Genomic DNA, 71,183 nt, shown 5'->3' on the forward strand with positions numbered 1-71,183 from the left:
AACCCTGCGTTCTCAGAGCGCAGTGTTCTGGTGGGATAATATGGCACTATGAGCTCTCTAAGATATGACGGAGCTTGACCATTTAGAGCTTTATAAGTTAACAGTGGGATTTTAAATTCAATTCTGGACAACCACTGACTTTCACCCCTGAGGCCAATGTTCACTTCCCATAAGTGGTACCTTTCACGGCAAGATGGCGCCAGTGTGTGAGGCGTTCCGTCAGCCGCTCCGAATGCTGTGTGTGTTTATATTGTTTGTAACACTTGTTGCACATAATGTCAACTGTCTGCTGGTGTATGATCGCCAAACGTTGCTAGATCTGAGAATCTCTGCTAAAGATCTGGTCAACTTAGATCATTATGGACAGCAAATGCTGCCTCCTTTTTTGTCGGACATCCCGGCATATCTCTGCGGCACGCCAGCGCCACTCCCTCGGCGAAAACGTCACCACCGCCATGATAAGCGTGGCGGCTGTCTGGTGAGGCTGAGGGCCGGGTTGGTGCGTCCTGACTGTGGCGGATGTGGAGCGGTGCCTCGCCTTTGTGTCTCTCGATGTTGGCTGGACCCTGTCGCTGTCTGCTTGGTACCGGTGGCCGGCTCAGATGATCTGTTCCTGCCCCGCGGTCCCTGCCCTCCTTGTCCCCGCTGGTGCGGAGTGGATCCGGGGAACCTGCGGCCTCTTTGCCGGGACCCACTGTCAGCTGCTCGCCCAGAACCCGCCAGCTCCTGCCAGGTTTGGCCTGGTTAACGCAAGATCGCTTGCGAATAAAACATTCATCCTGAAGGATTTCTTCACATCTCGTGAACTGGGTTTCCTCTTTGTCACTGAGACTTGGCTAAGTGTTGGTGAGTCCAGTGCCCTCACAGAACTTTTACCTGCCGAGTGTTGCTATTTTAATTCTCCACAGACATCTGGTCGAGGAGGAGGAATTGCGACTATTTTTAAAAGCGATTTTAAATGTAAACAGATATCGCTGTCATCGGCTCTTGCCAGCTTTGAATTAAGTTTGTTTGAGCTGGGAAGTTCTCACACAGTGCTGTGTGCTGTGGTTTATCAGCCTCCCAAATACAACAGAGACTTTTTAACTGACTTTTCTGTGTTCTTGGCTGATATCATGCCGAAATATGACCGGGTCCTGATTGTCGGTGATTGTAATATTCATGTGTGTTGTCCAGAAAACCCCCTGGAGAGGGATTTTTCAAATATAAGCTCTTTTAATCTTGTACAGTCTGTACTGGGCCCGATACATGTACAGGGACACACAATTGATCTTGTTTAATCATATGGTTTGCCTGTTTTTAACTTGGAGGTCTGTGAAACGTTTTTCTCTGATCATATGCCTGTACTTTTTGAAGCTGCGGTGTGCTGTAACTCAGTTAAACCTCGCGCTGCTGCTCGCAGATGCCGGGTTATTAACCCTTTCACTGCTGCTCGCTTCTCAGCCGCCTTCAGTCAGAACTGCGTCACTCCCGTTCCTGTGTGCAATGATACAGAGGCTCTTAGCTCTCAGTTTCTTGACACTTGTCAAACTGCCATTGACTCTGCTGCCCCATTAAAAAGCAGGCAGCATAAAGTTAAATCAGAGCCTTGGTTAAATGAAACAACCCGCACTGCCAGACAGGAGTGTCGTAGAGCTGAGCGCAAATGGAAAAAGGATAAACTGGAAGTGTCTTTTCAAATGTTGAGGGATTGTTGGCGTCGTTACCAGTCCTCTGTGAAAGAGGCTAAAAGAAAACATTTCTCTGATATTATTGTCTTAAACTGCCGCAAACCACGTGTGTTGTTTAAAGTGATCAACTCTGCTCTGAATGCACCACAGACTGTGGGAATTGAGCCCTCCCCTTCTGTGTGTGAAAACTTTCTGCAATTCTTCACTGCTAAAGTCATTTCTACCAGAGCACTTATTTCACTTCCTGCTTATGACCCCTCAGTGTTTGTCCCCTGTTCTACTGTTTTTGAATCATTTGAGCCTGTGACCCTGCCTTTTGTGCAGGAGACTGTGGGGCATTTAAAGCCATCAGGCTCGCCCAATGACCCTGCTCCTCCTCAACTTTTTAAGGAGGTTTTCCCCACTGTTGGGCCATATTTACACAGCATCATTAACAGCAGTCTGTCCTCAGGAGTGGTTCCTGTAAATTTTAAACATGCAGTTGTGCAGCCACTGATTAAAAAACCTGGACTGGATCCTGCTGTTATGGCTAATTTTAGGCCCATTTCTAAATTGTCCTTCCTTTCTAAAATCTTAGAGAAGATTGTATACTCTCAGCTCATGGACTTTGTTCAATGTTCTTGAAATTTTCCAATCTGGTTTTAAAACATTGCACAGCACAGAATCAGCGCTTTTCAGAGTTTTTAATGACATCTTTTTAGCTACTGACTCTGGTCACTGTGTAATCCTTGTGCTCCTAGACTTAACTGCTGCATTTGACACAGTGGACCACGACATCCCGATTGCTCGTTTGGAGCAGTGGGTGGGCATCAGGAGCTCGGCGCTGGAATGGTTCAGGTCCTACCTGCCTCATCGGACAATCTGTGTCAGCCTCGGTGACTCTGTGTCCTCCACTGCTCCTCTCTCATGTGGGGTCCCACAGATTTCAGTGCTGGGCCCTCTTTTATTTTCTTTGTATCTTCTCCCACTTGGTTCTATTCTCAGGAAGCACGGCATTCTATTCCACTGTTATGCTGATGACAGCCAGATCTATGTCCCCCTTAAAAAGGCTGATTCGTTCTCCCTTAAGCCACTGTTAAATTGTTTAGATGAGGTCAAGGCCTGGATGGCTCTAAACTTTTTAAATTTTGATGAAAAGAAGACTGAAGTGATGGTCTTTGGTGGCACCTCTGTGACCCCCCCAGTCAATCTGGGTTCCTTGGCACAGTACGCCAAACCTATTGTTAATGATCTGGGGGTAAAAGTGGACGCGGATCTCAAGTTTGACAGCCAAAGTAAAGCTGTGGTGAAAACAAGCTTCTTCCAGTTAAGGCAACTGGCAAAAGTAAAACCTTTTCTCCAGAGACAGCACTTTGAAACAGTAATTCATGCCTTTGTGACCACTCGGCTAGATTACTGCAATGCACTTTATATGAGGGTCAGTGGGTCCTCCATTGCACGTCTTCAACTGGTACAGAATGCAGCTGCACGTCTTTTAACTGGCACAAGAAAGTTTGAGCATATTTCACTGATTTTAGCTTCACTCCACTGGCTACCCGTCCATTTTAGAATTTATTTAATTATTATTATTATTATTATTATTATTATTTATTTAAAATTCTTTTATTTGCTTTTAAATCTCTAAATGGTCTTGCCCCAGCGTACCTCTCTGAGCTTCTGCACCCCTACACACCCAGCCGATCTCTCAGGTCAGTTGACCAGCTGCTCCTGAGGGTTCCCAAAACTAGGCTGAAGCTCAGAGGGGACCAAGCATTTTCGGTTGCAGCTCCAAAATTGTGGAATGAACTGCCGCTGCACATTAGACAGGCCTCCTCACTGCCTAATTTTAAAACTCTTCTTAAAACGCACCTCTTTTTTTTGGCTTTCAACACCACGTAGGTTGTTGATTTTATGTAGTATTTTGTCTTTTTATTATGTTTTATTGTGTTTATTTTACTGTGCAGCACTTTGGAAACCTTTGTGTTTATTTAAATTGTGCTTTATAAATAAAATGGAATGGATTGGATAAGATTGTAAAGCCAAACCCTGTTCTTTTTCCCCAAACCCAACCACGTCCATGTGTTGGCAAAACTTAATCAAGTGTGTGCGTTGTTTATGAAAAATAGTTGTACCGACATAGTGCTTTTATTTTGAAAGAGACTGTATGCAAACTGTACATTTCCTGTGAAAACAGAAGTGTATTTTGAAAACGTACAGAGGATGTAACAGGCTGAAGTTGACACGGCGTCCCAGAATGCCAACAACCAACACACCCAGGGTACCTTGGACGTCATATGTGGACGTGGAAAGTCCATGACCAAACGTGGACATGTGACGAGGTCGCAGTGAGGATGTGTTGTTACATCCAGCTACACATGCAGAGAGGGAACTTACATCCTCCACTCTCAAATGCTATTTGGCTTTTACCAACCACATATGGTGAGGCATATTTTCCCCTGCTTTGACTTATAATAATAATAAAAAAAAATAATAATACATTTTATTTGAAAAGCTCCTTTCAAAACACTCAAGGTCACTGTGCAGTAGTAAACAAAGTAATAAATAACAACAAGGAGAGACAACAACACAGAAGAAACAATACAGAAAAAGAAAAAGAAACAAAACAAACAAAAACAAGCCATCGTGTTTATAGTTGCCCCTGGTCAGCCATTTTGTGCTGGAGGCACACTGACACCACTATTCTAATGACCTCTGTGTCATCTCCCATCAGCAGCTTCTCTTTGTGGTCGGAACAACGTAACTTCTTTATTTCATCTTCAGTGGAAACTTTGCAGCGTTCAGCTCTCTATCAAGTAATCTGTCTGTGTGTGACTAAAAGCCTCGCAGTATGTGTCTAACCTTTTGACCTGAACATGTTCAAAGTGTTATGTTGAGTTTCCTGCACAGGGAGAGTTTTATTTTATTTTACTGAAGTCATAAAGATCAAACTGTCATTAATAACGGCAGCCTGTCAAAAGTCAAAGCCTCTTGAGGGAACGAGGTGGAGGCTAAAACAGAAATGTCAAAAGTTAAAAAGTCAGCAGCACACATCCACACATTTCTGAAACACACACTACTTACATACAATCACAACAAGCATCACATGTGACAACAAGCATTACAGAAATAACCTGCAGTCTAGCACACAAGCATCAGGCACAACAACACAGAGCAAGAGTAGCATCCAAAGGTAGTAAGACAAAGACAAACAGCAGCAGCAGGACAACAAGAAAATGCATGGGACAACAGCACGTGGCAGACAAAGGTTAGAGTACAGTGACGTGCTGTGTTTCCAATTCAGGCAGTAGGTAGAGTCATCACTCATTGCCCTTTTTGAAGCCTATATGCAATCACCAGAAGAAAAAAAGCTAACATTAGCCTGTAAATAAACTATGCCACAGTCACATGACTTAACATCACCACCTTAACAAGACTGCGGCGTGATAGCTGAACATGCCTGTACAGTCTCGGGGTGTTTGAGCCTCACATAAAAAGTGAAATGGAGAGCATATGTGGATGAACAACAGTGAGCAATTTATTGCTTGTAGAATGGATCTGAAGGTTGCTTACAGAAAAATAGTTTTCTGCTAAATCCAGGTGATACGAAGAAACTCAAACACAATATGAAGCAATGACCTCAGGGTGAACCACGGCCAAAATAACAAACAAAACCCACCTATCTTTCCTCAGAGTGCTGTTTTCAACAAAAATGGCACTTCATCTTTACGGTTTTGTTTGAAGTCATATGTAAAGTGCAATTATATATATATATATATATATATATATATATATATATATATATATATATATATATATATATATATATATATATATATACACATATATACAAGTGGGGTTAGTGCAAAGCTAGGCTAGCAAGAAAAACACAGCGTTATGATGATCAGAAGACAGAGGAGGACCCTCAGCTTCATCATAGCAGACCCGGACGTTATGTAGCCCAAGCCCCCAGATCAGCCAATCTGCAGCAGCAAAGTCACAGGAGGTTCACACAATCAGCACTGGGCACTTGTACCTGGAGGTAAACAAAGATCCTCACAGATGCTGCTGCCACACACAATGCGTTTTCTTTCTCACCCTGCCATTCACTCACTGCATGCAAGCTCACTCACTATCTCACTCGCTAGGTAAATAATAATAATAACTTTATTTGTATAGCACTTTTCAAAAACAAAGTTACAAAGTGCTCAACAATAAAAACAGATTAACATATAAAATACATGAGTAATAATACAAACAGTGGTAAAAGTTAAAAATGCCAACAGTTAAGAGAAAGCCAAACGATAAAAGTGAGTCTTCAGAAGAGATTTAAAAGAGGATACTGAGTTAGCCTGCCTGAGATCTCCAGGCAGGGAGTTCCATAGCTGAGGGGCCCGAGCAGGAGTCATCAGCTGAGTCACAATCAACCAAAAGCACAGTGACACACCTCCTCGGCCAGCCTGTCATTTTAGTTCTTTCTTGCTGCCGTCGTGCACACCCTCCACCTCCCCATCACCTCGGCTTTACAGATTCATCAGCCTCATCTGCCTCAGAGTCATCAGCCACCATCACCACCAGCAGTGTCTGGACTCCATGGGGAGGAATTATCTTGCTGGTCTGTCTCTCGATAACAAAATATGTCCCTCTGGTGTCCAAAGAGGGCTAAAGACTTCTGTTAAATCTTAAGTAGCACAAATCATCCGTTAATCTGTACACTCATATTCTGTATCAAACTCTGAAATGAACGTCTGGCGTGATGACGTTCTGTAGTCTCATTTCGCCAGCTGATAGCAGCCATCTTTTTTAAGACACAAAGAAGCTTCAGAATTCACAGTGGGGTATTTACTGATGTATTTTATGTCACAGAAAAAAAAACGTGAAAGTCTCTTAAGCTTGTGTTAACCACAGACCCAGAGGCGGCCTTTGGCATCAGGGGGCCCGTTTCAATACTTAATATGAGGCCCTACCACGTAAAACATAAACATAATTATGTTTGCCAGCTACGCGTCCTGTGTCCGTGACGCATTATAAGCTGAAAGAACGCAGTAAAGTCATCCATGCGTCCCAAGGACGCACATATTTTCCCATGTAAAACGATACATTGTGACCAAGTGTTAAAATCATAACCAGGGCAAGAAACCGGGACTCAGCAGAAAAGGCGAGGATTCAGGTTGGTTTGCAACAAATAAGGATATAGATACTTTATTGTCCCTTACAATCCCCTCAAAATAAATTAAAAACAAAAATAATGAGTGCTCCGCGTTATTTTTGTCAAGTTGTGGTCAGAGCACTCTCTCGGTCAGAGAAACGGAAATAAAAGAGAAACAACTTTCTACAGATATGTTTTCAAAATTCAGCCAAAAAATAAAAAATTCAAAATTCTCAACTTAAATTAACAACAAAAATAATGAGTGCTCCGCGTCATCTCAGCACCGTGGACAGCTCACTACCTAGACAGAGACAGACGGAGGAAAAAAAGAAAGGTTTCGTTCTGCAAGGTGACAGACTATTGCAATTATCCTTTTCATGACGTCGTTCCAGTGATTTTTCTCCAGCATTTGTATTTCTTGGTATGTTTTGTCAATGGCACTGTGCGCTCTTACACGCGTCTCCAGCTCGCGCCAGCTGTCCATGTTGGAACGGTGTGCATTTGATTTCTCTCATTTCTCCCTGGAGTGTGAGAGTGAGTCGTTCCCACATTCTGAAACCCTCGTCAGTGAGACTGTGATTTCGCTTGCCAAATAGGGTACAGCAGAAACAGAAAACTGAATCTGATGATTTTGAATACACTAACCATGACCTGCGTATTTTTTCTCCATTTTTCATCCTTATGAAATATCTGTCATTAGTAAAACGGCGGCGTGTTTGGCTCTGTGGGAAGTTAAAGTCCTCTATCTGAACAGGACCTCTCCGAACAATATCCATCCGTTGGTCACTGGTAATATGCTCTGGCCAACATGCCGGGTCTGTCTCTGTGAACGGCAGTGGGACTTTCTCCCTGGCTGCAGTGCTGGTGGTGGCATCTCCCTCACCTGTCTCAGTTGTGGGACTATCATCATGTGGTGCTTCAAACGATAATGTTTGGTCATCATTATCACCAGCTGTTTCAGTAGAAAGGTCTTTATTTTCACCTTCTCCCGTATTTGTTGTTTGGCTGGCGTTATGTGAGTGGGCTGCAGCCGCTGCTGTAGTCGGTGCAGCTGTTATAGATGCAGGACCAAAGAAAGAGGTCACTTTTGGAAGACTACTCACAGCTTTCCTGTTGATGTCTGCTAGTTTTCGCTTTTCAGCACCACTCTGGTATGTGCGTTTCATTTTGTAACGTTAGGGATGTTAGCTAGCTAGTTAGGTGATGGCGGGCAGTGATTTATTATTGTGTCTTCCTTGCGGCATTTATTTTTTTGTCAGTCAGTTGGGGGCCCCCTGGTGGGGGGACATGCTAACTTATTTCAGGGGTTTAGGACTCATTCCTGTGGCGCTCTATTCAGTTTTCAAACAGTGTGAAAGAACCCTGAGAGTCATTGTTAGAGCTCTCCTCCAGAGTTTGTTTCACGATTGTCTCACCTTCTTCTTCTCCTCCCCCATCTCCTCCTCCTCTTCCTCTCTGTATCACCTTCCAGCAGACTGACCCTTGGGCACAGTGTTTCTACCATCATGCACTGGGGCTCAACAAAGACCGCACACAGTGTGACACGCCTCTAGACCTGGTGTATGTTGATAACAGTACTGCAGCAACGGGCTTTGTTTCTTTCTTGGTTTATCAGCCACTGTCCTGTGATTGGTGCAGAGCAGCTGATGGCAGTTTGACCTCTGACCTCTGAACTGCTGCTGACGTCATCCTGCTCTGTGTGTGTGTGTGTGTGTGTGTGTTAGATCCTGTATACTGCAGCTGATCGTCGTCTTTTGTTTTCAATGAATCGTCTCTTTAAGGTGAAACACGCCATCAGCAGCCATTCAGACACACACACATGCACAGTCAAAAGGCAGTGTGTGTGTGCATTCCAGCAAAGCTTTCAGCTGTAATTAAAGCTCATTAAAGTTTATTGAAGCCGTTTAAAAGTGCTGGCGTCTGATTGGTTGACGGATTAATTGGCGGCTTGGGCTCCCGCAGCTGCTGCTTCCTGTTTATTAAAGAAAACGCTCGCTTTCTTGACGAGGCGGAGAGGTGTGTGACATCATCGCAGCTTCCTGTCAGAGATTCAAGACACCTGCAGGCTCACCTTCATAACACACAATTATATACACTGAAACTGCCGAGGCTGGCTGTCAAAGCTCGAGAATACCAACATGAGTCATCACTCAGTGAAACATGAGCATGTTGATATCGTTCAGTGTGACTTCTCATCGTCTCTGATGTCCATCCAGAGTAAACGTCCATAGATCCACTTGGAAGTCAGAGGAAAAGAGGCTGCCGATCCTCCCTAAGTATCTTCATGTTTTTAAGTTTTCTTCAGTACCACAGTGATCCAGTGATAGCTGTCTGTACATCTACTGCAAATAGGAGCTGCTGACACGTCCTTCAACACCTCTTCATTTGGTTAAACCAATCTATGATGAACAATGTTCGTCCACAACCTCTCTTTCCACGACGAAGCCGAGACATTGACAAACTAAAAATAAGTCTTGATGAAATCTATGTTTCACTTTTGTCGACAAGATGAGGCAGGATGAAAATGTTCGTGGTGGGCTTTCAAAATGAGACGAGAGCAGAACAGAATGATTTATTTGATTTACTCATCATTTTATGAAATGTATTTAAAAAATGTTTTAAACTAGGGGCTGATAATATCCGTGCTTGGATTTTTTTTCTGAGGCTGTATGAGCAGTATGAGATCAGAGCGCCGACAGGCTGTAAACACCAGTAAATAGAATCAAGTGATCTTTAAGTCCAGTTCAGACCAAAGATTGACGATGAGATGAAACCGCTTCAGAACGTTGCAGAGAAAAGTGTCAGCGGTGTGAACTGGTTGGTCTGAGCTCGACTCAAGCCTCACGGTGTGCCGGTGTTGGATGGTGGGACGCTGCTGCTGCTGCTGTACTGAAGCTACAATTTATATTCAGCCACAAAATAAGTCTGAAAAGCTGCAAATCAGAACGGAAGCGCAGAGAGTCGTCATCGTGGTCAGAGAGTTGTTGACTAGAGACGATACGCCGTCTCATGGTGGTCACTTCCTGTCAACGTTACAGATCAGAAGCACAGAGAGTTGTTGACTAGAGACGATACGCCGTCTCATGGTGGTCACTTCCTGTCAACGTTACAGATCAGAAGCACAGAGAGTCGTTGACTAGAGACGATACGCCGTCTCATGGTGGTCACTTCCTGTCAACGTTACAGATCAGAAGCACAGAGAGTCGTTGACTAGAGACGATACGCCGTCTCATGGTGGTCACTTCCTGTCAACGTTACAGATCAGAAGCACAGAGAGTCGTTGACTAGAGACGATACGCCGTCTCATGGTGGTCACTTCCTGTCAACGTTACAGATCTTTTCTTATCTTCAGATATTTTTCTCCTTCATTTAAAATAAAATTCCATCCACACAATGTGGTTTTACAAAATATCTCTGTCTACACCAGAACACTAAAACGACTTCTAGCATTCATGTGTGCTCACACAGACCGTGTTGTTGCTGTGGTGCTGCTGCAGAGCTGCCTGCTGCTCTAACTACTGTATTTCCAAACCGGTACTCCACATATTTAAGGAGCTTTGTAAACCACTGCATTATCAACAGCATTGTACTGCAAATATGTCACCATAAAAAGCCTTGTGGTAACAAATGAAGGGATTCTGTCCACAGAAACGTTCTCGGAGGGGTTTTATTTTGAAACAGAAACATGCAATAGTTTTCCTTCCACTTCTCATATACAACATTCCCACTCTGGAAAGTGTCTGATGTCTCCATTTGTCCGTGATGTGGAGAGTTTAAGTGTACAGTTGTCAAGATAGGTTATATTTTCAACATTAGCTCAATGTACAAAGCATCAACAGGTATGCCCGATTAGATTTTTTTAGTGAACTAAAAATCCATTTGTGTGTTGACGAGAGGCCCAAATGTGAAGAAAATAGCTGTTTACAAATATATCTTGATACGTATAGACAGGGCCTCAAACTGGCCTAAAATGATGAAGGATAAAATGATGTAAATAAAACAAATGATCATATTCATCCGAGGACAAAGACTGCATCTAAATGAACACTGATCAATAAACTTTGACTTCATGGAAATAAATACATCCTACAAAAAAGGGGGGTCTCACAACTGACGCTGATTAGTCTCGAGTTTGTCTGACAAAACCCTTTAAATCCAGAGATGAAACATTATGTGACAATAACTGCATTCCAAACTCAGTGGCTCAGTGTTTCTATTGGCTGATTGATCAGATCTGCAGGTTAAAGGTGAACAAAGATAAACTCTGATTTGTGAATCTGTCAGCTGAGCATGTAACCAGAACAGGAAACAATTTAATGAATTTGTTTATGAATGAGCACTTAGCACGTAACTGACAGCCAGAGCCCGTCATGTGACCTCAGATGTTGTCATGTGACCTGAGAGACCTATTAGTTATTAGCTATGGACGTCCTCTTGTGTGTGTTTGTCTCAGCTGTCAATCATCAGCTCTCATTAAGATTTAATTCCTGAAAGCTTTTCTTAACAAAGAGTAATGAATGAGAGGAGCTGCTAATCTGACTGCAGCAGCTGTTACACACACACACACACACACACACACACACACCATGTGCATTTGAGGACCAGTTGAACATCAGGACCAGTTCAATGCTCTGAAACTCGTTGATTTTAGGTACATTCTGAGGTTGAATCAAGAGAAATAAAGTAAGTAAAATTTATTTATGTGGCGCTTTTTGCAGACAAAGGTCACAAAGTGTTTCACATGGTCATTATACAACAAGACAGAAAACATAAAAGACAACGTGACCATGTCACCTTAAAGTTAGAAGTGCACAACTAGCATATGGGGTGCCATTTGTAAAGTTGCTCACACTGAAATAACATCAACATTTTGCCACATTTAACTTCAAACAGTGTTTAAAAAAATGGTGTGAATTTTTTAACGTCACCTTTTATCACATTTACAGCAATATTTGTAAATAGTTAAAGGGAAATTTCGGTTTATTTCAACGTGTCTTCTATTGTCCTAAATTTGTTTCAAGTGACTAGTGATGAAAAATAATAGTTAGCATGTTAGCCGTTAGCCTAGATACAGCCGGGGCACATAGTAGCGTCAGACCTGTTAAAACGTAAGTGAACGGGCAACCTTCAAGTGCAAAGTTAGTCCACTAAACAAGCTTTTCTTCCACAAAGACCGCCTCATATCGTTAGGATAAATGTCAGAGAACATATAGAAAACAACATGTAAACGTGTTGTCTTACCTTACCGCTGTGCTGCCATGTTTGTTTACCATTTAGCTCTGCTTTCCAAAGCGCGGCCGAAATATATCTCGCGAGCTCGAGATAAAGCCCAGCTGGATACTACTCCAGGTGGAGGTGTCTTGTCCTCGGTCACATCCAGACCTTGAAAATAAGGCTGCAACCGGTCCCATTCCTTGCAACAGAGGCATTCCTCTTCTGTGGGCACTGGGGCACAGCATTCACAGGTACACCACCAATCTCCAGAGCTACGCAGCCTTGCAGCAGCCATTCCTCCTCTCTCGTCCTCTACCTGTTGCGCCTCTCTCTCTCTCCTCCTCCGTTCTTCAATTTCACGAAGCTCTTCGTCAGTGTATCCTTCCAGCTGTTGCTGCTTGTTCAGGCACAGTATGAGATCGCTGCTTGTTCTCGCGATATTTCGGCCGCGCTTTGGAAAGCAGAGCTAAATGGTAAACAAACATGGCAGCACACCGGTAAGTTAAGACAACACGTTTACATGTCGTTTTCTATATGTTCTCTGACATTTATCCTAACGATATGAGGCGGTCTTTGTGGAGAAAAAGCTTGTTTAGTGAACTAACTTTGCACTCGAAGGTTGCCCGTTCACTTACGTTTTAACAGGTCTGATGCTACTATGTGCCCCGGCTGTATCTAGGCTAACGGCTAACATGCTAACTATTATTTTTATGTCACTAGTCACTTGAAACAAATTTAGGACGATAGGAGACAAGTTGAAATAAACCGAAATTTCCCTTTAAATCTAAATATTAAATATTACACCTAAATGTTAAATCTAAATGCTAAATCTAAATATTAAATATTACACCTAAATGTTAAATCTAAATGTTAAATCTAAATGCTAAATCTAAATATTAAATATTACACCTAAATGTTAAACCTAAATATTAAATCTAAATGTTAAATCTAAATGCTTAAACTAAATGTTAAATCTAAATATTAAATCTAAATGTTAAATCTAAATGCTAAAACTAAATGTTTAATCTAAATATTAAATCTAAATAATAAATCTGAATGAAATCTAAATAATAAATCTAAATGTTACATCTAAATAATAAATCTAAATGTTAAATCTAAATGCTAAATCTAAATATTAAATCTAAATGTCAACTCTAAATCTAAATATTACATCTAAATATTAAATCTAAATAATAAATCTAAATGTTAAATTTCCCCCAATAAGTTGGTTTGAATTCGTTTTTTTTATATACTTTAAACACAGTCTGACCATCTCAAGCTTTTATTTTGGTACTTCCAGTGACCGGCAATGTGGATTTTCATATTAGCTAAATATTTAGTTTCACCCCGAACATTTAGATTTAACATTTAACATTTAGGTATAACATTTAATATTTAGATTTAACTATTTAATATATTTCTAAGTTCACAAATATTGCTGTAAATGTGGTAAAAAAAATTTAAACACTGTTTGAAGCTAAATGTGGCAAAATGTTGATGTTATTTTCAGTGTGAGCAACTTTACAAACGGCACCCCATACTACCAAATCTATTTACACACACACAAAAACAAAAAAAATCACAATACACAACAACACACAAATTATAAATAAAATACAGATCTGGTGCAGACAAGTTACCCAAACGCCGTCTAAACAGGTGTGTCTTCAGCTGGCTCTTTCAAGAGGCAACAGACAGCATCTTTTCCTAAATATATCATGATGAAAATAATGTGGGTTGCACAGGGTAGTGGCCACAGTACAATCAGACAATCAGCGTTTACATAGGTTACTTAGTGGCTTTGCAATCTTTGCAATACGCTTCTGCCACCGGGGGCGAAATTTCACGGAAAAAATCTGCTTTACGGCAGGAAACGCGTCATGTATTGTGAAACTGGTCGGTTAGCCAATCAGGGACTGGAGCTGGTCCTTATGAGGAGTTGGGCATGAGATAGTTGAGTCACGAGCACAATGGCAGACGGACAAAGTTTGGAGACAAGTGAAAAACGGCCTAGCAAAAGAAAAGGAGCTCCTCTGTGTGAGGAGGCAAAGAAGAGCAAAAAGGAGAGTGATAAAAGAAGAGGAAAAACAAGAGTAAACCTCAGTCAGGCGTTCAAGAGATGGAGGGAGCTCCGTGACCAAAGAGGCTTCAAAACCCATGTCCAGCTAGCTTTCTTTCTAATGGATCAGTAAGTAACACGGCTAAATGTTAGCTAGACCAGAGAGGACTGTACTGTACTGGCTGCTAGTTCATTCCTAGCTGGCCAGCATCACAAATCGCCGCAACCAGGGAGCGGGTAGCGAGTGTTGGTCGGCTGACATCCTGGTTGCCATTCTACGGCAGCCCTCGGACAGTGATAGCAAACCCTCTTTAAAGAGGCAACAGAGTCAGCTATAAATAAGGGGGCAGGCAGAGAATTCTTGAATTTAGATGCTATGGTCACAAAAGCTCGATCACCACGTGTCGGAAGGCTAGAGCAAGAGCAAGTGTGTTTTCCACTCTACCTGCCAGCCCCTCCCACCTGATCACCCCACTCCTCTCACCTGCCTCCACAGCTGCAGCTCATCTCCAATCAGCCAGGTATGTAATCCTCTCCAGCACACACACTCTTTGCCAGATTGTACTTCACCCACATGCAAGACTTTCCAGCACTCCTTACCTGCCTGATCTAAGGTTGCCAACCCTGCCTGCCTCTGACCTGCCTGCATTGTTTGTTTCCCGGTAAACTTACCAGCCTTCTGTCTCTGACCACGAGTTCTGCCTCAGCACCTCTGGTTTCCGTCTGCCTGTGGCTGACGACGTTTCAGCATGAGTGTTTCCACCTGCTCGCCAGAGACTGTCTGTGAGATGCAACATGCTGCCTTGTATGTGTGGTCTCCTTTCACTGGCCTGTCAGCTCCTCAATCCTTCGCCTGGCTTCTGCTTACTTCCTGCTCCTCCCTCGTCGGCTCGTCTGCCTGTCCTGTCAGCTCACCTGGTCTCAACTTCTCCACCTGGTCCCGACTTCCCTGCTGCTCGTCCCTCGTCAGCTCTGCTGCTTTGCTGGACTGCTTTTCTAGTTCCAGACCCTTGCCTTCTCGACCACGGCATCAGTAAGCCCCTGTCTGTCACCTTTGCCTGCTAGCAGACTGAGCTGTTTGGGTCTGAGGACTCACCACCTCATTCTCAGTCCTGCCTCCGGGGTTCGGCCCAGTCCGTTCCCTGGCCCCTGAACCCAGAGACTGTGTGTGGGCTCTGAGCCCAAAGAACGAACTGTTCTCTGAATATCTTCATCAGCTCAAGTTCTTGTTAACTTTGTGTATAAATAAAGGTCATTACCAAACGTTGCTCTGTGTGCTGCATCAGGGTCCAACACATACCCGTTACAGGAAGTAAGAATGAGAATTTTGAACATTATCCTGTAAACAACAGGGAGCTAGTGAAGGGATTTTAGTAGAGGTAATGTGAGAGCGTCTATCTGATCTGCTTAGTAGTCTTGCAGCAGCATTCTGGATTGCTTGCAGTCGAGCAAGAGCAGACATACTCAGTGAGGAGAAAAGTACATTACAGTAGACAATGTGAGATGAGATACGGACATGTGAAATCATCTCCAGTTCAGCGGTCGAAACAACAGACCTCAGTTTACTGATATTTCTCAAATGGAAAAACAAGATTTGCTCAGCTGCTTCATGTGGGCATCAAATGACACTGATAAAATATTACCCTAAATTACGCAGGTTTGAGTGAGCAGCAGAGCAAAGAGGCCCAATACTTTGCATAATAACGGGGACAACCATTTCTGGAGCAACAACCAGAACCTTCATCTGATCAGCATTAAGCCGTTAAAAAGATTTCAGCAGTCTGGACCCTGTTCTCATGAAGGCAGTCAAGGAGCCAAGATAACCTGAAAGGTTCTCTAGGTTTGACTGAGAAGTGGAGCTGGATATCATCTGCATATAAATGATGTGCAATTTTATATCTGGTTATTATTTGTCTCAGTGGCAGCAAACATAGAGAGACTAACAGAGGCCCAAGAACGGTGCCTTGCGGGACACCACAGGACAGTGGAGAGGAATCAGATACAAAGTCACCAACAGAAACGGAGAAACTCCTGCCGGAGAGATATCAAGCAAACCAGTCTAATGCTTTGTGCCAACGCAATTGCCCCAGCTGTTAATGTGTCAAACATACAAAACAGTCACCTCCATCAGAGGACATTAAAATATCATTTGAAACTCTCAGAAGTACAGTCTCAGTAGAGTGCTGTTTCCTAAATCCTGACTGAAAATTGTTGTAAATATCGTGTCTCTCCAACACAGCTGTGAGCTCAATGGCAGCCACCTTCTCTCAGTGGTAGTTTAAATTTGGGTCTATGGTTCTTGGGCAGAGCAGGATCTCAGTTAGTTTTCTTCAGTATTGGCTAAATAGTAACATGCTTAAAATAGGAAGGGACACATCCTGTAGACAAGGAGGAGTTAACAATAGTTAGCACAGTGGGGCTAAGTATTGACAAACAATTGTCAGAGTGAGACCAGGTTGCTTTGTGATGTTTGCTCTATAACTGAACTTAATTAGCTACTTACTTTTGCCGCACTGCAAAATTCATGTTGAAGCTCAATAAGCTGTTCCTGTGCTCCTACAGATTAAATGTACTCTGCAGAGTTTGTTCTCGGGCATTTTTATTGCTAACTGTTTCACACTGACTGTGTTTATCTGCACAGAATATTCAGGTTTTTGCTCTTATTACAAAAAAGACAATGTTCCTACTAAGCTGTTTATATGGCTAATAAAAATTTCTATTCTACTAATATTCCTCTTAACATTCAGCCATGCAAGCATTGATTAACATGTCCTAATATGTCATTTATCATGTCAACTGGTCACTCTCACATACAGAGTTAGTAATCTTTCGCTAACTCGACTTTGCTGCTCTTCGTTGGTGGTTTGGTTACAGAGGTAGGTTGGGGTGGCGGCTGAGTCACAGAACACTTCAGCAACATTGGTATGTGTGAAACAAAAAACATTAATATACAGATATGTCTTTCTTTCCTCACAGATCCTTTCAGTAAAGTTTCTCTGATCTCAGCCCATCACATCCTGTGTCTGCACACATTTCAAATCAAAATACTTTTCTACTTGCTGTTTAATTTTATAAGCGTATGTCTCTCAGGTCTTATTCATGAAGACGAACATGTCACTTGTATCGTTCACTCTTCGTCTGTGTGCTGTTTTCTGGCTCTTTCTCGTCACTGAGCTGCAGCAGCTGCATAAAAAGTAAATGTCTTTAATCTTAGTTTATTCAAATGTTGTTCGTCTGAAACAGGTTTGTTTGTTTCTCCTCAGCAGTTATAATGTGAATTTACCCTCAGGTCTGATTTTATTATCTGATCTGTGATCAGTGTGACATTCAGGAGGAAAACAACTAATTAAAAACTAAATGATTTCTCTTGTGGTTGCCATGGCGTCTCCTGTGTCTTTATTAACCTTCATTAACAGTTATTTTACTGGTGAATCTCCCCCTCAGCTGTTAAATGAGCAGCTCCAATAAAAACCTGCAGCTCTTCGTCCTGATGAAGATTTTTATTTCCTCTCCTCCTCCTCCGTCAGCAGACACCAGCGAGCGTTTGTCTCAAACTGATTTTATTCAAACCCACAATTAAAAATAGTTTCATCAAGTTTACATTCAGAAAGAATCAGCTCAGAAAAATCTAAACAATTCATCCAAACTAATCATCGATAGTCGGATCCATACAGTGTCTGTACAGCGTCTGCAGGAAGTGTGGTGATGAAGATGGAGGGGAGGATGAGGATGATGGGGCTCTCAGCAGGAAGTGAAGGTCTTCCAGAAGAAGTTCTTGCAGCCAGCTTTCCTCTCTCGGGGGGCGAGCAGTGGCCCGCTGCCGGCGGCGGCGGCTCGTTCCAGATCTACATGGACGTCTTCAGGTTCTCCTTCAGCCAGAGGGAAGTTCTCCTCCTCAAGGGCCTCGTTCTCCACCTGCAGGAGGTCAGAGAGGAGCAGCTCCGCCAGCGAGGCCCGAGACATGTCCTGAAATGTGAATACGACAAAATTATTTATAACTATAAAGTCAGAGAAGCTCAAGACATGTCCTTGAATACCAAAATACAAATATTATTAACAACCATAAAGCAGGAGAAGCCAGTGATCTGTGCTAAAATACATAATCACAAAATTATTAATAACTGTAAAACCAAGAAGGACTGAGACATGTCCTAAAATACAAAAACAGAAATATTAAAGACAAAAATGGGCAAGGACGGAAACAAAGACGTCCTGCAGGAAAACATAAAATATTCATATCAACTGTTAATATTTTAAAATTTTATATAAAACCCAGGGAGATAGAAACATGTCCTAAAATATGACAAGGACAAATATGACTATTAAAACAAATCCATTAAAGATTCCAAATAAATAAATAAAAATAAAAATGGGGAGGAGACACCCTGCAAGAAAACATAAAATATTAATAATGATAAAAACCACAGAGACTGAAAAATGTCCTAAAAGAAACAACAAAAATATGACAAACAATAAACACCAAGGAGAAACTTGATTCACTCTCAGAAAACAACAACTGGTACAACAGGAGTGAAAAGTGTCCTGATAGGCGTAAATAATAATGATGTTGATAAACAGCAGTGAGGTTACATGTTTTCCTTTGTTTTAATTCCATATATAAATTCCGAGTTTTCACTCTGTGCTGCTGGTTTATGGTTTTATTGGAGACTGCAGACCAAAAAACCGACCGCACAGGTTGTTGGTGAAAGCAGCGTATTACAACCCATAATTATGTCTATTGTTAGGTGGCGACCTCTAGTGGCCGTGGTACTGACAGGAGCAAAGGAGGGAGTCAGGTGATAAAGTATAAACAGCAATTTGGGGACCGATGGGTCAAACAAATACAGGACTTTGACCCAGGAGATGGCTGTTTGTGTCCACTGTGAAACCAAAAGTCAATGCTGAGTTATTTCGACTTGAGTACGAGTAAAGCTGGGTGATTTATGAACTTATAAAAGCTTATTTGATCTAAAACAGTGGTTCTTTTACAAAACATGACCAGGTAGTTCTGCTGCTTGAACTCAACCTAACCTGTCGGGGTGCTGATTTAGGAAACGTTCCTGTGGGTAATAATTGCAGGTTGGAACAAATGATTTATGAGGACTTGTTGGTTTATTGTCTGTTTCGAGGTTTTCATGATGAACTAGTCATGCACAGCCAGACGCATCACCACAGCGCTGTGTCAGCACCACAGAAATGTCTGGAATCACCAAATATCTGTCGGCTGTAGGGGAAAACAAACCCTCTAGTGGTTGGGTTTAGGACAAAAGAACAGGGTTTGGCTTTACAGTCTTACAGGAAGTGAACACCAGCCCATTAACCACCCCTCCCACCAGCCCTACTCAGACTTCAGCCACCTCAACTTTCCTTGTTGTCCCGTTGAGTTTCCTTGAAGCCATCAGGCAGTTCTTAAAACCCAACGCTTGGTCGGTGACTTCCTCAGACACCAACAAAAAAAGCCGTCCTTTCACGTCGGCATGATACGCAGCCGGTCGCTGTTATATTGGAACTTCACACTGGAACACCTGGCAGCATCAGAGGGAAACATGGTAGGACAACAAAAAAAGTTAAGGAGGCAGAAGTCCGAGTAGGGCTGTAGGGAGGGGTGGTGCAGGGGTCCAACAACCACTGACTTTCACCCAGGAGGCTGGTGTTCACTTCCTGTAAGACTGTAAAGCCAAACCCTGTTCTTTTGTCCTAAACCCAACTGTGTGTGTTGAAGGAAAAGAAAACGTCATGTCGTGGTGTTGTGCTGACGTAGTGCTTTTATTTTGAAAGAAACTGTATGCAAACTGTACATTTCCAGTGTGATTTGAAACAGACAATGCATATAACAGAACATCAACAACCAGCACACCCAGGGTACCTCACACATCGTATCTCGACATGGAAAGCCCACGACCAAATGTTGATATGTGACGAGGTCGCAGTGAGGACGTGTCGGTAAAGAAGGGCTGTATTTGGCAGTTTACATTCACTGAAGAAGCTCAAGGAAAAGTCAGTAAGTGAACCTTTAGTTTTGGATGTTTGATCACAGATGTGTGAGAATGAACGACTTAAATATTGTGTTCATCTTTTAAAAATCATTCTCACCTGAAAACCATCAGACTGATTTCAGAGTGAGCGTCTCAGAGACAACAGGCTGCTGACGAGGAGCGCTTTCATCTAACAGAAGCTGGTGAGTGCAACTTGAGTAATTCTATTTTGATTAACTGTTTGATTGAAAAGATGGAAGTTGTTTAAGACGGACTGTGACATGAAGTCTGTGGTGTGACTCTGAGACTCGGCCATAAAAGACGAGTCAGCGTGGCGTCTGTGGATCTGAGGATCCTGCAGAGATAAAGATTTAACCGTCAGACTTCTGTCAGTCGTCCATCAGCGGGGGACATCACACGCTTCGTCTCCAAAGACATGAAGGCTGTGTGACATTTATCAGAACTGCACACTGTAAAAAATCTACATGTCATCAGGTCATTTCTGTCCAATTAAAACAGGTTTTTTATGCACTGGTCAGTTTGGAGTTGTTTTGCTTCTGTAACACGTCGTCTTTCAGACTAATGAGAAAACATCAAAGATATTAATTCAGGTTTATTAAGATTTCTGCTCTGGTAATGTATGCAACAAGCACATATTTAATTAGATAAAGCCTCATTTGTGTATTTCAACATAATCGCCGACACAAAGAGTAATGATCTTGCTGTAATCAACTGAGAGAGTTTCATGGTGATGTCTGTTCCTGTCTCATTTTTACAGTTTTAAAACATTTAGGTGTTTTTGAGGCCGTTTTCTCAAGTTTTCATTCAAACTCTGAGACAAAGATTTCCACTTCAGATATAATAAATGGATAATGCCGCATTGCAAAGAATAATTATCTCACTGCAGGCAACCAGCCGGGGAAGTTTAACCCTCTTCACCAGGAGCATCTCCACTTTAATCAGATTTTTTTTTATTAAAGACACGAACGAAGATATTCAGAGTGAAGCGACGGATTTGAAGACGTCATCTTGAACTGAATGTCTTTAATGTTTTCTAGACCAAACAATTAATTCATTGATGACATTTTTTGATAGAAGTTTAAATTAACTATTATTTTTAATGGATCAAGTGGCACAAAGGTGAACAAATAAAAAAGATAATAAAAAAGAAAGAAAGAAATATTTGCAACTTTTTGAGATAATTTTCACATTATCATCAAGACAATAACAATACTTAATTTTATTTACAAAATTTCAAATGAACATCAGTCTAATTAAAAACTGTATATATATATATATATATATATATATATATATATATATATATATTTACTTTTTTCAGTGACTGACTGCATGCTTTACAGTAAACACATATTGTGTTTCTGTGACTTTATGAACACAATATTTAATCACATGCTGCCCAGACTAAGTCGTCTTCAGTCTGCTCACTTCCTTTTTTTTAGATCAGGAGGACGCTGAGATTTTAATTTCCTTTATTTAACCTTTGTAATTTGTTTTTATTTGATGATTTAAATCTAAATATATGAAGTGTTTTTTTTTCTCTAAATGATTTATTCTGTTGAAGCACATGATCAATTTATCTACTGATTATTCTAAAATGTATTCATTAACTTTTTAGTGTCCCTGATCTCCAAAATAAAGATTTATCCTCCTATCTCCTCATGAGAGCATATGAATCTTGTTGGATATAAATATTTTGATTTTATTTCACTTCACACTGACTGATTTAATTCTGTAATTCTGTTCTGTGATACACATTTCTGTCTAAAAAATTATTATGAAATTATATTTAATTCGTTTTTATTAGTTATTAATTTTTGTATTTGCAGTTTAAATTCAAAACTTTATTTTCAACCATTTAATAATATGGACTGAAGTTTGAGTTCAATTAACTGATTTAAATTCCTGATATTTCTGTTTAATTTTGAATATTTTTGACTTGATTGTGACTTTTTTTTATGGTTCAACAAATATTTAATAAATTAATAAATTCAGATCAGCAGACTGAGCGGAGACAGGTCCAGATATAAAACAAATCTTTCTGAAAATGTTTTAACGATTAATTTATAAAAGTTTCGTTAAAGGAATGTCCTTCTGTGTGTGTGTGTGTGTGTGTGTGTGCGCGTGTGTGCGCGCGCGTGTGTGCGTGCGTGTCGTTCGGACCTGTTTGGAGCCCAGCAGCGGGGTCCGGTGCAGCAGCAGGCGGAGTTTGGAGTCTCTCTGGGCGGCGGAGGAGCAGCTGATGGAGGCGGTGAGGGAGAGGAGGAGCAGGAGGAGGCAGCGGAGGCGCGAGGAGGACACCATCTTCATCACCTGTCTGCCGGTCGGTCTGTCAGTCTGTGTGCGGGTCGGGAGGATTTTCTGAGTCTGTCCCGTCGGAGCGGCTCTTATACAGCCCGCTGACGTCACTGATCACCGTCGGTAGGGATGGGAGGGGGGGTGACTGATGATGATGATGATGGTGATGATAGTGATGATGTTTCCACCCGCTTTAGTGAAATGATCCGTTTTTCAGACACTTCTTTCCTTCCTGCTGCTCAGTTGACAGAGTTTCTCAGCAGGAGGCTTGCGGGCCCTCAGAGGGACGCAGAGCGGACACGCCGGTCTCCGCAGCGACTGATGACTGCTGGTTCAGTGTTTTCATTTTATCACAGATGTTACTGATCTCTGAATTCACCGTGTTCAACATGAGCTAAGAATTCAAATCCACACAAGGCGTCACGTCGAGTGTTGGAGCGCGAAAAATTGACCATTCCGAAATTCAGAGTGCCGTTGGTTATCCAGAGCGCTCAGTCAACACTGTCTCACTGTGACCTCGTCACCATTTGATCATTTGGTCATGGACTTTCCACGTCCGCACAGACGTCCAAGGTACCCTGGGTGTGTTGGTTGTTGACCTGGGACGCTGTGTCAAGTTCAAGTGTCACGATACACTTCTGTTTTCACAGGAAATTTGCTTTCACAGTTTGCTTACAGTCTTTTTTCAAAATAAAAGCACTGCGACCTCGGTATAACACCGCAGACTGACCTTTTTTTTTTCTTTTTCTTTTTCCAAACACACGTGGTTACGTTTAAGCAAAAAAGAAAAAAAGTCAGGTGAAAGTCAGTGGTTGTTGGAGCTCTGATGAAAAAACATTTTTTAAGCAGTGTTTAACATGCGTGCTTTAGGCGGTAATATGTCAGGCTGTCCTCAGGAACTGTTAATACATTTTCCTACAAAAGCAATGCGCCCACATTTGTACACATCCCACATATTTTGAAAGGCTGTGATCATGTGACCAGTGTGCTGATGGGAGTAAACAGAGGTCCCAACCGGTCTGGTTAGGAGGCAGGTTGGGGTGGTTATCTGACCTTCTCCTGGAGACGCGTTCAGAACCTGAACTTTCAGTCCCACCGGGTCTCATTCCGAAGTCGTCAAATATTAACACTTGGGCAGTGATTTCTGCGTCAGACACCAGCGAAAAAACCCTGTTCTGTTTTCCTAAATGTAATCACATGCGTTTGTCGATAAAAGAAAGAAGCATCAATTCACGATGTTGTACCAACGTTTATTTTGAAAGAGACTGTATGCAAACTGTGCATTTCCTGTGAAAACAGAAGTGTATTTTGAAAACAGACAATGCATGTAACAGGCTGAAGTTGAGACGGCGTTCCAGAATGTCAACAACCAACACACCTCGTCACCTCATAACCAAGCGACCTCGTCACATGTCCACGTTTGGTCATGGACTTTCCACGTCCACATATGACGTCCAAGGTACCCTGGGTGTGTTGGTTGTTGACGTTCTGGGACGCCGTGTCAACTTCAGCCTGTTACATGCATTGTCTGTTTTTCAAAATACACTTCTGTTTTCCATGGTCCTCAGCCGGAAAAGGGTGGATTGCCCACTCCAGGTCGGGGGGGGAGGTCCTGCCTCAGGTGGAGGAGTTTAAGTATCTCGGGGTCTTGTTCACGAGTGAGGGTTGGGTGGAGCGGGAGACTGACAGGCGGATTGGGGCGGCGTCAGCAGTGATGCGGACGCTTAACCAGTCCGTTGTGGTGAAAAGGGAGCTTCCTTGGGAGGTGTTTCGGGCATGTCCAACCGGGAGGAGACCTCGGGGCCGCCCCAGGACACGCTGGAGGGATTACATCACCCGGCTGGCCTGGGAACGCCTCGGGGTTCCCTCGGAAGAGCTGACGGAGGTGGCTGGGGAGAGGACTGTCTGGGCTTCTTTGCTGAGGCTGCTGCCCCCGCGACCCGGACCCGGATAAGCGGAGGACGACAAGTACGAGTACGAGACAAGACTTCTGTTTTCACAGGAAATGTACAGTTTGCATATAGTCTCTTTCAAAATAAAAGCACTACGTCGGTACAACACTGAATTTACGTTTTACCTTCAACAACACACACATGGTTACGTTTAGGGAAAAAAGATCAAGGCTTGACTCTGCACTCTTACAGGAAGTGAACACCGACCTCCTGGATGAAAGTTGGACCCATGAACCCTCCTCTCTGCCCTACTTGGACTTTTGCCCCCTTTTCTTACACTGTTGACCCGCAATGTTTCCCTCGATGCCACTGGGCGCCCTTTCACAAAAATGGTGACCAGTTGCGTATTATGCCAACATGAAACTTTTTTGTCGGTGTGTGATGCCAGGAGTCACTGACCGAGGTGGTATTTGATGACTTCAGAATGAGACCAGGGTTGTTTTTTAGGAACATGCATGTCATGGGCCTAAATTGAAGTCCACTGTACAAACAGTGACATGTGATGAGTTGGGAGCGACAATATGTTGGTAATAAGTAAAAATAAGACTCAAAGTGCTCACTCAAAATGTAACCTGTAAGACAGGGCGCTGAATCCTCCATGTATTCAATAATAAAGTAAATATCAGGACAGCACTCCAATTTGGATTTTTAATATTTACACACAGACGTTTTGGACAAGAAATCCTCTTCAGTGTGTATGATGACAATGTCACATGTCACATTTTATGAATTACTCTGCACAGACATTGTAACTTATTACTCTCAAATGGAAGTAACTAGTAATCTGTGATGTGTTGAACTGCCAGTGATCGATCCATCATCCGTCTTCTTCCTCCGTCAGTGACTCAAACTGCTGATAAACCTTCAGCAAAGCATTGACTCTGTCTTTAAAATATTATTTCCTGTTTTTTTTTCTTGTTGTGTATCCTGTCACAGCGAGTGGGCGGAGCCTGCCGTTGCTGCGTCGATGCCAGCTGTTGGTCGTCACTGATGTCGTCCTGCTGCCTGCAGGTCTGTCAGGGGAATAGTGTTCACCTGCTCACACACACACACACACACACACACACACACACACACACAGCTGAATGGTTATTAAATCTTTTATCTTTGCTCACAGATGTCTCCACAGCTACTTATTGTTTTTCGTTTAATGAATTCCTGCTCTGCTCACATTTGGTGTTTGTGTGTAAAATACTCTGAACGCCATCACATCACACGTCACCTGACTCACAGCTGCTCACACACACCACTCACGTTCGGACAGGAAGTGGAGTGAATCAAATTAAATCATGAAAATATTCTTGTCCTCAAGTTGATTCCTGGACAGTAGAACATTGTCACAGACAGTCGAGTTTACTCGTCGTCAGCAGAGTTCTGCTCAGTAGAATTAATTTGAGGAAACAGTCAATAATCATCAGCCTGCGACCAATCCCAACATAAGAATGATCTGAAACCTGATCAGATTTCTATGGTTGAAACTTGTTTATTAACTAAAGTTTGTAGTTTGATGTGGCAACAAATTTGCTCAGTTTTAGCAACATGAACAAGCTAATACGCTGGTAATTAGAAAGTACTCATCTGAGGACAGTGGGACCTTGTTATCGTCTTGTTTGAGGATATTGTGTCACAGTGGGCACTTGTTACCTGCCATCTCCTCAGCTCACTCAGTAATTTTCCACTCACCCCGCCTCGTCATCACACCTACCTGCCTGCCTATCACCTGTCACCTGTCACCTCATCAAGCTGACGGCCCTCACCTGTGGATTATCACCTCCTGACACTATAAAGACGCCCGCTTCACACACACTGATTGTTCTTCTTTGCCTCTGTGCAAGACTTTCCAGCGTTTGTTTCCGGACTGCATCCTTGGTATTGACCCTGCCTGTCCCTGATTCTCCTGTTTCGTCTGCTCCCCGGTGAAACAATCCGCCTTCTGTTGTCAAACAAGAGTTATGCTGCGCCTTCCTGGTTCGCCTGTATTCTGTAGCTGTCTGGAGAGACCATCACCCAGCTCTCCAAAGTGAGTTTACGGGTTCGGTTACCAGTGGTCGTGGATTGCTTCACTGTGTGGCTGCATATTCTTCCTTTCTGTGTGCACCGCAGATTCCACTTCTCACCGCCGACAAGCTCTTCTCCATCCATGGCCGGCTTCTCATCGGTGAGACTGTTTCTCTTTTGAGTACTCTGACATCACTCTATGCCTGCCCCCTCACCGTACCAATGCAGACACCGACTCCTCACCTGTGTTCGGCTCCGGCAGTCCACACCGAGAGCTGTGGACTGCCTCAGTTTGCCTGGAAGCTCTGAACCTGAACATCGACTCACTCTGTTGCTTTACCAGCCTGCTCTCCCTGTATTTGTTTAAGTGATGCATTAAAGCTCAGTATAAACTGTTCCACCTGTTCCTGGTGCTGCTTTTGGGTCCTAAACCCACCTGTTACACATTGGGACACTATTATTATTGTCTCTTTTGAGGACATCAGGACTTTGGGGTGAGGTGAGACAGACTGTTGCTAGAGACAGAAGGATGTTCCGAACTTGGAGTGTGGAGCAAATAAAATTCATCCAGAGTTACAAAACTAACAAATCATGAGGCTTTTAGACGCGTTACATTATTTGAAATTTAGTTTTTACACAGTCACGTTCAGGTGACTATTAAAAACAAACCCATCGTCCTCAACATCTTTTTTTATTTTATTCAAAAGCCACTCACTGTTCACAGACAGTGTTTAGTTTTTATACGTATCCTACTGATCCCAAGCAGCGAGGAGGGGGTAAAGGTTTTATTTTTGTTCTTCACGGTTGATTTGAAGGTGATTGTGCGGCTTTGTTTCAACACAGTCTGGATGTTTGTGTTCCTCTGAGGGCATCTTAGTCTTTTCATATGAACACCCTGTTGTGGTCATAATGTTCAGTAATATGTTGAATCTGTGGGAGTCTCTGTAATGAAGCAGTCAAACAGTTTCCCACTGTTACAGTCCCAACACTAATCACACCTCCGTGCTGCGAGCATCAACACACACTAACGTCTTCACTCTTTCATATTTCTGCACAAACAAACGCTTTCACACATCGACGCTTCGCCGTTTGCAACGTGTAAACAACATTTCTGTCCCTCGATCCATCAGAAGCACCAGCAGCTGACGTCACCGTCCTCTGATCAACCAATCACTCAGCACGTCGGCGGATGATGGCAGAGGTCAGAGAGGTGCTCTGCGATTGGCCTGCTGGTTACCTGAAAGGCGTCGGAACAGGTGACACATCACAGACGAGACAAACGAGTCATGAGCCGACGTGTCTAGTCGTCTCCCCGCTGACTGATCAGGTGAATCGCTTTTGTGACGTCATCAGTAATTCAAGTTCACCTGCGTCATGACTCCCACACAGGTGGATACGTGTTGATTCTTTTCAGGTAAGAGCCCGCCTCCTGACAGGATCAACCATTCAGCTGGTTTGATCCTCAGGTGTGTGTTGATTCTTCTGCGACAGGTGATTCAGCAGTAGCACCCCTCATTGTGTTAAACAACGGAAAAGTCCAGCAACACTTGTGTAAAAGACTTCATTGTGAGAGTTCCTGCACGTTTCCTTCATGAGTGGTTTGATATCTAAATGTTTCATCACCTCCAGGAGGTGGAGGGGACGGTGGATGGTGTGACACCTAGAAGAGACGCCTGCCAAGCTGCCTTTGATTCTTAATGAGACATTGCTGCACATACAGTGCCATGAAAAGTGTTTGATTCCTACGGAGATGTTGCTGTGATTCCTGCGCAGATAGAGCCATGAGAAGTGTTTGATTTCTTTCAAGACACTGCTGTGTCTCCTGCCTGGACATTTACACAAAAACTGGATGTTTTCTCTCGAAACATCGCTGCTTCTCCTGCTGCTGATAGTTCCACAAAAGTGGTTATGTCCTACAAGACATTCCTGCATTTCCTGCCGGGACAGTGCCACCTACAGCAACTGTTTCTGCCAGAATAGTTGCACAAAAAGTGGTTGTTTTCAACTAAGACGTTGCTGCGTCTCCTGCACAGATAGTGCCATGAAAAGCAGTTATCTCTTTTTCACTGACAAACACCACACCAATAAGATGAACTTATGATGAAGAATGATTTACTGCATGTGATGGATTATGGCATGAAGGGATGAGGGATGAAGGGTTGAGGTGTGTGCGATAAAGGGATGAGGGATGAAGGGATGAAGGGTTGAGGGATGAAGGGTTGAGGGATGTGGGATGAGGGATGAGGGATGAAGGGTTGAGGTGTGTGGGATGAAGGGATGAAGGGTTGAGGGATGAGGGATGAAGGGATGAGGGATGAAGGGTTGAGGGATGAAGGGATGAGGAATGAAGGGTTGAGGGATGAGGGATGAAGGGATGAAGGGTTGAGGGATGAAGGGTTGAGGGATGAAAGGTTGAGGGTCAAATGGATGAGGGATGAAGGGTTGAGGTGTGTGCGATAAAGGGATGAGGGATGAACGGTTGAGGGATGAAGGGATGAAGGGTTGAGGGATGAAGGGTTGAGGGATGTGGGATGAGGGATGAGGGATGAAGGGTTGAGGGATGAAAGGTTGAGGGTCAAATGGATGAGGGATGAAGGGTTGAGGTGTGTGCGATAAAGGGATGAGGGATGAACGGTTGAGGGATGAAGGGATGAAGGGTTGAGGGATGAAGGGTTGAGGGATGTGGGATGAGGGATGAGGGATGAAGGGTTGAGGTGTGTGGGATGAAGGGATGAAGGGTTGAGGGATGAGGGATGAAGGGATGAGGGATGAAGGGTTGAGGGATGAGGGATGAAGGGATGAGGAATGAAGGGTTGAGGGATGTGGGATGAAGGGATGAGGGATGAAGGGTTGAGGGATGAAGGGATGAGGGATGAAGGGTTGAGAGTCGAATAGATGAGGGATGGAGGGATGAGGGATGAAGGGTTGAGGGTGGAATGGATGAGGGATGAAGGGTTGAGGGATGTGGGATGAAGGAATGAGGGTTGGAAGGATGAAGGGATGAGGGATGAAGGGATGAGGAATGAAGGGTTGAGGGATGTGGGATGAAGGGATGAGGGATGAAGGGATGAGGGGATGAGGGATGAAGGGTTGAGGGATGTGGGATGAAGGGATGAGGAATGAAGGGTTGAGGGATGAAGGGATGAGGCATGAAGGGTTGAGGGATGAAGGGTAGCTGGCGAGCACAGTGATGAACGTGTTGAGTCAGAGGCAGGAACACAGGAGGGATCCTGGGAGTGAGACTGAGTGGGGGAGTTGTCTCTTCGTGAGCTCAGCTTCAAATAGAGCCCCCACTGGTTCCTGTTTGCAGAAAGGAGCAGAGAAAAAGATGTAAGAGGTGAGATGGGATTGGGTGAGTGGGATGTGAGAAATGTGTCGAAGGGAAAGAGAATGCTTCAGGTGTGCTTAAACACTGTTGGGCGGAAATGGGATGTGTTTGAGGCGTGGTCTTTGTTCCCGAACCTAGTTATAAAACTACATCAAGACATGGCTGAGTTTCCTGCTGTGATGGCGCCACAAAAAGTGGTTATCTTTAAGAAGACATTGCTGTGTTTCATGCCAGGATAGTGCCACAAAAAGTGGTTGTTTTCTACCAAGATGTCGCTGTGATTCCACATGTGCCACGAAAAGCAGTTATCACGAACCACTGAGACAGATCAGACACTCAGGACAGCTGTGTGAGTTCAAGATGCAAAAGTAAAAACAAACGTAAAATATAAAGAATATTTTTTTGTCTATTTTCAGGAAATGAAATCCTGCCGTCACTCAGACACAAAAAACACATCTGGTAACCATGGCAGCATCACTTCCTGTCTCCTGTAACCTAGCAACCACAGAGGTCCATCTCCAGCTGCAGTGACCCCTCAGGACCGACCGGGAGGAGGCGGGACTTCATCCGTCGGGTGGCTAACAGCAGACGACAGGACACATTTCACAGATGTCCAATGCTGTTACCACGGAGACGCTGCCCGGTGACAGGTCAGATTACAGCGGCTGTGTGTTTCTGACAGCTGATTGGTTCAGCTTGTTGATGTGAGTCAGACTTTACGATGCTGCACACAGACTGAAGCTAAACTCTGTGCAACCTTTATTTTGCTTTGAAGCGACTGACTGTAGTTTCATGTTTGTTTGTTTGTTTGTTTGTTTGTTTGTTTTGGTGTCACAGTGAAATGTGTCCCCACGTCCTCAGGAAACAGTTTGTGCTGGAGTGAATACCTGCACGCTGAGTTTGCCGCAAAAATCCAAACAGGTAAAAGCTGGTTAGCGAGCTGTCTTACCTCGTTATCTCGTCTCTCTGATCCCTCGAAGGCGTTCTTAAGTTTGAACACATTCACTCAACACACACACACACACACACTGACCTGTTTGGTTTGGGTTTGATCTCACGTCTCCAGGTTGGAGGTCGGCGTCTTCTCCACTGAGCAACTCAAACAACCAGAGAGAAAACTGATCACATCTGTGGTGTCTCTGAATGAAGATCGGACAGACAAACTTCAGAATCTCAATTTGAGGCCTGAAAAATATTTGTTTAACAGTCACATCTCCCTCTGAAGTCTCAGGTGTGTCTCCACCTGTCCACCAGGTGTCCCCACACTGCTCTCCTGCTCATCTGTACCTGTGTTCACACCTGCTGCCTCTTCATCATCTGTGTCTGATGTTTATTTCCTACCTGCTCACCGTGTGTGTGTGTGTGTGTGTGTGTGTGTGTGTGTATGTGCATGTGTGAGATGTTACCTGCAGAGGTACCAACACCTCAGTGCAGTGTTCCATCAGAGGTGAAGCTCAGCTGAGACATAAACTCATCTTTGTCTCTGTGTCCTTTAAAGTTAGAACTAAAAGTGTGTGTGTGTGTGTGTGTGTGTGTCGTGCTGTGCAGCAGTGTGTGTCCTCATTACTTCTCCTCCATTAACTGAAACACGACTGAGAATCTGCATCGACTGATTTACATCATTCACTAAAGAACCAATCAGGGATCTGGATTCTGCTCCGATGTTTCCTCTCATGTCTCCTCTGTCCTCTCCTCTGTCCTCTCCTCTGTCCTCTCTGTGTTTCCTCCCATCACATTTTCTCTCCTCCCATCTCTCCTCCTCTCTTTCCTTTTTTTCTTCTTTTTGTTTCCTGTTCCCTCCTTCACTGTTTCCTTTTGTCCGCCCTCCCTTTTTACTTCTGTTTTCTCTCTTGTCCTCCCTTCTGTCTCCTCTCCTTGTTTCCTCTTTTAGTTCCCGCTCTCTCTTACCTTGTTTCCTCTCTTTCCTTGTCTCCGCTCCTTGTGTCTCTGTTTCCTCTCCTCTCTTTCCTAGTGTCCTTTCCTCCTGTCTCTGATTCCTCTCCTCTCTTTCCTTTTCTCCTCCCTTTGTGTCTTTGTTTCCTTTCCTGTTTTTCCTCATCTCCTCTCCTTCAGTCTCTGATTCCTCTCCTCTCTTTCCTTGTCTTCTCTCCTTGCGTCTTTGTGTCCTCTCCTCCTTGAAATCACTGACTCAGTCTTTAACTTCCTGTCAGGAGGACATTTTCTCTCCGCCTGTCAGCCCGAACAGCTCTCCCAGAATCCCGCTGGGTGTCGGCGGGGGGTCACATCGTATGTGCTGACCTGCTAATTATGTGGACGAAGCGAATCAGTGTATGTGTGTGTGTGTGTGTGTATTTGATGGACACACACCTGCTGTGTCTCTGCTCATTGATTAGTCCAGACTGACGGACACATTCACCTCCACCCGTGCGTTTGATTGGTCGGCCCACAGTGAGGCGTTTTATTGGTTGGCTCCTCGGCAGGGTGTCGGCGTGACTCAGAACCTCCTGCTGCCCCGCCGCCCGCCCTCGCTCCCCCCTACCCACGACGTGACCTTTGAACCCATTAAAGGAGCGTTGTGTGCATACGTACATGTTTATTATCTCAGCCGGGCGAGGACTCAGTGACTGAGGACAGAGAGACGGAGAGACAAACTGAAACTCAGACTGGTGACAACTGCACATCAGCAACATTACCTGTCTGTCTGTCTGTCTGTCTGTCTGTCATTGGTTAACTTGTGTCTGTCCTGCAGTCAGTGGGGAGCTTGTTCCACCGCTGTGGAGCCAGGACAGGAAACAGTCATGTAGCCAGCGTCCTTCATAGTGAGGAAGCGACGAGCAGACAGGCGGCAGTAGAGCGCAGTGGACGGGCCTGAGACATTCACAGCTCAGCAGGCGAGTACCAGTCCTGGTGAGACCAGGATCCGGTGCAGGGAGCAGAGGAGCACCAGAATGTTGGCGTGTACGTTTCTGCAAACGGCGGACATGTTCCATCTGAACGTTTCTCATGTATCATGTCTGAACAGACGCAGGTCAGATTACACGTGCAGGAGCTGAGCTTCTCATCAGGAGGTAGAGAGGACATTTCCAGCCATGTTTATGGCGACCAAATTAAAAATTTTTTTTAGTTCTTAACATTTCTAGCCGCCACTGTGTTGACCAAACTGCACTCTGGGATATTTACAGCCCTATTTATGGCGACCAAACTGCACATTTTTTTTAAATAGGAGTTGAGGACATCTCCAGCAGTGTTTGTTGCAACAAAAGCAAATATTTTTTAATGAGAATTTGGGACATGTCCATCCATTTTTCTGACAACCAAACAAAATATTGTTTTTGGAGTTTGGGACATTTCCAGCCAAATTTATGGCGACCAAACTGCATATTTTTTTAAATAGGAGTTGAGGACATCTCCAGCAGTGTTTGTTGCAACAAAAGCAAATATTGTTTAATGAGGGTTTGTGATGTTTCCAGCCGTGCTCATGGCGACCAAACCACATTTTTTTTCTTTCTTTTTTTTAATGGGTGTTTGAGACATTTTCAGCCATGTTTGTGTTTATTTTTGTAACAACAGTTTGGGACATTTCCAGCAGTATGTGTTGCAACAAAAGCAAAGATTTTTTAATGAGAATTTGGATCATTTTCAGCCATTTTTCTAACAACCAAACAAAATATTTTTGTTGGAGTTTGGGACATTTCCAACCAAATATATAGCGACCAAACTACCTATTTTTCCACAAACGTTCAGGACATTTCCAAATATTTTTTAACGCGAGTTTGTGACGTTTCTGTGTGTTGATGGCGACCAAACTGCACATTTAACAAGAGTTCCAAACATTTCCAGCCTTGGCTGTGTCGACCAAACCGGATATTTTTTATAAACAAGAGTTTGGGACGTTTTCAGCCAGAGGTCGGACAGCACCTGTGCTGAACGTATCTTCCTGCAGGAACGCGTTGTCACAGTGATGTTGCTAACAAAGGACAGCTGGTTATCTGGTGTTACGCTCAGGTTCAGAGACACCACAGAGCTCTCAGTGGTGATGGAGAGGTCACTGACCTTCTGTGGAGGGAAGAGCAACTCAGTGCTGTTGAAGTTGAGCTTCTGGTGGTGTGCAGACATTCACTGAGAGATGGTGGCCAGCCAGTTGACTTTGACTCCAGATGTCCTGAACTTCACGAGTTTCATGGAGCTAATTCTGGTCTTCTCTGGGTTTATTTCTGTCTTTATTCTATCTGATGTTTTTGGATTCTTCAACGTGTGTCTATGTGTCATTTTACTGCTGTAGATGTTTCAGGTTGTGCTCATTTAACTCCTCTATATCCTGTTGGGTAGTTTAATCTACAGTGATGCACGTCTGACATGTCCGTCTGTCCTGTGAGACAGACACGTTTATTTAGCAACACATAAAAGAAAACTTCATCCTTCAGTTTATCACAAACACTCAATGTAAGTACATGTGGAGATACGTGGTTTTTCACACACCACATATCATCAGCCCATCAGATTCGCTCCAAACTTTTTAAATGTATTCTGTAAACTGTTGTTTCCAATCAGCTGCAGACAAACACACACACAGATCAGACCAGCGATATCAGCCTCACTGTCACGGAGCGTTCAGGAGCTGAAATGAATGTAGGACACGTGTACAACATGTTTGGAGACCAATAGGAGCAGAGACAGAGCAGTGACGTTGGCGCTGTCAGGTGGGGCGGTGGCATCGCTGTCAGGTGGTGACAGATGAAGAGCTCTGATAGGTCCAACATGTAGGCTGTCATGTCAGAACAGCTCAGACAGTGGGCGAAGATTTGGCTCAACATTCACAAGTGAAGCAAATGGCAGGTTTCAGGTGAAAGTCCAGAGTTTATTGAATCCTTTCACCACCCCTCCTGTCCACCTGCCTTATAGGGACTTTTCAGCTCCTTATATTGCGTTGTTACCAGCGACGTTTCAAACTGACGTCGTCCAGAGTGTTTCATAACGCTGCAAGAGGTGCCTTACAGGGACCTGGAGATGTTAGCTGCTGCATCAACAACTGCCACCACCGAGTGCGTAATGTAGCGCTGCATAAGTGACTTTATGTGTCCGTATCTTACAAAGTCGTCCACTGACATAGTGCCAGGATTTGACAACTTTAGCTGGTGGCCGCTGCGTTAATGACTGCCACCACCCGGTGCGTATTATACCGCCACGAAAGGTGCCTTTGTGCGTTGGTATCTAACGCCGAGATCACCGACAGAGCGGCGGTATTTGACGAGTTGGGAATGAGAACAGGCTGAGACCGAAGACTTCGGACAGTCTGAGCAACACATGACTGCAGTGTAAGCCAATCACAGCGAGACTTTCTGACTCTGTGATCGACTGATGTGACATCATCGTACTGATGATACTGACGACAGCGGTGCAGCAGGATTCACACCTGCATCTGCTGACAGGAAGTTCATTCATCACCGTGGAAACACAGAGAGATGGTAACCAACCAGCTGACGGACTGAGATAACACACACACACACACACACACACACACACACACACTCTGTTCCACCTGATAACAGTTTAATCTGTTTTCAATTATTTCCAATTTATTTCAGTTGCAGCTGCAGCACCTCGGCTGTCTGTCAGCTTCCTTCCTGTTCAACTTATTTTTATTTTATTATTTAGTTTTTTGTTTTAGTTTTTATAAATGTGAACGTTTCAGAATCAGGTGCAGTCAGTGTCCAGCTCTGATTCTTCCTGTTTAAACTACAAATGATCAGAATTTCAATAAATTTCTGACAATGATAAAGTTTAATTATGCAGCACAAGAGATTAATGACGTTTTACACACAGTCTTCATCTTTTAATACAAACACATGTCACATGTTTATTGACCAAACTGCAAACACACAGAAATACACACAGACAAATTTACACAAATTAAATAAGGTTATTAAAAATCTCTCGGTGAGTCAAACACCTGCTGAGTGTTTTCATGTTTAATTCAACAAACACACCGTCCTGCCTCCTCCTGCACACGCTACAACAATTATCTCAACACGCTCACCATCAACACAGAGGAAACAGAAACTCACCATTAATTCTTTATGAATTTAAAATGAAAGTTCTTAAGATTTACACCCAGTGGCCACTTTATTAGGTACACCTGTACAATCTGATCCATATGTTGTGATACAAAATGTATTTTTTGAAGGCGTTTAAGTTTATGTTTGCATTGTTTTATCAAGCACACACACGTGAGCGTGGTGCACAGAGAGGCAGAGCTACAGGCTACAATGAGGCTAAAAACAGAGTTCAAATGAGGTTTTTCCAAACAACTTTTTATGTCGGGGCTTCAGGACACTTGGATCACTACGGACGAGCAGTATGGAGATATTTTGTGGTTTCAATTATGTTGAATCTGGGGCGCCGTCAGCCTCCATTAGGTGGAGTTGTGTTGCTACCTCCTCTCCCCTTGGATCTCTGCAAGTGATGTGAGGACTCTAAAACTTCACCTGAGCCTCCCTCGGCATATGGGTGAGTAGATAATGGCTGAATTTACATTTTTGGGTGCACTATTCCTTTGTAGGTTGGTATCTTACACAGACGTCACTGACAACTTTGGTAGTTAGCTGCTGTGTTAACACCTGCTGCCACCCAGTGTGTTTCATACCACAGTGAAACACGGCCATGTATCACGGTAACGTGAAAGGACGGCTAGAATAGTGTTAACTATTGGTTTCAAATGATACACAGACCGCGGTCTCCTGGGTGAAAGTCCCAGAACGTCAACAATCAACACACCCAGGGTACCTTGGACGCCATATGTGGACGTGGAAAGTCCATGACCAAACGTGAACAAGGTCGGAGTGAGAATTTGTTGTCAAGTGAGTATAAATGAGCCTTAAAATCCATTCTCATTGATGGCGAATATCTGCGCGGATTATTCTCGCGGAAAAATATAAAAGCTAATTTCATGGGTTCTTATGGAACCACGGCGGAACTTTCGTGCGGTGAAAAAAGTTTCCGCCCAGACTTTGACCCCCGTGGAATTCACCGGCAGAACTACACAGCTGGGCCAATGAAATTGACCCGTGAGAGTCCAAAATCCAGTCAGGCAGGACAGTATGGGAGAAAGGTTGATAAACCTCGTTTCACAGCACCCCGTCCTCTTTGATAAAAGACGGGATGATTTTATGAACAATGAATTAAAGGACAATGTCTGGCAGTCCATTGTCCAGCTTGGTGGCTGCGGTGAGAGTGGTAAGTGCTAAAGAAAGTTGATGTTGACGCTTGTTAAATGTTAGCTTGCTAGCTAGCTAGCTAGTGCTAGCTAAGTTAACGTTAGCTAGGCATCAGGGTAGCTAACATTACTGAGTACTCGGTAACGTTTGCTTGACCACCAATAATTTTGATTTTGTCAGGATCCACATTAGTCCGTACCGCGCCTGTGTGTATGGTTTAAAAAGCGCTGCACGAATATTCTGCAAATCCGTCCCGCATTTCTGCATCGCGGCAGAAAGAATGGACTTTTAAGAGGGAAAACTTGTATTTTTGGGGTTGAACTGTCCCTTTAACTGTGAGCTCAGTAATAAGCATGTCATTTACACATCTCTGTGATGTCAACAAAGACTAGACGCTATTCATTTTGTGAAAAGGTCATGGCAGAGCTGTTTGATTGGACTGCGTTTGATTGTATAGGTGTCCCTAATTAAGTGGCCACTGAGTGTGATCCAGCCAGTGAGCTGTGGAAGGAGAATATGCATTCACAGATGTTTACATTTTTAATTTAACCTTGTATAATAAAAAGCTGCTGTGTTTTGATGTCGTCGTCCGCAGATCAACACGAGACTGACAGCAGCAGCCAATCCTGTGGCTCAGATGTAAGCAGTGGGCGGAGCTACAGTTCAGTTTATATTAGTGAGGGTTAATATCTTTAAAGACACGTCTAAGTAATATTGTGCTTTTAGTTTGGGTTGAATATGTCAGTGTAATTGCTCACACACACACACACACACACACACACACACACACTCTCTGCAGTGTTTAATGAGTCAATATTTGCTTTCTGTCTCTCTGATCTCCATTAAAGGTTAATTAGTGTCGACCTCCTCTCTCTGTTCAAACACTGAAACCTGCTGCTGTTTCCACACACTCTCATCACTCTCATCACTCCCAGTGCTCCCAGTGCTCCTCCCTGCCGTACATGCTAGAGTGTATTTTAAATGAGGCAGAGGAGCGTGTGCAGCATGTGAACACGTGCGCTCTCAGTGCTGAACATTGTGTCCTTTCTATCAGCTTCTCCTAAAGTTGTGTTCAAAAACAGGAACTTTTTTTGAGTCTGATTTGATTTGTAGAGTTTTGCTTTGATGGAAGAAGTTCTGTTCCCGTCTGATAAATGTTTCCCCACTGCTGTGTGGTGATGCACGAGCTCCATGTGGGCCGGACGCTTTCTATGTTAATGACACAACCTCACAAACTAACCACCCTTTGTATTTCTGTGTCACGTCTCGGCCGTGGTCAGTTCTGTTTGTTCCCGTTTAGCGTCTCCTCCGTCAGTCAGGATACTGAGGGGTAGATTATCGACTTGATTGGATCTTTTCAGACTTGAACCAGAGAAAAATTCATCCTCAGGATCTTGTCTTCGCTGACCTCCAGTGGTTCTACTTCTCACCTTGCTGCAGTGTTGTTCAGGTGTTCTCTAGAACCCTGTGACATCACTGTTGGGCGTGGCCACTGGTGCGACAGAGCTCACCTCTGACCACACCCATCAGTGATGCTGTGAGGTCAAACAGAAACCTTCAGTCAGAGAGGACAGTGACCAGCAGGGGGCGCCTGAACCCTCAGCACCCCCTCAGCTCTATAATCTCGAACCTGATCAACACCTGGATGTTTATGTAATATTTTACTTCAAACTCTGGACACACAGGAGGCGGAGCCACAAACTTGATTTCTCTTTTTAATTGATAATTACATTAATTATTCAGGTACACTGCAGCCAGACGGCTGCTGATTGGTCCATCCAGTCGCTCAGGAGAAGGCCAGGTGATCTGGGATTGGTCTGTTGGTCAGCTGGGAACAAAACAACAAGGACAGGTGAGAGACAAATGCAAATTACCTATGCCTGGCCTCAATAAGTAGTCTGGTACAGTTTAAATAGGTAGTCAGGTACCTGGGCGGGGCTTAGATAATTGGACCGGCACCTGGATTAGGCTTTAACAGTTAATAAAGTACCTGGGCGGGGCTTAAATAGCTGGTCAGATACTTGTGCGGGGATTAAATAAGTAATGGGAGTACCTGATCAGGGCTTAATCAGGAATTCATGTACCTGGGTGGGGCTAAAATTGATAATTGGGTACATTGGTGGGGCCTAAACATATAGTCAGGTGACTGGGCTGGGCTTAAATAGGTAGTAGGGTACCTTGGTGGGACTTACACGGGTAGTAGGGTACCCGGGCAGGGCTAAAAAAATAGGTAACTATGTGCATGGGTGGGGCTTAAACATATAGTCAGTATCAGGGTGGGACTTAAGTAAGTAGTAGGACACCTGGGAGGGGTTTAAACACGCAGTCAGGTACCTGGGTGGGGCCTTAACAGGATGTGAAGCCCTTCCAGTAGAAGTTCTTGCAGCCGGCTTTGCGTTCGCGGGGGGGCAGGTTGTTGGGGGGGTCGACAGACCGCTCCAGGTTCATCCTTCCTCCTGTTGCCATGGAAACAACCTCAGCCTCCCGCTGGGTGTCGGCCTCCGGGAGAGACATCTGAGCCAACAGGTCCTCCACTGCACGTTTACTCCACTCCTGAGAAACAACAGTAGGTATTTTTCAGAACAGACGACTGAGAAAAGCCTGAATCACAAAATACTGGAGCTGTTCTGGAGCTTTTGATTGTATAACATGAACTTCCTCAGCAGGTGAGGTTGTCAGCTGCTGTTTTTAAGGTGAAAGACGAAATGATAGCGATAAGTCCTTAAAGTTTGCAGAAACAAACAGCTTGAACATCTGCATGTCATGTGGTGACACCAAAAGCTTCAGACAAACCTTCAAATACTTTGTGAAGAGTCTGTTTGTCAACTACCTGAATCTATCTGATCGTCTTTGACATGAAAACAAGACTTTTTTATGGACATAGAGACTAAAATTAGATTAAAACATTCTGGATACAAATCGGATTTTTAAACCAACACACAGCAGCCTGCTGTAGTTCGGGCAGGAACCTAACTCGTGTTATCGTCACATGTTTCATACATTCTTTAATCATGAATGTCCATGGCCTGCAGCGTCTCTCACAGCAGGTGATCCATATAAACATTTGCTGTTCTTTCATGCTGAAACAACACCGTTAGATTTGCATTCTCGCCGCTAATCTGCTGCCTCCACCTCCCCGGCCTCCTCCTGTTTTAGCATTTAGTTGTTCATGATTCTTAAACGTTTTTAATTTGTCCTTTAAATGTTGAGTATCTCAGGGTGTTTGTCAGCTTAGAGACAGTTTGTGTCAAGAGAATCACCTCGTATTTATTCCAACATTAATTCTTGATATCAGTGTTTAAAACATAGAAGTAAACTGTGTATGGATGACATTAATCTCACAGCTGAACAGGACAGCTAGGGCCGTCATGATAAAGACTTCATCCTGCCTGGATGATCCCACAAACAGTAGAAGATGACTCTTCAGCTGCTGAAAATGAGGCATGTTAAATATTAAATCCTGAGCTCGGTGCGGTGATGGAGTACCTCAGGGCTCCATTCTGGGTCCTCTCAGTATGAATCCGTAAAAACTGGGAAGTAATCACTAATCCTGTTGTGATACAGTTCTTATTTTGGAAGTTGTGTTCCTGGACGAATATCTGTTTACAGTTTGTGAAACAACTTAATAATGTTCTTTTTGGTTTTCTTTTACCATGAACGTAACCAAACTAACCAGTTCATCTTCATCACTGAGGATGTCGTCTTTCATGTAAAACCAAGACACACTTTTAGGAAACACTTCTCATAAAGCCTTGAATTCAACTTTAGTTGCGTCTCAGTTCAGGGGCTGCAGCCTTTGAAGGACACGGTGTTAGTGGTTGACGTCGGCCACGTCCACTGAAGATCACATCAGCCAAACTGAATGGTCTTCGAAGTGGGACGGTCTGGTCTGTGGAGAATTTCCTTGTTGCATCACTAGTTGTTTTCACCCCAACCTGTTGGCGTTACTGTTAGCTAGCAACCAGCGCTTGACGAAAAAAGGAGTAAGCTAGTAAGTTAGTTAGCCCTAAATCATGAACCCGGAGATTGTTATGATATTTTTTTTTTTTTATTTAATACTTGAGGAGATGATTCACCGCTGCAGATGCTGCTGTTTGATATATTTCACGCTGATGGAGCGTTTTCAGTAAATGTATTAAATTTTAAGCTGTGTGCTTTTAGCTAACAGAAATGTTAACAACAGTTAACTTTTAGCTAGTTAGCAACTGTTAGTTAACTTAACTTAATATATAATCGCCACCGGTGCACAACGCATCTTGGGATAAGCATGGCCACGAAGGACTCATCTGTTGCATCCTCCAAATTCTGGGAAAGAAGGCTACATTTCTCAGCCGCATTTGGAAGGAGCCTTTGAAATGGGACGGCCTTGGTCGCACCGATGTGACGCTATCAGTCTTCAAATGTAGCCTTCGAAGGCTGCAGCCCCTGAACTGACACACAGCTTTTGTGTCATTGTTGTTTTGTAATGTGACATATTCTTCATCTAACTCTAGTGCACCAAGCTGTGGTGTGCTCAGTACCGCCCCCTGAGGTCAGAGAGCACAAAACACCCACTTTAAGTGCTGTTGGTGAGAACTGTAGTCACTGTGGGTATTTTTGCCATCCATCCACCAGCATTTGAATTTTATGCATTTGTCTGAAGCAATATTTTTGGGTTTTACAAAAGAAAACTCTTCTAGGATGAAGACGAGCTGGTTGGTTTGGTAAACATACATTTGGGTAACGTCCCCTCCTCTTACAAGACTGAACCCTAACCCTGTCCTGAGCATTAAAGTTGTCACAAGAACTGTAAACAGAACTGTGTCCTGGTTTAGCTTTGACCTGCTGCGCTTACTGTAGCTGTTACTGTGGAGGGTTTTAACAGACTCAAACCTGACTGCAGCCCAAAAACACCTGTTGTCAAATTAGTAGTCTGTGTTACTGTGTGACTTTGCTGAGGCTGAACAAACTCTCATAAACACCAAAGTCAAACAAAATAAAAACTAACTAACTGATGGAGGCAGCAGTAGACCAGCAGCTCCTGTGTGCAGAGATCTTAAATCACTGTTTTTCTAAATGGAGTCTGGCTTTGATGATATAATAATATAACAGCTTCAGATCCCCTCTGTAAATGTGTCTGACGGAAAGGTAAAGTGAAATTATTGTAAATATAACGTACAATTAACTAATATTGATTTTTTTTTAGGTGGCTAAAATCCATTTTCTGCTGACCCCGCACACAGCAGTAAATTGTTAAGCTTCTGTGGTGGTACAGCTTCCTGCTTCTCCGACCTGGAGGCAGACTCACCACCATCTACTGGAGGTAATACACTGAATATGGGTAAGTATCTCAAACAACCCCATTTCAAAACATCCAAACTATCCCTTTCATGCTCTCAGTGGTTTTGTTGCTGCAGCCACACATGGTGGCTAATGATATCTTCTTTTAGAAACCTTTTGATTTATGTTTGATTCAGTCAGTTTGCTGACTTAATGACTTTTCTTTTACTTGTGCCAGTGCCAAATGTTCTGTTTAGCAAAAGTTAGTTTTGCTTTAAACTTTAAAGCACCTCCAAATCAGCAAAATGACTGAAGTCAGAACTCTTTTCACTGAATCTGCAAACATGAACAGTTGTCTGGGAGGAGTTTGGGGCTTTTGTAGCGCTGCCCAAATAACTGGCTATCACGTTTTCTGATTGGTTGTTGACTCTGTCTCTCACCTGTGACAGGAGTCCGGCACTGCGAGCTCGTTGCAGCAGTCTGTGGTGACGCAGCTCCAGGTCCAGATCCTGGTTCTGGTACTGGTCCTGGTCTCTGTCGGGCTGTGAGAAAACACCTGGACTGCACAGAACCAACGCCACAAGGACCAAGATGGTGGGACAACGAATGCACTGCATACCTGCCGAAATACCAGGTGAGAGAAGAAGAACATTTACGCTGAGGAAAATCAAAATGACAGAAACAAAGTAGGAAAAACAGAAGAAGAAGAAACGAGAAAGAAAAAGGAATGAAAATGAAATGGAAGTTCTCACTGTCTGCTGGTCTGGTGACTTCTGCCGGTCCTGGTGCTGGTTCTGGTTCTGGACTTGTCTCTGGTTCTGGTCCTCTGGGTGCTGCACTTTTGAAGCCCAGTGCTCCTCCTCCTGCAGGTCACATGACGCAATGTGTGTGATTGACAGCTGGCGGGGTGCGAGGCGATGAAGGAACGCCGACATTCAAGTTAAACAAACGTCCATTAGTCCTTATTGACTTTAAATGGAGTCTGAACAATAAAACAATAAAACTATCAGCAGCAGCAGCGTTCTGCAGCCGCCGGCGCTCATCTACAACAAATACAACGGCAGAATGTCCGGCTGAAGAGGAAAGGAATTAACGGAGCGTTCAGAGGATTAGCAGACTTCATTAGCACTTGCTGATATCTCCATTAAACAAAGAGGCAGCTGCGGAGAGTCGCCCACTCAACATTTAGTCAGAACAAACACGACTCCTGCTTCACTTTAATACTGTAGAAAAACACTTTCTATGAGTTTGAAATGTTCGGCTGAGGAAAGACAGAGTGGATGTGACATCAGGGAATCCCAAACGTAGGAACACCACAGAGATACTTAGAGTAAAAGTTCTTCAGCCGAACTTTGGTCCCTGCAGCTCGTGATGAAAGATTGATGTCAGAGGTCATTCATGCATCTTAGTGTTTACCAAACAAAACAAAAACAGATTATCATAATTATTGATTTATTGATTCATTTCTCTCGTTTGTCAGTGATAAACTATCATACAGCCTCTGAGATCTCTCTGTCAGATCATCACAGATATCTGGGGACAGTTACTGACAACACAGCTCGACACACTCTGATCCTGATCTCTGAGTCGACTGAGCCTGAGCTGAGAAACTCTGAGCGTTTGGTTCCAGAACAGCTGATCAGAATCAGCTCAGTCGACTCTGAGTATGTTCAGCCTGAGGGAAGCGGTGAGCTTATAAAGACATCATCAGTGGAGTGCAGATGAATGTGGACTATTCATGAATCACTGCATCATGTGTTCATGTAGATTAATTTCTGATTAACACTGACAAACCTGCAGTTCTGTGGAATTCCTCTTTGATGATCCGTTCTGATTCACGCCCAGGGAAAACCACAACAACGGGCAAAAGTCTCGACTTTATTCACAAAAGGACACGCCATGTCTCTACTTCCTGCTATACGCTCAGCAGGCAGTCAGCCTCAGGCTTAGATACTTCATGGAGTATGTTGCCATAGTAACTGACTCAGCGTTACGCTGAGCTTGCTTTGTGAAACGGAAAACTCAGAGTTTCATCTGAGGCTGAACTTACTCAGAGTTTCACTGATCCTGCTCTCTGAAATAGGGCCCTGCAAATAGACAAAACATGTGAAAATTAAGAAAACATCTCCAACAATTTGACACCACATGTGCAAAAAAAGAAGAAGCAGAAAACACAACCAAATATAGAAACAAAGGAAACTATCACTATCAGAGGCCCCATGATATGATACTATCACGATACTTAAGTTTAAACTTTGTGGCCGTGTTTGTGCCGCAATGTTATTAACGTAGTAACTTTTGTGAATTGACTGTTGAGCCCACACTGTAACTAACTGCACTACCTGAAGATATATTATGATTATTTTTGGAGAAATGAAAGAGTGATTCCAGAGAAAAGCAGACAGAGGGGTCTACAGTGTGTGTTTGAAGGATATATCCAGGATGTCAAACTGACTCAGCAGCAACAACAGATTAAAAAGACAAAGATAGTTAGAAGCTAAAGCCGAACTATAGGCTACAGATCACAGTGTAAAAGTGAACCACCACATCACTGCTGATCGCCACACAAGACAATGAATATAAAGGGAAACTTTGCTGATACTGAACCAGCTGTGTGGCATCACAGTCTGTGTGTGCCAGCACTGGACCTCCGCCGTTGGATGGGCAGGAATCTGCGGGGGAAGTCAAATAACATTCATCTGCGCACACTGTGATGACACACAGCTGGTTGAATATGAGCAAAGTTTCCCTGCTTCCCTTCACTGGTTCCTGTACAGCAGGGTCGCTCTTTGTTTCACTGTTATAATCATTAAAAGCAAAAGCAGCATGTGTATACATTCAGTAGGCTATATCTTCAGTAGCTAGCTAGCTAACCCTACACTTTACAGGGTTTGATTTTGGTTTTGGAACAGGGAAGAAACGTATATCTTTTTCCAACCTCTCCAGGTAACGAGTATCATTAATACACGACGTGCCCCAGACACAACATTTAGCTCCACATCCACAAAACCAGCCTGAAAGTGAAGGAAATCTGAAACAATTGCATTAGAGTCAATGGAGCACAGCTGTGTTGTTGTTGGACCCTCGTCTGAGCTGCCTGATGCTACGTTATCATTGGCCAGTCTGCGTTCAGAGTCGGGACTTAACAAAGGGTCAGTTTGAGCTTGAGATGAGCCAGATAGCAGCACAAATGATGGAGCTATCTGCAGCCACGATCCGTTCTTGTGAATTTAATCATCAGTGCGTATGATGTGATTTATTCAGATGCATTCTGTAGGACATTAAAGTGGGGAATAAGAGTCGTACTGAAATTAAACCTGTCAGTTGTTTGTTGCTGAGATGGAGCGACAAAAAGTGGTTGTTTCTGACTGAGACATCCGTGTGTTTCCTGCCAGGGCAGTGCCATGACATGTGGTTGTTTCCCGTCTTCCTGAGCTTTCTACCATTTTTTCTGCTAAAATGTTTTTCTTCCTCAATATTGAAACTCTGAGGACAAAAAGTATATATATCTTTTATTATCTGTAAAACATAACTGACTTGACATCATCTTCATCCTCATCTTCATCATCACTTTCTCTGAATGCTTATAAACTGCACATTAGCAGCAGCTTGGTTGCTGTGGTAACACATTAACCGTGAGCAGCCGTTGCTGCGGAGCCGCTGGCATGAACACACACACACACGCACACACACACACACACACACACACAGGGACACGAAGGGAGAGTGATGACATCACACTCCCCCCTGTGATGCGTACAGTTTGTGTTTCCACACTGAGTCACTGAGTGAAGTCACCAACATGCAGATTACAGGAAAACACTTTAATTTCATTTACGCTCACAACGGTCACATTAAACTGTTACTGAGAAAACTTTATTAAATGTGTGTTTCATTTGGGGAACATTAATCACAGGCAGAATTTATCAGCTTTGTTTTTTCTTTAAATATTACTGTATATTACAACAGTACAGCTCAGAGCGCCCTGCAGCCAGACAGATAATCATCTGACACAATGTATTCACGATGCTCCGGATGCATCTGAACTCTTTCCTTTTGTTTACACTTTGCTGGTGCAACAAATAAACTAGTGTTAGTGTAGAGTGTCTCTCCTCTGCAGCTCAACAAGGAAACATAATCAATCCATCAATCATTTATTTGTCACATGGAAATTATACGTAACTCCAGTGAAATGTGAACACATCAGCTCCTTTAACTCACGAACTGTGGTTTAGTCCTTTTTCATCTTGTGTCATTGTTGGCTGATGTTTCATAACTGTCCACGTGTCCGGATGGTTCTGAGCCACAGCGATCAGTCGCATTTTAGCCATTTTGAAGCATTTTTCTGTTGTTATAGCGCCACCCAGTTGCCAATTAGAGTTAAATTTCTCCAGTCACCTTGAGGCGTCCTGTTCTACATATCTACCAAGTTTAGTAAAAATCCATATGGCGGTTAGGCCTAGATAAGAAATGAGCTCTCTAGCGCCCCCATTTTGTTTGATGGGGTCAATAATGGAGGGGTCCCCTCAGATTATGTGTGGTCATATGCCTACAAAGTTGCGTGGTGATGGGTGAAACCCTTGAGATGTTATACACCTTTATGTGATGAGCCACGCCCTCCGCAATATTCATTGCCTTATAGAAGCTCAGTTTTAGTAAGTTTTCCAACTTTTGCCAAGAGGGAACTTTAGATATTGGTCCCTAGATTATACGCCAGCATCAGGGGGAAATGCAGCAGGACTACAATGAAAGGTGAGACGGGTGGGAGGGGTCCAACAAGCACAAACTGTCATCTGGGAGGTTGGTGTTCACTTCCTGACTGTGAACTTCCTGTTCTTTTTTCCTGAACCCAACTGGCGTAGTGCTTTTATTTTGAAAGAGACTGTATGCAAACTGTACATTTCCTGTGAAAACAGAAGTGTATTTTGAAAACAGACAATGCATGTAACAGGCTGAAGTTGACACGGCGTCCCAGAACGTCAACAACCAACACACCCAGGGTACCTTGGACGCCATATGTGGACGTGGAAAGTCCATGACCAAACGTGGACATGTGACGAGGTCACAGTGAGAGTGTGTTGCACTGGGTCATATTTGTTTGGATGTAATTATGTGACAGATCTCTCTCATAAAACTGATCGAAACTTTAACCGTGGGTCTGAGAGGGGCTCTCCGGCTCTGCAGGTTGATAATATTTATCCAAAGGGGCCACCACCATCCCCCTCACACCACTGGGCCCCTTCAATAATAACAGCGACCGGTCGGGTATCATGCCAACATGAAAGGAGGGGGTTTTTTCATATTTTTCGGGGCTCTATATTCAACGACTTTGGAGTGAGACCGGGTTGTTGGTTTTGTCTACATTGAGAGCCAGGTTGTTGAGCACTGACCATGCTTTTAACTGCCCCACCTCAGCCCTGTATGCCGATTCATCATTGCTGCCGACGAGTCCCACCTCTCTGGTGTCATCAGCAAACTTGATGATGTGTTTGGTGATAAAGCTAGAAGCTCTGGGGTGAACCTGTGCTCACTGAGATGTTGTGTGACTGCCCACCCTGTCCGTCAGGAAGTTAACGACCCAGTGTGCACGTTCAGCGACCTCAGCTTCTCTACCAGTTGTTGCGTTATGATGGTTGAGCTGAGCTGAAATCAGTGAAGATGATCCCGGCGTTCTTCCCTTCAAGGTGGGACAGAGTGAGGTGGAGTGTGGTGATGATGCAGCCTCTGGGGATCGATCTGCTTTATATGCAAACTGTGGCGGATCTGAGTTTTGCTTGGAGGCCCGCCTTTATGTGCGAGTCGCTCAAAACACTTCAGAACTATTGACGTCTAGGGGAGAGTGGGGTGATTTGAGCCAGTTGAAGAGTTGGTTGGTTTGGCTCGTTATTGTCATGCCCTCACTTAGAAGTCGCCTAAAGTAAAAACTGGCTCTTCTAACCCCACTCTCCCCTACCTGTCCTTTACCCTGCACTAAGATGAGTTTTTACAGGATGTAAATCGTTTTAATAACACAAAATACAACAGGAAGTGACTTCTGTAAAACAACATGTTTTATTAAACTCAACACGAATCATATTCACAAAACAAAAAAAAAAAAGTTATCACACTATATCAGTGATATTTAACAATTACAGGATACGAGTATGTACAACAAGAAAGCCTTTTGGATGATGTGACGATGGTCAGACTGTAAACAGGTGTTATCGTTTTTCATGTTTATCATCACTTAGTAAAGAATACAAAGAAAACCTTCGTGCAGAGTCACCAACTACTTTATGACTACGACACCCAGCATGCTTTGCCATGGGAATCTCCCAGTCAGAGCGCTCCAGGCTCTGTCGCCATGCGGGGAATAAAAATGTGTTCATCTTGTGATGTTTTTATTTTTTAATTCACTTCAAGTTTTCTTGGAGCTCCATCTGCTGGCTGCTGGAGGAACTGCAGCTTCTTCTTCTGTGGTGTCTCAGAGGAACTGCAGCTTCTTCTTCTGTGGTGTCTTAGAGGAACTGCAGCTTCTTCTTCTGTGGTGTCTCAGAGGAACTGCAGCTCCAGTCATTGAAGTAGTGTTAGTTGTGTTAGTAGTGGTGACATTAGTACTTACAACAGTAGCAGTACATACAGTAATAGTAGCATTAGTACGATGATGACAGTAGAAAACGTGGCGGTAGTAGTGGCACTTGTGTACACTGACTTTCTTCTACATACTCACAACTGTGAGTCGTAGCAGTAGAAGTACTTGCACCAGTAGCAGTAGTCACATAGCTCTAGCAGTATGAGTGCAAACACCAGTAGATGAAGTAGCACTTAGAGGCTGTAACTACCAGTAGATAGTAGCAGCAGTAGTTTTTTTTTTTACACTCACAACTTTGTCGAATATCAAAACATTCTTGTTTAACTGCTGGAGAAAACACTTGGGGCATGTATGAAGAAACCAAGTACCACTACACTGTAGTAGTGATGCTGATGGCGTTGAGGTGTTGATGTTGCTACTGTTACCTGAAGGATGTGTTAGTATCAGTGACAGTGACAGCTGAAGTAGTACTTGCAGTGGTAATAGTAGTAGCACACCAGAGGCGTCGTGATGAGTATCATCATCAGGTCTCTGCTGGCGCCAGGAACATCAGTAGTATCAGCGGTGTTAGCAGCAGCAGTATTTACAGCAGTAGTATCAGCAGTGTTGATGTTTACAGTTGCTTCATACAGACTCGACAGCGGCTGATCAGACTGCCCGGAAACTCTCCTGTGTCAGTCTGAGGCTTCGGTTTACTGCAGGACGAGAGACAGAGACAGACACAAGTTCATTTCATGTCCCAGTTTGAATCCTTAATTTAAATGAAATGTTGCGCTGACACAAACACGAAGAACACAACAGGTTAATTTACTTTCTTTGTATTTCATCACATCCCCCCTTCGCTGCACGTCAAACTGACGCTGCCTCCTGCTGGTGCTAAAGAGCACTGCAGCAGGATTATATCAGGATCTGATGAAGCAGAAACACTTTTCACGTTTCCCTAACGTCGGAGAAAATGGATTTATTGTGTCAGTCGGACTAATACCAGACTTTTAAAATACATATAAATGTGTTAGTGCGACTGAAATCTTTATGAATTGTGGAGGACTTCATATTGTTTTTACTTTACTGTCCTGAATTGCTTAAGATGTAGTCTGTCTACCTGACCTACTTTAACACTGTGACAGTGTCTCTGAGACAAACAAGTCAAGTGACAAATATGAATAAATCTTCATATATCTGACAAAGTTTCAGAGTTTTAACACATTTCCTTCTGCAGGGATCATCCTGATGTTTTGGATCAAAGGTATCCCGATCATACTGAAGAGCTTTGAACAACACAGACTGAAAGTTTGATCCACATCAAAACCAAGACTGGAATATGTGATCTAATCTGATTTACTTAAAACAACCCATTTTCAAGATTTGATCCAATCTGATCAGATGTTTTCTGAACAGCAGGGCCCTGAACTTTATGGTCAAAAATTCTGTTTAGATGTCACGTGTTCTGTTGTATCAGTTTGGTCGTAATAATAATACAGCACTGCAGATTAAACATCTAAATACTGATATAATGTGATCATGTGCAGCAGTCCCTCAGTCTTTGGTTCTTCCTGTTATTCCCTTTTTCCCAGTTAAGTGTAGCTGAGTGTCAGCGCTCCCCTCAGTTGATTGGAGGGTTATTCAGATCACCTGTTGTTCAGACTGAGTGAAATGACTCCTGAATGAGAACTGAGAGCAGCTTGGTGTATTTCTCCTCTGGGCCAATCAGGAGGTGGCGACGCCCTTTCTTTGGAGTTTAAGTGAGGTGATGAAGCTCACACTCAGGACAGTCTGATCCGTCCTCGAACAAATGTAGACCTCATGTTAGCAGATTTAATCAGCCATGAAGAAACTCTGACCTCTCGGCCCTTTGAGAAGTCTTTGCTGTTTATTGTTGTTCTGTTTGAGGGGATTTTAAGATGAAACTTCTGAATATTAAAGAACACCTGTCCTAGTTACCTGTATGAAGGCACATTTTAGTTTAAGGTTTGCTTACCTAATGATCACCCAACAGAGAGAGATTTGTTTCTCCCAATAATGTTTTATAGATTGTGTTGTTCTGAACTGGTTCTTAGGCTTAGTCCGATTAGTCCGAGCAAAATATTGATGCAGTGTCGACAGATTGGTTCTAACTGAAATGATACAACTCCAGACAATTTCAAAACTGATGGAGCTGGTGTGCAGCTGAACATCATGATAAAAGTGCTGTGTATTCGAACACTGAGACAAAGTTGTTTCTTATTTGAACATGTTCATGAATTTGTTGTGTAAATGTTGATCACACTGTTGTGTACCTGACCACCAGGGTTTTGCCAGCAGCTGATTGGATAGTTGGACACTAAAACATTTCCAGCCAACTACTTTCTCACTGTTTCAGGTTATGTCAGTGTCACTTTTAAAAGATTTTAGTCATCGTACATCTGGATCTTGAGTTATCAGAGAAACAAGCTGAACAAGGGTTACTGCCATCTCGGCTCAAAGTCCTCCCCGACCAACCGGTTTCAATTCAGCTTCATTTTTTTCCATAGTGTTTAATATCAGAGGGCTTTATAACATATGACATTCCTCTTTCCTTGGACCCTCACAGCGGGTAAAGAAAAACTTCCCAAACAAAAACCCTTTCAGCCTGGAGAAAAAACAAAGCGCGTTGAGGAGACACTGATTTTAACACCAAACTGCTTTGTTCAGTGTTTTTGATTTTAATCAGCTGGTGTGTTGGTTTTGGATATAAAAACCTCATGAACAATGAACACTGAAGGAAACAAGCTGAGCTAATACTAGCGGCGGCTCAGTTAGCAGCCCCTCCTGTCTGGTCACTGAAGAGCACCAGAGACCCATTTTAATGTGAAACTACTTTATTGTTTTTATGGTTTTAATCATCAGAGACCTCTTTGGATAATTTGGCTCCCACTTACTGTTTTACTGTCCTGTACATGAAGACATAAGGAATGTACCTTTCACTAAGATGACCTCTATTTATGTTGATTTCTTTTGGGTGGATGATCATGAAAAATTTGAGTTTCTTCAAGAAGGGGAACCTTTTCTGTGGCTGATTTATTTATTTTTCGCCAAGCCTGGCATAGAGGGAGCATTCTGTTTGAGGACTGAGCAGTGAAATGACAGTTACTTTGGATTTGTTACTGCAACGCCATTGTAATCATGTCCTGTAAACCCCTGTAAACTGCATGATCGCTTTTGATTTTTGCTGTTACCATTGTTATCTATATTTGATTTTATTGTGCAGCATTTTGGCTAACTCTGGTTGTTTTTCAAGGAACATGCTTCATAAATAAACTTGATTTGATTTGTGCATTGAAGCCTCCCAAATCAGCCCATGGATTTTTTTCCACCTGTCATGCTCTCAGAAGTGGAGAGCTTCTTTTTTTTTTCTTTCAACTAAACGAGGTACAGCGCTTCAAGGTTTGATAGACATTTCACAAATCAGACATCCTAACCGGAAAGCCTGTGATTCAAAGGTACAAACTGTACATGATAATCGCCTTGAATGGTTTGGAAGTGCACTCAGAATGATTCATGCACTGCCTTCGCTATAATTCAGCCTAATCTATGAAAAGTTGAAGTAAAGAAAACACTCACACAGCTATGTTCATATTGCTCATATTAAAGTATTTTCATCCAGCTGAACATTGTACGCACTTGTGGAGACTCTGCTGCACATTGTGATGCTGGTATTGTGTACATGAATATGCCGACGACACTGTTGTGTACATGAAGCTGTTTGTCCCTGAACATGTTAATAACATCTGTGCCTACCTGAATGTGTCGTGTACATGAACAAGACCTTAAAGGTGTGTCGTACCTGAACATGTCACTGGGGTTGAGAGCGGCCAGCCAGTAGCTGTAGGAGTCGGTGTAGTAGTTGCAGGTTCCTCTGCCGTGACACTCAATGAAGGGAATCTTCCTAAAGTTTTCCAGACAAGATCCAGGTGAGACCAGAGGCTGACCCGACCCCTCCGCCCCCACACCTGTTTCCTGCAAAGTGACAGCAGCAACAGCAAGGGTCAAATGTCAAAGTAACCTCTGTTCTAGATCAGACCTCAAGAGACAGTGGCTGGTTGTACCAAACACCTTAGATTAAGATTTTTTTCTAAAGTCTGAATTAATGTTTCCTTAAAATAAAATTGAAAAAACACCCTTAATTCTTCTCCTCCGTTTCCTTTGAGTGTTCACTTAAGCATTTAGATTTACTCCTTCTTTTGGTCTTGGAATCCCTTAAAGTTAAACTGTTGCACAAAGGACCTTAACAACCAAAGTAAAGAAAAAAACTTTCTTAACATGGCCAAGTTTATGGCGATAAATGGACTAATTTTTTTGGACCTTCTCGCCAGACTTGTTGAATTTATTTTTGTTGCAATTTCCCCCCACGTTCGTTGTTTTGTTTGCTGTTATTTGCGAAAAACCAATTTACTTTTTAGTGTGTACTTAATTTTATTATATTTGTCCAGAAGTAAAACATTTTCATGAACAACTTTCTTTTCTTGTCTTTTTTTCTCTGCTATTTCTTTATTATATACGGACCTACTTTGTCAGATAACAGCTATCACAGGCTTGATGAAAACCATGGCATTTTACAGTTGCAAAATCTCTTAAAACAGTAAATAACATCTGTTCAACATCCTTAAATAAGTCCCTCAATTAAAGTGAAATTCAGCCGTAAATGTAATACTTTAGGAGAAAACTTTAAGTGTTTTAAACAACCGACCACAGATTGTCACATTTCAGGCTGCGTGTTTTATGAACATTTTGGGAGGTTATGGTCTTAAATTTAGTGTTGTGCCTTAATTTCAACTTGTATCGTTATCATTTTATCCTATTTGACCTTTGTGTAAAATTTTGTCATAAATAGTGTATGAATTCTTAAGGTGATGGCAAAAAAAAAAACACATTCCGTGAGGTCACACTGTCCTTTGACCACTAAAATCCAATCAGTTCATCCTTGAGTTGAACTTGAAGTTTGTGCCAAGTTTGAAGAAATTCCCTCAATGTGTTCTTGAGGTATTGCGTTTATGATCATGGGACAGATGCAGGGTCACTGTGACCTTCACCACTGACCTTTAAACACCAAATTCTAATCGAGTGTCCAAGTGTTTTTGCCAAATTTGAAGAAATTGACTCAAGGTGTTCTCAACACCTCATTCACAAGAATAGGATGAGAGTAAGGTCACAGTGACCTTTGACCTTCGAAATCTAATCAGTTCATCCTTGAGCACAAGTGGACGTTTGTGCCAAATTAGGGAAAAATCCCCTAAGGCTTTCCTAAGATATGCCTTTCATGAGAATGCAATGGATGAGGTCACAGTCATCTTTAACGAGCAAATTCTATTCAGTTCATCCTTCCGTCCAAGTGGACGTTTGTGCTAAATTTGAGGAAATTCCCACAGGTCATTCTTTAGATATCCTGTTCACAATCATGAGAAGATGCAAAGTCACAGTGACCTTGATCTCTAACCTTTGATCACCATATTCTTATCAGTAAATCGTTGAGTCCAAGTCGACGTTTGTGCCAAATTTGAGGAAATTCCCTAAGGGCCTTCTTAAGATACAAAGAACACACACACTGACAGACAACCTGAAAACATAATGTCGCCGGCGTGGAGTCATGACAAAAGCAGCCCAACCCGACAATACGAGCTCACCATCACAAAGGAGTACCCGGACCAGAGCGGGTCCCAGCCTGAGGGACACTCTGGGATGATACTGGTCTGACTGTGGACGGCGATCACGTTGGCTCTGGCCTCACAAACTGTACACCTTGGACACAGGAAACACATCGTTACAAACATGTTGATCGTACAAATTCAGCTTTAGGTTCGCTTTAGTGTGTGTGTGTGTGTGTGTGTGTGTGTGTGTTACCGGCTGATGTAATTCTTCAGTAAATCTCCAGAGATTAACGGCATGCTGGCCGGCAGTAGTACATCAGTGGACAGCCAATAGGAGTAGTCATTGCGTGAGGCATAGCGACAGGTGCTGTCAGTGCTACAGAACAGGAAGGGCATGGTGGTAAAACGAGGCAGACAACTACCTAACGTACCTGAAGAGACAGAAAGAGACAAAGAGATGTGTTTCATTTCACTTTGACAGCAGAGTGTGTTTTGTGACATAAGGTGTCTTTTTGAAGGTGAAGAATCTGAACATGTTTATTACACTTCACCAGAAATCTGTTTACTGGCTGGATCTTTACTCAAGTAAAGTACAAGTACCTTGAAACTGTACATCAGTGCAGTACTTGAGTAAATGTACGTCTCACGTTACCCAGGTCTTGTCCGTGAGCTCGGTTGTTCCCGTTGATAAACAGCAGTGAGTATCCACTGTACATCTGAGTAGATCCTGCAGGGCATTCTGGGATAAATAGTTCCTGGCTGTGTCTGGTGAACAGGAAGCCGTCGTTCTCTGGTGCGACACTGCAGGTGCCCGATTGACCCCGAATACCTTTAGCGCCAGGCTGACCTCGTGAACCTGTGACACCTGTCAACACGGAGTCACTTCTGGATGAAAAAGATCACCAGCAGTGTAAAGCTGAAGGAGGTGATTCTCAGACTGATGAGCTCAGTGATCGACTTGGAGCTTTTAAAGGTTAAATTTGGTATTTTTCAACTCAGAATTGGTCCTGAACTGAGATCGCTGCAGCCGGCAGCAGTGAAACAAGCTGCAGCGTAACCACTCTGGGCATGTTCACACTGTCAATGTACCTTTACAAAAGTGTTTGTTTTTGCCACTGACAGGCTGAGATTGTTAAAGTGTCTTACTTTTTTTTTTTAAAAAAAGGTCTGTCTCTAGGGATAATTTCCATAATGCTGTCAGATCATTTTTGTTTAACCAGAAACAGCCCCAAATTCTCCATCATCAAACCCGCCAGACTCCATTTAAATAAACTTATTTTATCATCATAAAACACACTTCAAAATGTAGAGAAGCAAAATGAAACTCCTAAAAACCGTCTTTGTCTTTCTATTGTTCCAGCAATCACCAACTCTGGTTTGGTTGAAATTAACCCTTAAATCACCCAGTTAGATGTAAAAATATCAAACAGCAAACCTCACGGCAGAAAAATGAAGCCAGTGCAGGGGTGCCAAAAACTGCAGTTCATCAAATGTCCACTTGGGGCTGGCTGCAAAACAGAGTCAGTTCCTACAGAGTGCTCCAGGGATGACGTTTTTCTGTAGGCTGATGCGGGGGTTAGCATCACCCTGGTTCAAAAAACCTACAGGATTTTTCCATTGGGTTTTGGATTATTGCAGAAAATAAACTCTGTGGCAAACAAACGTTTATGATACTTACATGTTTTGTTCAGGGAAGGAATCTTCACCAATGAACACAATTTTTATGATTTTTTAAGCATAAATACAATCCAGACCAGAAGTAAAAAAAAAAAAACAAAAACCTAATGTTACGCTATAAACAATCACACCACTGTCGCATGACATATCGACACCATCATAACAAGAGTGTAAACACATGTTCAGTGTGATAACGTTCTGTAGTCTCATTTAGGTACTTTTTAAGACACATACACGCTTCAGAATTCACAGTGGGGTATTTACTGACGCATTTTATGTTGTAGAACAAAACATAAAAGTCTTAGTCTAGCAGGTGAAATAAGTTCCCATGTACCTGCATGGCATTTTTTTGTACCCTTGTTTTTTAGGACCCTAATGGTGTGTAGTTAAGAGTGTTTCTTGTTGCAAAGGTCAACTCATGGCCCATGGGGTTCATTTGGCAGCCATCTTGAATTGATGTCCACACTCCTATAGAAAGCACAAGTTGACAAGTCTTCTCACACTGAAAATCTCTCACCAGACAAAATGAATGTGAGGCACCTGTCCAGCTCCTCAGTGAACAGTTTATCTGCTGCCTGAGGAGTTCATCTGCTGCAGGAATTTTCTAAAGCACCAAGACAAAAACAAAAACAAAAAAAAACAAACAAAAAAGGATCTTACTCTTTAACACAAAGGTCTACCTCTGTAGGGATCCTTTCCATAATGTTGTCAGACACTCAGAATAAAAATCTGAGCCTGTCAGTGACAAAACAAACACTTTTAGAGGACATACTCTGATGGTTACATTGCAGCCTGTTCGTCGCCCTCAGCACTGGACCAGTTTCAAAAACTGTTGTTGCCATTTGTCATTCAGACACAAAAACATGGAAAATATGGTCTAGGTTGAAAAATACCAAACTAATCCTTTAATAGAAACTTTGCGATGCTGCTGTGTGTCTCCATCGAAGTCCAGTAAATTTTATAAAGTATCAAATGTATTTATTTTGGTTCTTTGAGTACTACTACTTCAAAGGTTCTTCGAACACTGTTTGAAAGCTGACAGATGATCAGAGTTCTTACCTTTAAATCCGGGGAATCCTCGGTCTCCCTGTTCCCCTTTCAGTCCAGGACGACCACCTTGTCCCCTTCTCCCAGCCCTCCCTCTGATGCCCTTAAAACCTACAACCACAAAACACAACACTGCTTCTAAAACCCCATTCATTGAGTTGGAACCTAAAAGTGCATTTACCCAGCTCACACCTGAAGCATGAGGACTGAGACTGAAATATTACTCCAGACTCACCTGGACCTCCAGGTTTCCCTTGGGCTCCTGGGGGTCCTTTTTCTCCTGGTGGTCCCAAACCTCCAGGTAGGCCTTCGTCTCCTGGCAACAACACCACCTCCCTGGATACATCCTGCCCCCTCGGGCCTGCAGAGGGCAGCATTCAGTACTACATTCAGTATTTCTACCAGCATGCAGTATTCAGCACAGGGCAGTACGATCACCAGAGGCAGTGCATTATGGTATTACACTCAGGTGTGTGGCTGCTGACAGTTTGCTGTCCACTGTATTACCTCTCCTCCCAGGTGGTCCTGGAGGTCCTCGTAAGCCACTGCTACCTGATGGTCCCTGGTCCCCTTTCACACCTGAAACACACACGAGGAGCCAAAAGCCTGGTTCAGACCAAAGAATCATAATGCGATAAAACCATTTTAGAACGTTGCGGTCTGAGCTCGACTCAATCCGGCTGATGGTGTCACCTGACACTCAGCTGGTCAAATCACCAGCGGCTGGTTTTAAAGCACGTCACCTGTTTCAACAGCCAATCAGCTTGTAGTGAAGTCCCCTGGTCAAGTCACACAGAGAGTTGTTGACTGATGATACACCGTCTCATCTAGTTAACGTGGTGTGAACTGGCAGGTTTTTAAATCATTGAAGAACACTGCATTGCCAAGTAGTTACCTGCTTCAACTCATCTTGTCACGAATCTTTGTTCTGAACTGATTAAAACACAAAGATTAACCTTCAGACAAACTGGTATCAGATTTACACCCTAAGATCGAAGTGTATAGAAGGACGCTGATGTGGTTGGCAGACAGTACTCTTTGTTTGTAGTTGTACTGGTCAGTATGCTACTTATCTGGCTGCAGTTCTTACCAACAGGTCCTGTGACACCAGTCTCTCCCATCTGGCCTTTGAGTCCTTGAGGGCCTGGTGGTCTGTCTTCACCCTGTCAACAACCACAATGACGGCATTAGAAACACTCACAGGTGTGTTTTCAGTGAGGATTTAATCAGACACAAATTTGATTCTATTTTCTGCTCAAAATATTATTTGACGCTTCCAATATTCCTGTCAAAGAATATTTAGTCAATACTTTAAGATTACTGACTAGGTGTTCCAGTTTAAGGTCTAATGTTGTATTCACATCGGGCAAAAAACGTGAGTAAATTACATATAAAGTCAACGTGAAGACACCATGATAGCAATCAGCATTGAGATCCTCCGAGGATGTATAATGCAGAGGAGTAATTCTAGCATATGAAGAGAGTCAACATAAAATATTCTAGCATTCAAACTCGCTCGAGTAACACGACGTGAAAACTTGCATCGCATTTGGTGCAAACACAACATAAGATAAATTGGATACTTAGTGTATATCTGTGGTATGATATAACTATGGGATATACTAACCGGCTCGCCTTGAGGACCAGGGTCACCAGGGTAACCAGTTGGTCCTGGGTTACCTGTTGCTCCTTTAATTCCTTTATCTCCCTTAAAACCGGGACCTGGAGGACCGGGCGGACCCCGAAAGCCTTGTGGACCTACAGAGAGAGTGACCTGATTATTTACACGAGTTCTTTCACAACAGTTTCATTTCACTGAAGTTGGCTTGTCCTGTTCTTTTATCTGTCTTTCTATGCAGATGACATTGATTTATGATTAACTGTTATCCTGGCACACGACAGAACAAAGAGGCAACAGTAGAAGTGTTTTCTCGTGGTCCAACTGCAGCTAAACTGCAGGTGTGCATAAGACCTCAGAGTCTACAGCCAGGCTAACAGCTCTGTGAGGCTGTACACGGACACTGCAGTGCCTTAAAAGTAAATATTAACATCAGTGTAGAGCTGAGGCTGATACCAATGTCAGTAGCTTTGAAAGTATTCGGCCATAAACCAGGTTCTAAAGTACACCTTGCAATATCCCAAATTACGCCGATGTAATTTAGCTTTCAGTAGCATTCTGTGGACTTGTATACACTGCATGCAGGATATGCATCTCAGTTGGGGGTTTTTATCGCAGTTTGCAACACATGGCCTCTTGCCTGTTTACAGTCACCTCTGTGGGTCGTAAACCGCACCAACTCGCCAACAATTTGAGGGTCGGGGCAGAGATGCACGGATCTTCAGATATATTTGGATATTTGCAAACATCCCAACACCGACCATTGCGAGAAAGTAGTTAAAGGAACTGAGAAATGGAGGCTGTGTTTGCATGGTTAAACAAGTCCATCACCAAAAAAAAAAAAAATCAGCTTTGATGAAAAGAAGCATAATGGCACACGGCAAACAACATGTTAGGGCACGCTCATGAGAGTATGCACGGCTGCATGTACAATTTTAGTGGAATATCTATTTTCATTTGCCATGTCAGCAGCTTGGTAGGAATATTGTCTTTTTTGGAATAAGGGCAAAAAGGTGAATATTTTCCAAGTAAATTTAGTCACTGTGTTTCATCACCTTTCGATCCGCGTATTCCCATGAGTCCGTTTTCTCCTTTGCTTCCCTCAATGCAGACTCCCTCCCTGCCGGGACAACCAGGAGGACCAGGAGGTCCAGGAGGACCAGGACAACCTGGGTTTCCTGTAGAACCATAGGGACCAGGTGGACCACAGACACCAGGAAGACCCTTTTCTCCAGCGCACCCTAAGGACATCAGAGGGGGCGGAGAGTGTTTTATTTCATCATCTTTAGTTCTGCCTGAACTAAACTCATAATCGTACCTGAGGACTCACCTGGTGGACCCTTCTTCCCCTCTGGGCCCTGCGGTCCGATTCCAGGATCTGGGAGGAAGAAAAGCAAGACCACCAGCAGGCTTGGTTATGAGCTGAATCTGAAACCTAAACTGTTCACAACAATACACTTGTATCCAATCAGAATAAAGGTGGTAGCTTCAGTCTCTTCGGTCTCCTACCTCCCATAGCTCCTTTCTCTCCGGGAGGTCCTGGTATCCCGTCCTGTCCCTGGTTTCCTCTGGGACCTGCTGGACCAGGATCTCCAGGAGCCCCCTTGTTACCTAATAAAAAGTAAAGATGTAATTGACTTATTGGGAGGTCAGATATCAGCCTATTTTTATAACTTAATGTTAACAGATGCACTGTACTGTAGTACTGCTGCGTGATGAAAAGGACTGGTTTATGCACCTGTGAGGCCGGTGGGTCCTTGAGGGCCATTTTTCCCTGGAGGACCATCACAACCTTTTTCACCAGGAATCCCAGGAGGTCCTGAGATAGACAGACAGACAGACAGACAGACAGACAGACAGGTCAACAGTGGCTTTCATTTAGCGCTAGAATCTGCCGCTTCCCTCGGCTTTATGGAGCTTTAAAGTGACTTTCAACATTCTTTATCTGTCTGGCCCATTATGTAAGCTGTAAAATGTCATTATACATGACCGCCACAGTAGGGCAAACTACAGATATATGATGTATAAACTGTAATGAACCACACCTCTGCATCCTGGGGGTCCAGAGAGTCCTTTGGGGCCACAGGGGCCACATTCTCCTATAGGACCCAAATTTCCACCGTCTCCCGGTGTCCCCTTTGCACCTGGTGATCCTGAACATCCTGGATTCCCCTGAGAGAAGGACCGAGGAGGATAAGACACTTTATTGTTGTTTCAAATGAAATGTGTAAGGAGCTTTTAAATATATGATTAAAAAAGATTCAGGTTCTAAATACATAAATATCTAAAATGTCTTTAAATGAAAAACAACACATGAAACAGAAACAACCATAAACAAAGAGACAGTGGGCCTTTAGCAATATAAAGCAGATCATCATCTGCATACAAGGATATCAGGTTAGATCAACTTAAAATTAATATATTACAAGATATCCCACAAATATTGACACTCCACACAATCACGTGCCTTTTCTGCAACTAATTATACCAGCTGGTTTCACAGCAATACCACCAGCACAAATTTAAAACAATATATCTGATATCTCTGACTTAGGGCTGCACGGTATATGTGGTAGACGGTAGAAATGATATAAATTTGGCCCATGGTAGAGATTTGCGCTCTACCGTCCTATCATCGATGACGTCATCGCACCTGCCTCAGTGTAAAAATGGCTGCGAGCACAGAGACAGCGGAGCAAGAGGAGCTGGTTCACGTCTGTGATTTAGCGTAGCACGTGCAACATGTGTTGCTGGAGAACTTGTGAGTGAGTGAGTTAATGTCTTATGAACAGCCCCTCAGACTCTTTTAGTGACTTACCGCTCAGAGGGAACTCATTCAGTGTCTCCTCTGGCAGCAGCACAGCGTCTCTCCCTCTCCTCTCTCGCCGTGCGCACACAGGAGTTGGTTTTCGGCAAGAGTGTTTGTCATGAACCTTTGGTAATGTAAACCTATGTGACGCTAGGGGCTCCACAAAAAACTCCATATGTGAATGTGTGATAGTTGTGGCATACTTGGCATTCTCTCCATGAGCTTCAAGAGGTAGTCACCTGAAATGGTTTTCCAACAGTCTTGAAGGAGTTCCCAGAGGTGTTTAGCACTTGTTGGCCCCTTTGCCTTCACTCTGCGGTCCAGCTCACCCCAAACCATCTGGATTGGGTTCAGGTCCGGTGACTGTGGAGGCCAGGTCATCTGCCGCAGCACTCCATCACTCTCCTTCTTGGTCAAATAGCCCTTACACAGCCTGGAGGTGTGTTTGGGGTCATTGTCCTGTTGAAAAATAAATGATCGTCCAACTAAACGCAAACCGGATGGGATGGCATGTCGCTGCAGGATGCTGTGGTAGCCATGCTGGTTCAGTGTGCCTTCAATTTTGAATAAATCCCCAACAGTGTCACCAGCAAAACACCCCCACACCATCACACCTCCTCCTCCATGCTTCACAGTGGGAACCAGGCATGTGGAATCCATCCATTCACCTTTTCTGCGTCTCACAAAGACACGGCGGTTGGAACCAAAGATCTCAAATTTGGACTCATCAGACCAAAGCACAGATTTCCACTGGTCTAATGTCCATTCCTTGTGTTTCGATTTCTGAGGCTGGTGACTCGGATGAACTTATCCTCAGAAGCAGAGGTGACTCTTAGTCTTCCTTTCCTGGGTCGGTCCTCATGTGTGCCAGTTTGGTTGTAGCGCTTGATGGTTTTTGCGACTCCACTTGGGGACACATTTAAAGTTTTTGCAATTTTCCGGACTGACTGACCTTCATTTCTTAAAGTAATGATGGCCACTCGTTTTTCTTTAGTTAGCTGATTGGTTCTTGCCATAATATGAATTTTAACAGTTGTCCAATAGGGCTGTCGGCTGTGTATTAACCTGACTTCTGCACAACACAACTGATGGTCCCAACCCCATTGATAAAGCAAGAAATTCCACTAATTAACCCTGATAAGGCACACCTGTGAAGTGGAAACCATTTCAGGTGACTACCTCTTGAAGCTCATGGAGAGAATGCCAAGAGTGTGCAAAGCAGTAATCAGAGCAAAGGGTGGCTATTTTGAAGAAACTAGAATATAAAACATGTTTTCAGTTATTTCACCTTTTTTTGTTAAGTACATAACTCCACATGTGTTCATTCATAGTTTTGATGCCTTCAGTGAGAATCTACGATGTAAATAGTCATGAAAATAAAGAAAACGCATTGAATGAGAAGGTGTGTCCAAACTTTTGGCCTGTACTGTAGATCCCAGGGGCCTTTTTTCACCATAGAGTACTGGGTTTTAATTTTGAGTTTTGAGATCTGCATTCTGCACAATAAATGCTCTAAAAAATACATTATATCTTTGCTTTTGTTGTTGTTGTTTTTTTTTATCAATTTAGCTTTGCTAAGGGACTACAAAACCCATCCAGAAACACTTCTATTATAACTTGTACACCTAAATTTATACCACAATATATACCGTTACCGTGAAGGGATTCGAATTTATACTGTGATATAAATTTTAGGTCATACCGCCCAGCCCTACTCTGACTGATACCTTTTTGTAGATATACAGCGCCGTTATTTGTCAAACTCTGTATTTGTGTGATACCTTCTCTCCTGGAACTCCTTTTGACCCTGGTCCAGGTGGACTTTGTTCTCCTTTAGCACCTTTAGGTCCTCCTTGTCCAGGTATGCCATCTGATCCAGGCTTCCCACAAGGCCCTGGACAACCTTTCTCTCCTTTAACACCTGGACAGAAAACGCCAGGAGTTCATAAAAAAAAGTAGAGACGCAGATCACCCCAGAGTGAAATTTGTCTTTGTAAAGTCTAAAGAGTTGATGCTGATATTTTAGAAGAATACAGTCTGTTTCAGACAGCTACAGATGTTCTTTCTAAGCGTTTGTTTTGCTAAAGACATTTAAATATATAATGTTTTAACAAAGGACTTTTCAAAGGTTAGAATCTCAAGCAGGTAATTCAATATCAACTCATTACAGCTGATCAACAACCCAATCAGTCCCTGCAGATACAGATCATTATCAATAAAATCCTCAAATATTTGCCTTTTAAAAATGTTTATGCTGACACATTTTGTGTTCAGGGGAACGTTACCTGGCTTCCCCATCTCTCCTTGGTTACCGGTGACTCCACAGGAACCAGGAGGACCTGTGTCTCCATCTCTGCCGGGGTCTCCAGGAATTCCTGATAGACACACACATTTATTAACTGTCAGGGTTTTACTTTTAGTTTGACCGTCACATATAGTATCACTTTGACGTTTTCAGTGGACGTCAGGAGGAGCAGATACAACAGTACGGGCAGCGCAAACAGTACTTGCAGTTAGTTGTGTTCACCTTGCGGCCCGCTATCTCCAGGTTTCCCATTGCTGCCATCAAATCCCAGTGGCCCTGGGAGGCCTTTCTCTCCTTTAGTACCAGTGAGACCTCTGGGCCCTGAGGGTGAGACAGGAAGAAGACAGACAGGTCACAGAAAGGTAAAACCAACGTGTTCTCATCGGACTTCATCAAATTTGATGCGCTAGGTATCCTCCTGCATCTGTTGTTGATGTTCCGGGATGGTGTGTCAATTCACAGCTGTGACATCTTTTCAAAATACACTTCCAAGTTCCAAATGTACAGTTTCTGCTTGCTATATGCATACAGTTTTATACCTTGTTTTTTTAAGTCTATTCCCTTGTGCATCACAGCACACTGTTAGGTTTAGAAAAATACGTTAACATGGTTCAATATTTAGCGGGCTCCCAGATGAAAGTCCAGGTTTTGCTGGACCAAACCACCTCCCCTCCAACCCACCCTGTAAGAACTTTGCAGCACTTGACATTACAACCTGACACTGCCTGGTGGCAGTACAAACTGACACTGCTCAGTGGCATATCAAGTTGCTGTTAAAGGTGCATCTTTGCGTTGTGTCTGACACCGAAATCACTGACAAAGTGGCGGTATTTAATGAGCTGGGAATGAGAACGAGCTAGAGGAACAACACACCTGGGGCCGTATTCACAAACATTCTGAGAGTACTCTAAGAGACCTCCTAACTCAGACTAAAAACTTTTAGTAAGGAGTCTTAGCTTAGGACGTATTTAGGAAAATTCTAAGAAAAACAAGGAAGGGACAGAAACTTTTATCTTACTGAGGGGGTGTGGTTGACCCTGTTGCTAGGTGCGGTGCTTTCTTTTAACAGATGTCATTGGTTGTCATAGACACGCCCTTTTGTGAGCCTGCAAGGTATGGACACCCAGTGGAAATGAAATGAACTGCATCACCATAACAGCTTGACAGTGTCTTCATTGTTAATGTGATCACTCTGCTGATGGGAGGTTGAGACAGACCAAAGTCATCACTGCTGCACTGTTGCATTTTTCCAGTTTTTCAAATATCTTAGTATTGTGATCATTTTATTTCTGGCGTTATAGCGTGGGAAATGTGTGCATATCCCAAATGAGATAGACCACAAACATATCCCTGCACAATCTCATCTGTAGCATTTCATTTACTCACTATAATTTTGTGTTTAGAGACCTCTTTGTGTTTCCACCATTTTCTCTTCTGGTTAAGAAACCACTTAACGTCCCCCTCCCTGCTCCCAACAGTTTTTCACCGTAGGAGCTCTTTTAAGGTCTGAGATGCTTTGTGAATAACTTTTATCTTTACAAGGACCTAGTCTTAACTTTAAGGGGAAACTCTAAGAAAATGTCTCAATTCTAAGAATTTTTCTTGTGTGTCACTAGGAGCAACTCTTAGTGCTAGGAAGCTTTGTGAATATGGCCCCTTGAGTATATCTATTAAAAGTGGAGCTCATATGACTTATAAGAGCAGTTTCCAACTATTTTGTCTGACATACCCCTGCACACTTTACACTTAAGTTTTTGTAGATATTTAACAGCTAAGACATAACATGTTAATCAGAGGGCTTTAAAGGTGTTGTTTTTTATTACCTTTGGATGGAGCCAGGTTATCTGTTTTCCCTGTTTAGTCTGTCCCCTGTTTTAGTCTTTATGCAAAGCTAAGTCAACTATCTGCTTACTGTAGCTTTATATGTAATGGACAAAGTCAAAGTAAAGTAGTATAAATAGGCAATACAATGGGACCCAGCATAGAGCCCTGAGGGACACCAAGGACAACTTTTGCTGAGGATTAAAGGCTCACACTGACTGAAAACTAAATGATACCTGACACAGTTTCTCACTTGACTGCTACTTTTTATATAGAACTGAATAGAATAGAGTACCAGGGGCTCCAGGGTCTCCAACATCTCCATACATCTCCACAGCCGTCTGGAATCCCTTTGGTCCGGTTTCTCCTCGGTCTCCCTGAGGCCCCACAGGCCCCTGAGAACCCCTCGTCCCATCTACACCCATCTGACCTGACAGACAGACAGACAGACAGACAGACCATAGACAGTTACAGTCAGACAAAATTTAATGATTGATTGACTGATTGACTGGTTGATCGACGAAACCTTTCTGTCCTGGCTGTCCAGTCTCTCCTGGCTTCCCATAATTCCCTGGTTTCCCAGGGGCTCCTGGAAGGCCCATGTTCCCTCTGATACCTAACACACAGATATGTGGATGTTAATATACTTGTGAGGACACTGTATTGATTTAAATTCACATGTCTACAGCCATGCCAGCAGCTCTGTGAGGCTGGGCTTGAGCCATATACTAACATGCTGATGTTCAGGTATAATGTTTACCATTTCAGTTGAGCATGTTAGCAGTAAACACAGTCTACAGCTAAAGCTGATGGGAGTGTCATTAGTTTTGCAGGTATTTGGTCAAATACCCGAGGTACACATTAAAATATTGACCTGATAATGGTTCTAGATGAAAAGTCAGAGAATTCATCCTGAGGGTAACATAAATGTGTGAAACACATTTCATCACTATCCATTCAGCAAGTGGCCACACCTCCTTACCTATGCTTCCTGGCTTCCCATTGGCCCCTCTCAGGCCCTTTGGTCCAATTTCTCCTACTGGACCTGGAGGTCCATCAAACCCTGGGGCCCCGTAAGCCCCCTGAGGTCCCAGGGCTCCCACACCTGGCCGCCCAGGGTCACCCTGCACACCCTTTGAGCCCCTGATGCCTACAAGACAAGATACCTGTTAGACTGAGAGACAGGAGTTTTATAAATTTTACCAAACTCTCTGCTCAGGAAATGAAGGGCATGAGAGTCAGATGAGATGTTGGATTCTGTACTGGGACACAAACTCTACTGTCTCCACCTTGTAGATTTGTTACCTGTGAATCCAATGAAGCCCATGGGTCCCTGCTCTCCTTCAGGTCCAGGATCTCCAGGTAAACACGGTCCAACAGCACCAACAGGACCAGGTAAACCATCCAGACCACTACGACCTGAGAGACACTTCAGTTCACTAAAGATAACTTCGGGTGTTTTAAGATCTCAGGTTCATCAGAATTTAAATGACGTACCTTTGGGTCCTGGAGGTCCGTCTTGTCCTGGAGGTCCTGGAGGTCCATCTAGACCTTGGGGTCCAGGGTTTCCTTGGGGCCCCACAGATCCATCTTCCCCCTGGGGGCCTGACTGACCCTGCTGACCTGGGAAACCAATACCACTGTTCCCCTGCGATCACAGAGACATGAAAGTAGGAAATCACCAGAGGATGACAGAAGCTCAACACGCCTTCTGTTTACATCCAGCAGCAAAACAGGAAGTAGTGTGATGTTGTTATGAGGCACGGTCACATGTCATATGAATGTCAACACTTTTAGCTTGCTGCTTTGTGTCAGCTCGTGCCGCCAAGTTAAAGAAGTTGTGGTATAAAATGAACAAGTTCATAGTTCACAATTTAAATGAACTAGTTTACATTCCATTTAACCTTTTTTTTTCTTTTTATATAGAATAAAATCTTTAGATCATCATTCACTTGCACATATTTCCTTGGACTGATCAGATGCTTCAACTCGATGTGTCGTTTCAAACTCAGTGCCAATGTTGCTGATATTCTGACTTGTTTTTTCAGATCCTTCACTGTCTTTATGTTGAGGACTTTCTGTCTGTATGAGTCCACGTTACCTTGGGCCCCGGCATCCCTGGGGGGCCTGACGGCCCCGCCCGTCCTTTGATACCAAATCTTGAATCCCCTGGAGCTCCTGGAGGGCCCTTGACTCCTGGTCCAGACAAAAACAACATATTACCATTATTTATCATCTTCTTAAAACTCTCAGCTGATTGATTTATTCGAAATGTTCGTAAACCAGACCTTTGACCCCTGGGAACCCTGGAGGCCCCTGGATTGAAAATCCTACATCTCCTCTTTCTCCCTTTGGACCAATAGCTCCTGGACCACCTGGAAGTCCTGTCACACCTGAGACCAGCAGAGACAACAGGTGAGTCAGAGGGTACACATGTTTTGTAGCGTCTGTTCTTCAACCTGTTTTTAAAATGATCAGCTTTCTTTTTAAGTGAGTCAAAAATAATGTCGACACTCGAAGCTACAGCAGATCCACCTGTCTCACCTTCAGGTCCAGGATTTCCAGATAAACCTTTCTCTCCTTTCTGTCCTGGATCTCCTGGAAAGGTTTTGATTTCACCTGGAGAACCTTTTTCACCTGAATAAACAGACAGACAGACAGTGGTTGTTAGTGTGTCTGAATCACACTGAGAGATCAAGGCTTAATCCAGCCCTGCCTCAGAGTTATTGATGAAGTAATTATTATTTACAATTATCCAGATTAAAGACCCCATGTACAATTTTGACTTTGTCTAATCAACATCAACAAACACGATTGTATGCAGTGCTACAAAACTGCATTTCTGAGCAGTTGTGTCCAACAAGAACCCTCAAAAATTACTCTGGTTTTGTCTTCAAGCGCCCCCTAAACTTTTCTCCTGTCTCAGAGAATTTCAGTCTGACCTCTGGCAGCTCTGATAAATATCGGCAGAGACAGGAAGTATCTTGCAAGAAAGAAAGTTGATAACCACCTGCATCTTGACTACCTCAGCGAAGCAGTCAAGATGCGCTTTATATCCATGTCTGTCCAGACTCATGTAGCCGTGACAGTAGACAATGCTTCAATGTTGCTGCAAAGAAGCTACAAGCTCTAAAACATGGATGCTTCACACACAGAACATCTATACAATCAGCACAGTTTCAACATTAGAGTCACCAATTCAGTATCTGACCAAATGTCTCCCCTTCTGTTCCTGAGATATGACGTTAAAACATGATGATGTCACAGTCAAGCTGACCTTTGACCTTTTGGATATAGAATGTCATCACTTTATTATTTTATCCCGTTAAACATTTATGTGCAATTCTGTCAAAAAAAACATGTTTTTTGAGGCCACGGTGACCTTTGACCTTCGACCACCAACTTCAAAATCAATTCATCCTTAACTCTCATTTGTGCCAAATTTGAAGGAATTCTGTCAAGGTGTTTTTGAGATATCACGTTCAATAGAATGGGACAGACGGACGGATGAAAGCATAATGCCTTCGGCGACTGCTGTCACTGGTGCCTGAGTGTTTACAGCCAGTTACGTGTAACTTCTTGTTTCGACCCACTTCAGTCCAAACACTCTCACCTGGATTTCCAGCATCTCCTCGCTGTCCCACGACTCCCACGTTGCCTTTAGGTCCTGGAAGTCCTGGAACCCCAATTCCAGGTAGTCCTGGAGGTCCCATCTGTCCTGTTAGTCCTGTGGGACCAGTCTCACCCAGCGGGCCCCTCTCACCTTTCGTACCCGGAGGCCCCTGAGCAGCATTAAAAAAACAAAACTCACTGTCACTTCAAAGGGACAGGAAGCTCAGAATCATGACTTTAATGGCTAAAGGACAGATTCACATAAACACTGAAACAAGATTTTATTTCTGTAATCATTCGTCCTGTTCATACTGGACATAAAAGATCTCCTCATTTCATCTCTCGGAGAAACGGAGGACAAAATCTGCAATGTTCACCCTGTACATTTAACATGTTCTAAAAAGACCCTTTTACTGTTCGTAAATATGATGTTTGTTGGTGGGTGGGGCTTAGCTGGAGACAAAACAATTCTCCACATATGTTAGATAGCGCTAGCTAACAAGTTGTGTTGTCTTGTTTTAGACAATGGAGGAAGATGATGTGAGTGGTGCGTTCAGAAACACTCATTCTGAGCGTGGGAGCGCACTCTGACACAAACTGGAGCGTTGATAAATTGGGAGCGCTGTCTGTGGAGACGGAGCAGCAGAGCGCCGAGCGGAGTGAATGTGTGATTAACTTAACCGTTGGTTCATTCATGTAGAAATATAACGCTGCGTTTCTTCCACCAACAGGGCTCTCATTTTAGTGTAGAGCGTCAGACTGAATTTACCAACGCACCATGTCAGGTCACTCACTCTCCGGGACCGCCAGTGTTACTTGAATAAGTAAACACTGACCAACGGGACCAGACTGGCCGACCCGTATGCTCTCACTCAGTGGATGGATGATGTCACAGGAAGCCAATCTTACAAAGGAGGACCACACTTGTTTGTTTTGCTATGGAATCTAGCGTTAGCTAATGTGCTATAAAGTTAGCGTACCAGAGAAATCCAATATTTTTGTTGTTGTTTTTATTTTTGTTGACGGGCAGTGGCGGCTGGTTTTGAGCCATTACTCCTTCTATTCTGGCTCCCAATAACACAACAAGACAAACACATTTTAACACTCCTATGTAGCCTACAGCCCTGTGGGGGAGAGGCAGCTGCACCTCCAGCTGATAACATGACATCATTGTGACATCAGCCCTAAAAGGGTCTATATAATGCTTCAACAGTCATTACACATTAGGTGGAGGTCTTGTAAATTTACGGACTGGCCTGTAAAGTGTAACCCGACAACCCATGTGGGCTTTTAATAAAAATGTTAAAGATATTACAATAAACAGGGCTCTTACTATAATGTTGAGGGTATTTTAAGAAGTAATACCAACCTGAAAATATTTTTATATTGTTGATATTTTTGGATTAATATTTTGTCTGTTACTATGAGTCTCATTAACAGACCTTCTACGTCCCACACATATGCATGAACAGGTTGACATCGGGTGGTTATTGTGTAGTATCTTAACTGCTGTTTCCACAAAGCCAACAGGGGGAGTCCCCTCCACATGAACCTTGTCTTCTTTGTGTATCAGGTCTGAGTGTTTTTGGTCGACCCCCCTCAGTCTGCACTCTGGATGATGTATCTGATACTCACAGGGTTTCCTTTTTGTCCCAGAACACCTTTTGGACCCCTCAATCCTCGAGATCCATCTTTCCCCTGGACACCTGGTAGTCCTGCCACCCCCTGGTCCCCGTCCTCACCCTTCTGCCCCACCCTCTGCATGATCCCAGGATCACCAACAGGTCCTGGGGATCCCGGGAGGCCAGGGATACCAAAGGGGCCCTAAAGCCAAAACAGCAGACAGTGAAGACTGATTTTAAGTTGTGCAAAGGTGACACGCAGAGCCTACACAAGTGGCCAACACCGCTGTGAGCATTTCTACTTGTGTGGTGGTGTCTGTGTCTTTAACATTCATATACTCAGAAAATGTCACAAACTGTGAAACTACTTCTAAATATCCACAAACTCAAACATGTGTGACTGAGTCAGTCCCCTGAAATCTAC

At 43.4% G+C, this 71,183-nt stretch overlaps 3 protein-coding genes across 4 annotated transcripts in view; all 3 read right to left on the minus strand.

The window, feature by feature from the left end:
• Positions 1-17,611: 17,611 nt before the first annotated feature.
• On the minus strand, positions 17,612-22,437 carry sst1.1 (somatostatin 1, tandem duplicate 1). The gene is made up of 2 exons (XM_033632021.2): positions 22,228-22,437; positions 17,612-18,034 (listed from the first exon to the last, which is right to left on the minus strand). The coding sequence occupies exons 1-2, from the start codon at positions 22,372-22,374 to the stop codon at positions 17,810-17,812; spliced, it is 372 nt and encodes a 123-aa protein (XP_033487912.2). The 5' UTR covers positions 22,375-22,437; the 3' UTR covers positions 17,612-17,809.
• Positions 22,438-38,517: 16,080 nt separating this feature from the next.
• Positions 38,518-42,915, minus strand: sst1.2 (somatostatin 1, tandem duplicate 2). Of its 2 annotated transcripts, none has more exons than XM_078167528.1 (4): positions 42,827-42,915; positions 42,515-42,693; positions 39,150-39,368; positions 38,518-38,632 (listed from the first exon to the last, which is right to left on the minus strand). In XM_078167528.1, the coding sequence occupies exons 2-3, from the start codon at positions 42,689-42,691 to the stop codon at positions 39,162-39,164; spliced, it is 384 nt and encodes a 127-aa protein (XP_078023654.1). In that variant the 5' UTR covers positions 42,692-42,693; positions 42,827-42,915; the 3' UTR covers positions 38,518-38,632; positions 39,150-39,161. The 2 variants fall into 2 exon arrangements, with proteins under 2 accessions (XP_078023654.1, XP_033488000.1); XM_033632109.2 differs by having other exon boundaries at positions 38,518-38,643.
• Positions 42,916-48,159: 5,244 nt separating this feature from the next.
• Positions 48,160-71,183, minus strand: part of col4a3 (collagen, type IV, alpha 3) — a 45,637-nt gene continuing 22,613 nt past the window's right edge. Inside the window, exons 25-52 of the mRNA XM_033630482.2 lie at positions 70,773-70,961; positions 69,139-69,307; positions 68,070-68,162; positions 67,814-67,918; positions 67,627-67,721; positions 67,023-67,173; positions 66,831-66,944; positions 66,508-66,675; positions 66,052-66,141; positions 65,821-65,955; positions 63,927-64,025; positions 63,685-63,774; positions 63,181-63,320; positions 60,636-60,762; positions 60,329-60,409; positions 60,100-60,201; positions 59,921-59,968; positions 59,646-59,831; positions 58,600-58,730; positions 58,063-58,135; positions 57,480-57,551; positions 57,208-57,333; positions 56,985-57,083; positions 54,901-55,113; positions 54,502-54,679; positions 54,285-54,399; positions 52,448-52,620; positions 48,160-49,340 (exon numbers count right to left, since the gene is read on the minus strand). Of these exons, the coding sequence (XP_033486373.2) occupies positions 49,259-49,340; positions 52,448-52,620; positions 54,285-54,399; positions 54,502-54,679; positions 54,901-55,113; positions 56,985-57,083; positions 57,208-57,333; positions 57,480-57,551; positions 58,063-58,135; positions 58,600-58,730; positions 59,646-59,831; positions 59,921-59,968; positions 60,100-60,201; positions 60,329-60,409; positions 60,636-60,762; positions 63,181-63,320; positions 63,685-63,774; positions 63,927-64,025; positions 65,821-65,955; positions 66,052-66,141; positions 66,508-66,675; positions 66,831-66,944; positions 67,023-67,173; positions 67,627-67,721; positions 67,814-67,918; positions 68,070-68,162; positions 69,139-69,307; positions 70,773-70,961 (3,444 nt within the window). The 3' untranslated portion in view covers positions 48,160-49,258. The remainder of the gene's footprint in view (positions 49,341-52,447; positions 52,621-54,284; positions 54,400-54,501; positions 54,680-54,900; positions 55,114-56,984; positions 57,084-57,207; positions 57,334-57,479; positions 57,552-58,062; positions 58,136-58,599; positions 58,731-59,645; positions 59,832-59,920; positions 59,969-60,099; positions 60,202-60,328; positions 60,410-60,635; positions 60,763-63,180; positions 63,321-63,684; positions 63,775-63,926; positions 64,026-65,820; positions 65,956-66,051; positions 66,142-66,507; positions 66,676-66,830; positions 66,945-67,022; positions 67,174-67,626; positions 67,722-67,813; positions 67,919-68,069; positions 68,163-69,138; positions 69,308-70,772; positions 70,962-71,183) is intronic.

Source organism: Epinephelus lanceolatus, chromosome 4 (genome assembly GCF_041903045.1).
Source record: "Epinephelus lanceolatus isolate andai-2023 chromosome 4, ASM4190304v1, whole genome shotgun sequence".
NCBI lineage: Eukaryota > Metazoa > Chordata > Actinopteri > Perciformes > Serranidae > Epinephelus > Epinephelus lanceolatus.

Bases quoted from the DNA above. Each gene is read 5' to 3' on its own strand.
- sst1.1 (XM_033632021.2), bottom strand. From the start codon at position 22,374: ATGAAGATGGTGTCCTCCTCGCGCCTCCGCTGCCTCCTCCTGCTCCTC. The intron at 18,035-22,227 runs GTCCGAACGACA...TTCACATTTCAG, and splicing joins CGCTGCTGGGCTCCAAACAG to GACATGTCTCGGGCCTCGCT.
- sst1.2 (XM_078167528.1), bottom strand. From the start codon at position 42,691: ATGCAGTGCATTCGTTGTCCCACCATCTTGGTCCTTGTGGCGTTGGTT. The intron at 39,369-42,514 runs GTGAGAGACAGA...GTTGTTTCTCAG, and splicing joins GTGCCGGACTCCTGTCACAG to GAGTGGAGTAAACGTGCAGT.